At 39.2% G+C, this 72089-nt stretch overlaps 2 protein-coding genes across 2 annotated transcripts; one reads left to right on the top strand and one right to left on the bottom strand.

Moving 5' to 3' along the window:
- Positions 1–27139: 27139 nt before the first annotated feature.
- On the bottom strand, positions 27140–53628 carry FBXO15 (F-box protein 15). The gene is made up of 10 exons (XM_063165268.1): positions 53573–53628; positions 49989–50102; positions 47608–47712; positions 43830–44072; positions 43360–43569; positions 41404–41533; positions 39032–39114; positions 37795–37940; positions 32208–32332; positions 27140–29135 (listed from the first exon to the last, which is right to left on the bottom strand). The coding sequence occupies exons 1-10, from the start codon at positions 53590–53592 to the stop codon at positions 28866–28868; spliced, it is 1446 nt and encodes a 481-aa protein (XP_063021338.1). The 5' UTR covers positions 53593–53628; the 3' UTR covers positions 27140–28865.
- Positions 53629–55241: 1613 nt separating this feature from the next.
- TIMM21 (translocase of inner mitochondrial membrane 21) lies at positions 55242–60998 on the top strand. The gene is made up of 6 exons (XM_063165253.1): positions 55242–55539; positions 56739–56801; positions 56901–56998; positions 58275–58348; positions 60141–60246; positions 60339–60998. Exons 1-6 carry the CDS (start codon positions 55257–55259, stop codon positions 60429–60431), a joined length of 717 nt encoding a protein of 238 aa, XP_063021323.1. The 5' UTR covers positions 55242–55256; the 3' UTR covers positions 60432–60998.
- Positions 60999–72089: the final 11091 nt, after the last annotated feature.

Here is a 72089-nt window from a genome sequence, read left to right as displayed (position 1 = left end):
TTATATAAACACAGACCTTTATAGATCATCTGAGCAGAAAAAGACAGAATTCTAGAGTAAATCTATGCAAATTAAATAGGAAATAAGGAAATGCTTTGTTTTCCCTTATAAGAAACACATTTATTATTGTTGGGGCAATCTTTAATTGTAGCAAATAGTGCTTAAGTCTTATAAACGCCTTCAGCTTTAAATTACAGTGCTTAGTCCTCTATTAATATGTTCAAGTGGTTATCTTAGCCTTGAAGACTGTGGGCCTAAGAAACATTTTCCAGAAGGTATTTATTGGCCAAACCACATCCCTGGGAGGGACCCAAAGAGAAGAAAGTATTTTTGGAAGCCTACAACCAATAAAGAGTAATTTGAGGAACAGCATGTTTACCAAACAACCACTAAAAACTCACAAAAGACCCCTACTCTGATGTAAATAAGCTTTGAGAAGTGCTTGAAATGTGCCAAAAAATTGCAGGAATGTTTAGCATATATGCACGAGTTTGGGGAAATGTAAGGAATAGGTATAAGTTAAAAAGATTTATGTATAAGTTATATAAATTTCAACTATCTGTTAGGTAGCTGCTCCATGGGGATTAGAGGCAAATGTTCCCTCACACCCAATGTTGAAAATAAAAGAGATGCTGCTCTCTAATACGGAGATTAGTGTTTGAAAGTCTCATTCCCAACTTTCAGTGACAGTATGAAGAGCATGTTTTGTCCTTCCTTTTTCAGAAGACTTTAATTGCCAGTTATGTGTAGCATCGTTCCAAATAGCACAGAGTTGTGGGTTCACGATAAACCAAAAGCCCAACAAACACAAGTATAGAGAGATATATTCTGGTATTCCAGCATTTTGACCAAAAAACTCCTGCTGCTTGACATAACACAGGTATAACATATTTGAACAAAGCTGCCGTAGCATAAGAACACTGTGAAAAGCGAACAGCAATAACCCAACAGCTACTTACAAAACAAACAAAAAAGCTCTCTCTCAAGAAATCTGATACTGCTATAGGTAGCAAAGAATTCTCACTGAAAAGGATCAGCAAAAATATGCAATTTAGGAAATTAATCCTCCATAAGGTATCAGGTAGGGGTTTTGATTTCTCATACATCTTGTGAAGAAATAAGCTCCTGATTAGGTCAGTTTATAATCATTCACTAATTAAATTATAAGGTACAAATTAAGCTTTACTGCTTAATAGATTAAGTATTTCCAATACAGGGCCCAGGTCACTGTTGTCTTAAATCCAAGGCCAATGAAAAGAAAAAGGAAAAAAAAAATCAATTACAACAGCAATAACATTCACCTTCCCTCCCAGTTTCCCAGAGAACCAGAGTCTGCTGGCTAACTCACAGAATAAATACCCCCAGTGCCACACCCAGGTGCACCTGGCCTGCATCCCCAATTAAAGTTTGCCCCATCCTGTGGGAGGCAGCAGCTGACCCCTCTGCGCTCATTATCCACCTCATTATCCACCCTGCCAGTTTTGAGAGGAGTGCTACAGAGGAGACAAACACCATTGTGCTGATCCTTGCACTAAGTCCAAGGAGATTGGAAGGGAGACAGGGCCTAATGCAATTGCAAAAGGCATCAACAGCTTATCCACTGCATTAAGCTCATGTAAACAGCCAGTGTACTAAAAGCTGTTTTAACTTTCCTCAAATTGTTTGCACAATTGATCCACAATCATCTGAGTGCTCACTGAAGCTTAGCGTCCTACTTTTCTCCATTGATTGCAAATGGCCTGTTTGGTTCTGTAATATGTGTTACAGTGAACATCGTGCTCAGTAGAAATGGCTGTTTGTTGGCAGTGCCTAGCTACCCTAGAAACTGTAATTCAATCACACAGGGTGTGCTGGTTCTGTGTTTTCTTCCAAACCCTGGGGGAATATATAAATGAAAAGCTTAAACTGAGCCCTGCCAGGCATCTATGAGATAGCAGGAGAGCTTGAAAACCGATATGAAACAAGAATTATGAACTTCCTACAATTAAATATCAAACTTGGAAAAAATTGTCAAATCAGCTAGAAAACCTGATAAAGAAGCCATGGATGTAAAGGCCAAAGAGAGAACTTCTCCAAACAGTGGTAAGGCCAGAGGCAGAGAACAGTCATTGTGGAGAAATATATGTCTGCTATCACCATCAATGCCTTTGCTTCATTTACTAGTTTCAAATACTCTTCAAATACTTTAGCAAAATCCTTTTTCCTAAGAAGGCAAGAAAAATAGTAGCTGCAAGTTTGTAAGTCACCTCCTGATGAGGAGCATATCCAGGTAGATAAAAGCCAAAAAGTCCTTTGAATTGGTATTTAATTGCAATTAATTTGCAAGGAAAAAACAGGTCTGTATAATTCTGTTAGTGGTGATCAGGGGAAGAAACAAGGTAAATATCAGATCTGTCTGAACTAAAATATTTTTTGAAACATTTAAACCATGTCCAAAAGAGAAACATAAACTTTAAGAAAACCTGTGTAAATTGCAGCAACAGTTTCAACACATATTTTAATACCCCTTCCAATGACATTACTTCCCCCAAATCAGTAAGCAAGTAAGCAACTGTCTAGCCTTTGAGGTAAGGTTTTTATTTGTTTTTAACAAAAAAGATTCAATAACCATTAATTCCTCTCAGGTAAGAGGTTTCTTTATAGATAAGCCTAAGCAAGGAGTGGCCAGAATTTACTGCAATCAATGTTGTTCTTGGAAATATTTGAACTCAAACTGCTTGAGGTAAAACTTGCAGATTACTTCTAATAAACAGACATAGCACCCTAGAATGACACTAATAACAAGAAAATAGAAAAGCATGGTCTAAAAAGTTGATTCAGCAGGGTTTGGGATAGTTAGAAAGTACATTGTTACCTTGTATTTTCCCTAACAACTGCAGCGATCTGCAGAATAATGAATCCAAGTGAAAAAAGGTTTCATTTATTTCTTGACTAGCAAATGCAGAGTTTTCTTGAGCTCTTGCAAAAACGTTTTCAAAGAAAATCTCAATAAAGTGGAACATATGTTATTGTTCTTATTTCTAGCAGAACAACAACCTGAAATTCTGAGTTTAAGTAAGCTTAAAAACACAATGCTTTAAAACAATATACACGTACTTCTCATTCTTCCTTCTTCCATCTCTCACACCTTGTTTTGTAAGGCTAAGAAAACCCTACACTCAGAGAAGACAGAAAACTTGTAAATCATTGCTAACCTGTAAGTGAGGCTATCTACAACTGCTTTCAAAAGATGCTAAATAAAGTGTCTGCCTTTTGCAAGGAACATTTCCATTTCATTGTATATGCATGTAACTTCAGAAAATGAGTAGTGCATTTGCACTTTAACAAACAGCATGTGTGCTTAGGCATGGTGAGTACATGTTGCAAAATCAGATCACCAGTTTACTACTATCATTTAAAAGTAGTAAACTACTTCTATATATGTGCATATAAGCCTCCTCACTTAGGAGGAGGCAAAGACAAAAAAAAATCACGGCAGTAGTGATACATTTATGGTACTTACTATTTAGAGTAGGAAACTTTGGAAGACTTCAATTCCAAAGCAATTCAGGTTCCTATTCACTTCCCTAATTTAAAGTATTTTTGCAATTCTTTTTCCCTACAGAAACAGAATTAAATTCACTAACTCAACACACTCTTCTTGAAACTGCAGACATTGGGTACACTAGTATTTCAACCTTGTTCTACTTGCATACGGCACACAATTATCTACTACAATGAGAATGACAGAACACAAGCAGAATATTCTACTGTGTGCAAACACTGAATAATACATTGTTTCACTGTTCATCCACTGTAATGATGCTTTTGAGGATGTTTATTCTTGTCTCTTTTCATCCATTCAGTGGTGTATGAATTGGTATCAGAGGACTTACAGGGGAGGCTTTAAATATCAGAGGAAATCAGGTCAGTGTCTTTCTCCTCAGAACAGCCCTGAAATCAGAGGTGTTGAGAAGTGTTGCTTGAGAGACTCAAAAAGAAATCTGCAACAGAAGGCACAGTGACAGTAGATCCTCCACAGACAGCTCCCTGACAACAAAACGAGCTATTAAATGAATAGAAACCAAATTCAGCTTTAGAAGTCCTACAGTGAAAATGGTTAGCGGGAGGGAGAATATTCTGTCAAATAATCATTACAGGCTTGCTCTAGCCTTCTGCTCTCCCTAAAACTCATTCTTTTAGCCACTGTCAAGGGAGAAAAGTAGAAGAAAAAAAAAGACTTCTCAAAGGCAGCCTGCTGAAAAAGACTTGGACTATAGTCAAACAATTCATTCCATCACCATGACCCTAATGTCTAAATGCACATCATCTCATTTTCATTTTCTTATTACCAGAAATTATTACTTTTGGAATAAATGCTGTGCAGGAATACAAATTCTGCCTTTGGCTAATGCATTCTAAGGCATAGACTTTTGCCTTAAACATCATGACACAGATTTTTTAAAATGGAAACTTAGCTCAAAGAGTTCATTACAATTTAACAGGTATTACAGTAAAAGCTGAATAAACAAGAAACATTAGTACTGCATGATAAAATATTGTGATGTATGAACAAGATACTACTAATAAGATCAATCGGATAAAGGGGTTTTGCCTTAAGCTGTTTAATAAAATAAAAAACCCACACTATACTCTTTAGCTCAAGTCTACATAAACTGATGGAAAAAACTGAAACAAACCAAACAGGAAAGGAATAAAATCAAGCAGCATCAATGAAGTTTATGAAGATCTGAGGGAAATGAGGAGAAAGTAAGTATTTATAAGCTCCAAGTATTATACGCTCTAAAATAAAAATTTGTGGGCTCTATGATCAGACTCTGACTAAAATCCAGCCCAAACAAGGTCTTGCAGCAAGTCCGGCACTTCCACTTTTATTATTGAGAACAGCTGAGAGTCTCACCTAAAACTTAAAAAGTGGCAATTCTGCAGTCCCTTTCCACCTCAGAAGGCAGTTCTGCCACACTTTCAAAGAAACTTCAGAGCTACCTGTGTGTCTGCTCACATATCCCTTTCACTCCAATGGTTCTCCTGCATTTGAGCAGCATTGGAGGACTCTAAACTCAGCAGAAGTGCTGCCACCACAGTGACTACTTTACAAGGGCTGCAGGAGGTAACAATTTAGGATATGCAAGGCCATCAATTGATTGTCTTACATTTAGCTCCAGTAGGCCATTGTAGCTACATGCTGAGTCACAGCAGTTACTTTCCAAGCAAGTACTTTAACATTCCTACACTTTCAAAAATAATAATCTCTTTTTTAAATAACGTCATAAAAGAAAAAGTCGTTTCTTTTTCAAAAACTACTTCCAGCTGTGAGGATGTGTCATGAATTATAAATTCACTAGGTAGCTATACCACACAAACCAGCCCATATATATTCTTTCCCTTCTTGTTTGAAAATGCATCACCAGCTTATCTGTAGGTACCTTCCAACTTACTCCCTGCTCTCCTCTTTCCCATAACTAAACCAAATTCACAAGACAGATATTTTGTGCTATGGAAAAAACTTCACCTTGCATGTAAGTCAAAGTAGAGCTTTCTCTTTGCAGCTCTGTAAGGGCTCATTGCAGCGGGCCAGGATATTTCTAATTCCTTTTAACTTATCTAAAGTGTAATATTCCATTCCAATGATAAAAATCTTAGTAGATCAATATAGACCAAGTGTTCATCCAAAAAATCCCACATTCTGGAAGCTATTATTTTGATTTTAATTTTTTATTCCAATCTTGCTAATTTTAGAAATATCTCCCTAAAGCATTCCACAACTGACCTCTCATGAAAGCTTGTGAGAAATTTGCATGTTGTGACTTTGGAATTAACAATAGATATAAATAGTACATTTCCATCACCTCTACATCTGCAGCATCCTGGCATGCCCAACTTGTCACTCAGAATGCCTTCACTTCTAATTAATTTTACTCTGACACAAAGCAAGCCAAGCCAACAGAAACTCAACTGGTCACGTTCACAGAAGAAAAATACATGCATTTTGAAACAGCCACCATACTGCTTGGCATGTAGAAAATTTCTGAGTTTTAGAAATTTCAAATGAACTATTATAGTACTTGAATATCTGTAAGTAAAAGAAAAAGGGGGAAATATAGTACTTGAATATCTGTATATAGGTCTTGCCCTGATAAGCCCCAGTTGTTCTTGATGGGCTGCAGCTGCAATGTCTTTAATTGAGCTGCAGCTGTAGTTAGTGAAGATAACTGTGATAAAAGGGGGTGGGCTTGGCCAGTCAGGGAGAGCCTGGGAGGAGCCCTGACTAAGAAGCAGCAATAAGCAGAGGCAGAAGTCTGTGCTCTGAAGAACTGCCCCCAAGAAGTATAGCTGACAAGGTATGGGACTCTAGAAATATGAATACAATCAGTGGTGACCCCAATGTGATAGAAGATAGGACAGCTGAGAGCTGTGTCAGCCTGAGAGCTGTGAAGAAACATGGCCTTTGAGTTGAGGAGCTGTGACAGCCAGGAGCTGTGAGAAATATGGCCTTTGAGCAAGGAGCTGTGTGTGTTGTACATGGCCTTTGAGTCATGGGGAAATGTATGTATTGTACTTGAGTATCTGTAAGTAAAAGAAAAGGGAGAAATATAGTACTAGAATATCTGTATATAAGTCTTGCCCTGATAAGCCCCAGTTGTTCTTGATGGGCTGCAGCTGTAGCTACTGAAGATAACTGTGATAAAAGGGGGTGGGCTTGGCCAGTCAGAGAGAGCCTGGAAGGAGCCCTGACTAAGAAGCAGCAAGCAGAAGAAGTCTGTGCTGTGAAGAACTGCCCCCAAGAAATATCACCAAGAGAAGGTACGGGATGTTAGAAATATGATTGCGACAGTATGGGACTCTAGAAATATAACAACAACAAACTATAACATGGGTTTCCACCTAATAAAGAAAATAAGAGACTACAGACGTTTAACGGAATTAAACCAGGGAATTTTGTCAGAGGGAGATTTTGCAAGTTCTGTCATGACCTAATGATGAAAAATTGGGATCTTCTCCTCTCGTTACCCATTCAGGTGCCTGAGGGGGCTTCCTCTAGCCATTGGAGGTGTGATTAAAAGAAGGCTCTAGGGACCAGGCAAACAGGGGCTTGGCAGTTTGCACAGGCAGGACACACAGGCAGGGTTGCAGTCATCCTCCTGCTACTGAGATATTTATTTTGTGTTGACTCTTTGTTTGTTTCTTTTAAGGTTTCTTTTTCTTAACAGCAATGGTCCCCAAACAATCAAAAGCCATACCTAGTAAAAGTACCAACCCAAACAGAATCCCCCCAAGAAGGACACATCTGCCCAGACCCCTTCCTGTAAGGAGTGTTTGAGCCTGTCAGTAGTACCATGGGATGGTGCAAAGGACGCCTGCCTGTGGTGCATACAGGTGAATGACCTCCTCTGTCTGCTGGCTGAGCTTAAGGAGGAAGCATTAAAGAAAGAGGTAAGAGGTATTAGAAAGACTAGGAGGTATTAGGGAAAGTGAAAGGAAAATAGACTGGTGAAGTTTTGCCCTTTCAATACCTGCGAGAAGCCTACCAGGAGGCAGATGACTCTCATACCAGCTACCATCAGGCAAAAGGAGGAGACCTAGTAGATGAAGGGGAGTGAAAATGGGTCCCTACTGAGGGAGGTAATGAAAATTCCTTCTGATCCCCATCACCTATCTAGGTGCCACTTCAGAATAGGTATGAGGCCTGGATCCAGAGGGTCAGGCAGAAGACATAAAAGAAAATAGACTGCCCAGAGAGCCTCCCAGTTAGACTTGGTCTGCCAGATGGATCACTGTCTCTAGCATTAACAAGAAGGGTTGTCAGCAGGTGACTCCCTTCTGAGGGAAAAAGAGGGCCCCATATGTCAACCAGACCCATCCCACAGGCAGGTCTGCTGCCTCCCTCGGGCCCAGGTGGGATGTCACCAGGAGACTCCCGGAGCTGATTCAGCTCTCTGATTATTATCCACTGATATTCCAGGCTGGCAGTGATGAGATTTGAAAGAAGGACACTTAAAGGGACTTTGGAGCTCTGGGTCAAGTGGTTGATGGGGCAGGAGCACAGGTGATATTCTGCTCAGTCCCTTCAGTGGCAGGGACAAATGACAGGAACAAGAGACCCTGCATTATCAACAAGTGGCTCAAAGGTTGGTGGCATCAGCAGAATTGTGGGGTTTTTGATCATTTTATGGCACCTGGCCTGGTGAAGCCAGATGTACTCCATCTATCTATCAAGGGCAAAAGGATTCTAGCCCAAGAATTGGTGGGACTGATTGGGAGGGCTTTAAACTAGGTTCAAAGAGGGAAGGGGATGCAACTAGGCTCTCCATAAACAAGCCCAGGGGTCATAAGCCAGAGTCAGGAATGAAATCAGCAGCCCAGCTGAAGTGCATGTACACTAATGCACACAGCATGGGTAACAAAGAAGAGGAGGTGGAAGCCATGGTACAGAAAGAAACTATGACACAGTCACCATCATGAAAATTTTCCTTGTGGCATGACTCACATAACTGGAATGCTGCAATGGATGGCTACAAGCTCTTCAGAAGAGAAAGGCAAGAGAGAAAAGGTGGAGAGATGGCTCTTTATATTAGGGAGACTCTCAATGCCATAGAAATTGCGATTAAGGATTATCAAGTTGAGTGCCTATGGGTAAGAATCAGGTGGAAGGCCAACAAGACTGACATCCTGGTTGGAGTCTGTCATAGACCACCCAACCAGGAAGAAGAGGTGGATAACTTATTCTACAAGCAGCTGCAGGATGTTTCAGGATCACCAGCCCTTGTTCTTGTGGGTGACTTTAACTTGCCAAATATATGGTGGGAACTCAACACAGCAGAGAAGAGACACTCTAGGAGCTTGGTAGAGTAAATGGAGGAGAGTTTCTTGTCACAGCTGATGAGAGAGTCCATCATGGGAGGGACTACACCAGACCTGCTGTTTGCAAACAGAGTTGGGCTGGTGGGAAATGTGGTGGTTGGGGGCCATCTGGATTTCCAGAGGACAGAATTTGGCCTATTCAGGAGACTTATTTCGAGAGTACCTTGGGAAGCAGCCTGCAAAAACAAAGGAGTGCAGGAAGCATGGGCGTGCTTCAAAACAGAAGTCTTAAAGGCACAGCAAGAGACTGTCCCTATGTGCTGAAAGATGAGCTGATGGGGAAAATGACTGGCCTGTTTGGGCACAGAGCTTCTGAAGGAGCTACGGAAAAGAAAGAGGATGTATCACCTTTGGAGGGAGGGTCAGGTGTATTAGAAAATGCGTAAGGGATGCTTTTTTCCAACAATGCTAGGGCATGTTTGAAAAAAAATTAAAAGAGCCAAAAGCCTAGTTAGAACTCAATCTGGCCATTTGTGTGGAGGACAATAAAAAAATATTTTTATAAATACATTAATGGTAAAAGGGCAAGGACAACCTCCATCCTTTATCAGATGCAGGAGGGAATTCAGTAACTAAAGATGAGGAAAAGGCAGAGGTACTTAACGCTTTCTTTGCCTCAGTATTCATCAGAAAGACGGGTTGTCCTCAGAACAACTGTCCTCTGGGGCCAGGAGATAGTGTCAGGGAGCAGAATAGCCCCCCTGTTATCCAGGAGGAAACAGTCAGAGATCTGCTGAGCCGCTTAGATGCTCACAAATCTATGGGACCAGATGGCATCCATCCTAGTGTGATGAGGGAGCTGGCAGAGGAGCTTGTGAAGCCACTCTCATCATTTACCAGCAGTCCTGGCTCAGCAGGGAGGTCCCAGATGACTGTCAGGCTGGCCAGTGTTACACCCAGCCATAAGAAGGGCCAGAAGGTGTCACAGACATGTTTTATGAAAAATTCTTTCTTTAGGATTTTTTTCTCCTGGGAAGCTGAGAAGCCTCAGGAACAAAATGTAACAACGATCATCTGCTGCTGTGGAATGCAACAGGTGCACCTGTAATTGGTCCATGTTGGTTTTTTCTAATTAACGGCCAATCACAGTCCAGCAGTCTCGACTCTGGGTCAGACACAAGCCTTTGTTATCATTCCATTTTCTTCTTGCTTGCTTGCTAGCCCTCTGATGAAATTCTTTCAGTATAGTTTTAATAGGTCACTTTAATATAATATGTTGGGGAGGATGGACCAGGAAAGCCTTATAAATATGATTGCCTGGCAAAAGATTTTGAGAAACTATAAGCGAGATTGAAATGAAAGCAAGTTTTGAGATCCCTTAGTTACTGAACAACTGGAAAACAATGGTGTGGCCAGCCAAAGGTAATCCCCTCTTGATGAAACAATACCCTCTACAAGCAGGCAGGTCCAAGGGTCAGAGCAGACCCTGCAGCTTGGCAGATAGGGCCCAAAGAGTAAGATTTAGGGTTTAAAATGTAACACAGTATGGTAATGTAGTGATTCTTATAGGTTGTATGGAAATGTTATAGGATATGCATGCTGTAGTAGACTGGTTGATGAGAATCTGAATATTCAACACTGAAGATGATTTATTGTATTGTAACAGGAACTTCGCGCTCTTTCCTCGCTCTCTTTTTGTGCGCTCTTCCTCTTCTCTTCTCCCCTCTTTTTCATGCTCTCTTCTCTCTTTTCTCACTCACTTCTTTGTCTTCTCCTCTACACTTCTTCACCCCCTCCTTTCCACATGCTCTCTGCTCTTAAACCTTTGCTGTTAACTCTCTTACACTTTAAGCCTCTCTTCTCTGGGGCCTGCTCCGAGCTGTGGCTGGCAGCTCCCAGCAGGGCCCTGCACCCACACCCTTTGCAATAAACCAGTAGTTCCACGACTTGGCTGCAGAGATCTCTCATCTCTGTCCATCCTGACTGTGCGTGATCCCCGTCACTCCTACAGACGCTCTTACAATAATATATATCACAAAATAATAAATCAAGCCTTCTGAAACATGGAGTCAGATCCTCATCTCTTCCCTCTTCCTGGGACCCCTGTGAACACCACTGCAAGAAGGAGGATCCAGGAAACTACAGGCCTGTCAGCCTGACCTCAGTGCCCAGCAAGATTATGGAACACATCATCTTAAGTGCTATCACCCAGCCCCTAGAAGATGGCCAGGTTTCATCATCTAGTTATTAGAAATGCCTCTGCCTGAATTAAGGTGCAAGTAAAACCATACATCAATGGTAATAGTATGGGTTTTTATTTGATAGCAAATTCGAGAGAAAGAGAGAAGAGAGAAAAAGCAACAAGAAGAAATAGAAGAGGTCAGGAAGACAGAGTGACACAGAGCAAGGAAAATATCGCCACTCCATGGATCCCGGCTTGTGTAAGGGAGGATGGGTCACTGCCTCTAACCAGAGGTTACACCTGAAACCTCCTCCTCCATCACTGTTTCAGACCTGCATTCTGTGGGCTGTGGTCTCCCCCACCCCAAAGCCAGACAGGAGAGAGTTTCTGTAGTGTTTGACTCTCTTGTGGATGCATTCCTTTCCCTCAGCCTTCTTGGTTTCTCCCCAGGCCTGAGATTGTTGATGAATGGGTTTCTCTTTATCTAATCTCAGCAGTTTGACTTACAGCCCAAAGTTCTTCAAGGAGTTTTCTGTGGTTGTAGCTTCTTTATACAGTTTTTTCTATAATGAGCAAACTTTTGTATCAATGTTTAAGGCATTAACTATTTCAGTCTCTTACACCAGGGATCACACCCAGCCAGCATGGGTTTAGGAGGGGCAGGCTGTGCTTGAACGAACCTGATCTCCTTTTATGACCAGGTCATCCTTCTCGTCAATGCGGGAAATTCTGTGGATGTTGTCCACTTGGACTCCAGCAAAACCTTTGACACTGTCTCCCACAGCACACTTCTGGAAAAGCCTGGCAGCCCACAGCTTGGACAGGAGCACTCCTTGCTGGGTTCAGAACTGGCTGGGCCCAGAGAGGGGTGGTGAATGGTGCTGCATCCAGCTGGGGCTAGTCACCAGTGGTGTCCCTCAGGGGTCTGTGCTGGGATCAGTTCTGTTCAATATCTTCACTGATGATCTGGATGAGTGGACTGAGTTCACCATCAGTAAATTTGCAGATGACACCAAGCTGTGTATCTGATGGAAGGTAGGAGGGTGCTGCAAAGGGACCTGGAATGGTTGGATGGATGGGCAGACTCCAAAACCACAAAGTTTCACAAGTTCAAGTGCTGATTCTTCCACCTTGGCCACAACAACCCCCTGTGGTGGGACAGTGTGGCTGGAGAGTGGCCAAGCAGAAAGGGACCAGGGGGTGCTGGTGACAGCCTGCTGAACATGAGCCAGCAGTGTGTCCTGGTGGCCAAGAAGGCCAAGGGCATCCTGGGCTTTATCAGGAATAGTGTGGCCAGCAGGAGCAGGGAGGTCATTCTCTCCCTGTACTCGGCACTGGTGAGGTCACACCTTGAGTGCTGTGTCCAGTTCTGGGCCCCTCAGTTTGGGAAGGGTGTTGAGACACTTGAGTGTGTCCAGAGGAGGGCAACAAGGCTGGGGCGGGGCTTGGAACACACGTCCTATGAGGAATGGCTGAGGGAGCTGGAGGTGTTTAGCCTGGAGAAAAGGAGACTCAGGGGTGCCCTTATCACTCTCCACAACTGCCTGAAAGGTGGATGTAGTCACGGGGGGTTGGTCTCTTCTCCAAGGGAGCCACTGACACAACAAGACGACACGGTCTTAAGCTGTACCAGGGAAAGTTTGGATTAGACATCAGGAAAAAATTCCTCACTGAAAGAGTGATTGGGCACCAGAATCATCTACCCAGGGAGGTGGTGGAGTCACCATCCCTGGACATGTTTAGAACAAGACTGGACATAGCACTTAGTGCCATGGTTTAGTTCATGAGTAGGTGTTAGGTCACATACGTTGGCCTTGATGATCTCAAAGGTCTTTTGCAACCTAGTCCATTCTGTGATTGCCAAGGAAAAGACAAAGCTTGTCATGCTCTCATTATAAAGTATGAGATTACAATCAAAGGAATAAATAGTTAAATGGCAGCTACAGTATATTGTTTTGAGCAAAACTTTATATAAAACAGGAAGTCTGTAAGAAAGCCTAGCTCTGCTAATGTTCTCATTTAAAAATGAAAGTTCTTTCCACTTTCCTCAGAGTAAAGTTTAGTATTTTCCTGAGGATACTTGGTGTTTATTTCCCACCCCAACTTTGTTAATGAACCATATCTAACAAGGCCAAAGTAAGCAACTGTAGCTTCTCTATTATCAGCTGTGACTGATGGAACCTGTTATATAAACTGTTGTCTGTAGAACCTGATGCAGTAGGAATGTTGCAAATACCATGGCACTGCAGAGCCTGGTTGCAGTATAGCTTTTTTTGTTAAATCTCAGGTAAGTCTTATTTGTGAGATTTCACATCAGCTCTTCTGTAAACTGCAAAATCATCCTTCAAGTGAGATCAAATATGTTGTATTAGCAACCAAGTGAAAAAGTAAGAATGTGGAAGCAGCAGCTCTCCCCACAGGAGACACTTTGAAATGTGCTATAACCACAGATTAGAAGAAGAAATAAACACCAAATTAGAAAGGGCAGCAAACTTCTTTTCTAATGCAGTGTTTTAATTGGGAAGGAGAGGAGGGAAGAAAGGGATATTGAGAAACAGGACTGGTTTCAACACTCAAAGTTTTAATTGAATATATCTGTGCCACCTTAAAACATTTATGTACTAATTACTGTATGTTTAGTATAAACTAAGAATTTTTGAAGGAAGAGGTCATGATGCCTAAATGATGAACCTGCTCAGAAATCACAACTTCTAGAATTAGCACAGCATTTTTGAGACTGAAATCCTGGTTTGCACTGGAAGATTTTGAGTCCTAAACTACAACAATTTTATTTTGCTTGGCTTGTTCAAGACAAACTTTAAGCAGACCTTCACTTCTTGCTCATACTTAGCAAGAACTTTTGTTGGTTAAATATCAAATATTCTGTGAGTCTTGGTGGCGTGAGCAAGTGAATACTATCAGAAATTGAAAGAATTGCAAAAAAAAAAAAGTACTTCTTACTAAAAACAGTAAAGAAACTCAATTTGCATATAAATAAGATAATGCAGGAACACATATCAATATTGAGATCAAAATTCTAATTCTGCAGAAATATTCTGCTGAAACAATATCATCTGACAGGAAAGGTCAGAGAGCTAATGAAATAATAGGGCCTCAGAATGGAAATAATAAATAATATACAGTTTTATACATTATTATGCAGTGTTGTGCAATAAGGCACTTGGTAGAAGAACTGATCATGACACTACATGAGAAAGTCATAAGCCATCAATCCGGCATCAAAATGAGAGATTATGATTGATTTGGAGAATATTCAGATGTGAGCCACATAAGTGTTCTGGGAAATGTAGTATAAAATATCCCCCAGCTAAAATATTAATGCTGAGGTGAAAGTCATGGAAGTCATTCTGAAAATGTGAGTAATTGCCATAAAGAGGAAGATTGGCACAACCATTTTTAATCATTGCAACTACTTTTAATATATTTGCATTCTAAAAGGCTCTGCACAAAACACTGAACTAAAATATGTACCTCTTATCAGTGAGCATTTCCTCAAGTTCACTCTTTTTCCTCAACTATTGTAACACAGGAATGACAAACAGAAGAATACATCTGTCACCTGCCTGTCAACATACCACTCCTGCAATTAGGTTCTAAAACCACAAGGTATTAAGCATTATGAGAATCTACCTCAACACAAATGTTTTATTTCCTACCCATGCTAAAATACTGATTTTAATTGAAGAGAACTGTTGGCAATGCAAATAGAGGGTCACAAATACAAGCACTAAGAAAAGATCAGCTGCACTGATGTCATGTACACTGTACTAAACATCAATATTTTATTTTTTTCCTCCTCCAAGTCAGACTCCTTAGAATCTTTTAATAGCTGAGCAGGTTTAATTAAGTTGATCTACATCTATCGAAGTATTTTTTCATTCTGACCACCCATATTTTTTAAATGTCAAGAAGAACCTGCATGGCTTTTTAACTTTGGATGGGCAAAGGAACAATTATGTTAGTCACTTTATTGTAAAGCAGTACCTTGCAAAAACAAAAAGGCAAGGTTGAAAAAGGTTAAATGAAACTCAGTAATATAAAATTCTGTCTTGACATTTCAGAAAACGGCACATTTTAAGAAGTGACAACCATCACTCCCAACTACTCCTATTTGAAAGACTTAGTATAACTCAAGTATTTCCTGTGAGGACACCATAATATCTTGAAGGCAGCAGAAGCAGTCACACAGGAAAAGTCAGGTTACAATAGAGCCTGGCCACTTGATAGATTGACTGGATACAAGCACTGCAGTTATCACAGCCCTGAATCAGTCGCCATCTACAACCATGGGTAACAACTTTCTTAGGAGTTAACTTCATATTAGCTTTTATAAATTTCAACCAATTCAAACAATTCAAATTGTTTGAACAAATTCAAACAATTTCCAGTCACTGGCAGTTTCATCATTCCTCTTAAAGGGATTATTTCCTCCCATGGATCCCAGAACAGTGATATACCTGAGGAAGTGGCAAAATAATTATCTGTACTCAATGTATGACATAGCAGCATATTCACTATGCTTTTAGAAGTAAACATTACTAAACACAGCTACCTAGGCAAATAAAGCTTTCCAGAAAGTGGTAAAGGGATATTATTAATGTAAAATGAACAGGCAGTTCCTCCTCCCCTCTCTAGATTTTTCCAGGTAGGAAAAAGACTACAAAGTACACTGAGAAAGATGCACTATGCAGTCACATTCTAAAACATGATGACTGCATAAGAGACTTACATGATTAGATTATCTCCTTTAGAGCAGTAATTTTTGGCTGACAGATGACTGTATTTTCATTGAGTCATCCCCCTAACTCTGATGCAGTTTTTTGTTCTCTACAAATACACCTCTTCCCCGCTGGCCAAAGGCAGTCTGTTTTGTGCTGCAGTTTTATCTTCATTCCCTGCAGTGCCTGACAATGGGGTTTTGAGACAATATTGTTTAAAACATTTCATGTAGTGCTGATAATTATGCGTTTGCACGAGTCTGTGTTGCCCATATTGATCCATTTATTCCAACACATACCAAAACCAGTAGGGTGCACTAACAAGATCCAACTGAGTGTGTAAGAATGTTATTATACCTCCCCTAGAATAAACATCTACTGCTGTGAACAATTCAAAGTCTTTAAATGCCATCAGCATGCAAGAAAATAGAAAATTACAAATCAATGTATACCACAGATTTAAGTGTATTTTCCAGCTGCCAAAATAAATTACTCTCATATGCACAACAGAGAACATCTGAAACAAATCAAGCCAGGCAAATGTCTGATTGAGTGAAGTATACAGCATGCAACTACTCCCTAACACTAGAACACTGAGTGTGCCATTTTTCAGAAGCAGTGCAGCCAAACAGCTATTGTAATTTAGTAATACTACTACTACTAATATTTACAATAATATTTATAATCTATTCTTCAGAGCACTTTCTCTAGCACCATATTCATTTATCATTTTTCTATCTTATCAGAAATTTGCTGCTGAAATGTACATCTTGCTTTTTATTTCAGAAAATCATTTATTTCCTACTACCTGCTAGAATCATCTTTAAGCTATGCACTGGCATTGCATAGTACTTAAGGTTAATCTACTTACTGCAGGTTACATCCATTATGCCAGATTACTGGGCTACAACATAAACGGGACAATTCTTGTCTATCATGTATAAGAAATATTGTATAATTCTGTCATATTACAGCTGTGCCTCATTTAACCTCATCACATACATAACAGATTGTCCCTTGGCTACCTTCAGATGCAGCACATCAATTTCAGAATCAGTGTAGCCTGCAGATTTAATTCCTTTTTTTTTAATTCTGGAGGAGGACTTTCTAATATCTCAGAATGCTTGCAATTTTTCAGCCTTGGGGCTGTTTTTTAAATCAAATTATTTAACATTTCATTGTGTGCTGTGCAGAATAGTTAGAAGCAGACCCATGCTAACACTTTGCTTCCAGTTCCTAAATTGTATCAACAGAGTCCTATGCAAACACATTAGTTCTGTGTTGCTACAGCTATATTTTTCCTCAAACCTATACACAGTTCTACAAATCTACACTAAAGAACCACTTTGCCAAAGGCTGCACTGCCAAAAGCTTAATACAAATTATGAAGTTTTCTAAACCCTATAATAAAAATAATATTTGGGATTACTCTCCCAAAACTTTGCCCTTTTAAGGTTTTCAAGTGAAGCAGAACATTTTCTGAATCTATCCAGCTTCATGTGGTACAGAAAAGGGAGCAGTTCTAAGGGAAAACTAGACAAAAACATTGTTATGATACCAAAGACAAATATCTAAGTCATTTGCAGAGCAGGGACAATGAAGAGTTTTAAAATCTATACAAATTCTTAGTTGACTAATGAACATCTGCTGGCAAAAGAAACACTCCAAAGTGATCTCTTGCTTCAAATTAGCTTAGCAATTGTTACAACCACAGTAAGGAAACAACAGGAAGTGAAATACAAACCACTTTCTATGCAATCCTTAGAAGCAAAGTTCAACTCTGACCACACTTAAACATTTTACAGTGGAACCACCCCAGCTCTTCCACCCAAAGTTTCTTTATATATCCTGTAAAAATTAATGCAGCAGGATATAGAAACACTGGGATTGGCTCAGGTATAATGAAAATAAGGAGCCTGGAATAGAATTCACTGAGGAGATGGGAGCTGCTAGAGGGTAGATGGATTGCTGTTGAAAAAGCTGTTTAGAGCACGGTGCTAAGTAACACCAAGATCACAGGTTCAATCCCTGCACAGGCCATTCACTTAAAAGTTGAACTTGATGATCCATATGAGTCCCTTCTAACTCAGAATATTCTGTGAAATCTGTGAGGACATTATTCAAGACAAAAATGCAGAATCCTCAGGGTCCACAATGACTGAACTAGAACTGCACACTCAATAACTGGCTCTTCAATGAGTGACTCTAGGGCAGTGATAACCAAGCACATATGCCAAATAATCCTGACCTACAAACTAAAGACTGCTCATCAGTGCAACCCTATGGGGAGAGCACTTATGTAACCACATGGGGAGAGCAGAAAGGACATTTGCCTGACTAACCCTGGGTTTACTGCTGCAGTTTCAGGATACATTGACTAGAAAAAGGAAAATGGAAAAGGACATCACTGCTTCGCTTTGCTCAGTTAACCCAGCAAAATTGGAGCAGCAGTTCAGCTACTTTTAGAATTCCTCTCAGCATCCATTTCCAATCATTAAACTTCACTTCTCAGGAAAAAAAGTGGTTTTCAGAGAGACCTCATAAAATTACTCTCTCACAATAATCTGATTGTGAACTGTTACAAGGAGATGCATTTCACCGTTCATTATATTACATGACCGCACTGCTTCCTATGTAGTGCTACAAAGATAAAGAAATTTTCCAATGAACACAATGATACACCTTCTCAAAAAGTCAATGAGGGAAATGTGAACACAGAACATAAATTATGTATTGAGTGAACTTCAGACATTTCAAATGTATGCTCACATGTTTAACTACGCTTATCACTTAAGTCCTGCTGGGATCAAACTCCTTTCCACAGATATTCTGTCAATATTCTCACCGAAAAAAAACCCAGGACCTGGGGAAAAGCAGATGATGAATTCATTCATAAAAATCTACACGAGACATATGCATAGATACTCAAAGATATTTTGTGGAAAGAACCTTTCAAGTCACTGGTTCAGTCACAGAAATTCAACACAGATTTCTTTCATTATCAGATAAGATATGCTACCTTATAAACTTCAAGGCAGCAGAGTAAGACAGGCCACGTTACTGAAAAGCAGGCAACACAGGCATGAACTGCTTGCCTGTCAAAACCTATTTCTCCCCATAGTTACCTGGAGAAATGTGAAAGTAATGAAACTGCAGGTTTCTACTACTGTGGGGTGGAATTTCTGGATGACAATGATGATGCTAACTTGCTGCATCATCCTTACTATCCCTGGAAGAAGCAAAGCTGAAGGGACTTGACTGGGGAGCTACTTGTCTGTGTCTGAAAGTGACATTCCCAGGGTGAAGTTGCTGATGCACCCTGCACCATTCTTGACCCACTTAGAATATCTCTGCCTAAAGGAAGCACTTTCCACAGCCTTATACTCTCTTAATATGCAAACTAGGAAAAGCACCACCTATAACATCAACAGGAGTTTTCTAAATCTAATGCATAAAATTAACCAATTTCAGTGTCAATTACAAAATTCCTTTTAAGCTAACTCATTAAACTCATTTACATGCTTTCATTTAATTCCCCTTCATGCTAATGTTCTTTAGTGACAGAACACAGACACACACACAGACACACTGAGGCTCAGAGAAGTTTATTGACTGTTACCCTGCATGACCACAAGCTCCAATCTGACCAAGTTATACACACCCTGCCAGAAACCTTCCTACAATGGGGTTTTCCTGGGAGTAGTGGGTCTCTGAGGGGAAGCCCTACCCTTGGCACTGGGATGCCAGGCAAGGACACTTCCCGGGACTGAGTGCCTTCAACACTTCTCTTGTAGGAGTGATTTTTCTACTGGATACCCTTTAGTGACCATTTGGGCAAAGCAAACCCAGGCACCCCCAAGTGAGAGGGGCTTGGTGAAGGGGGGGTGTTGTTGCTTTTGTGTACCTCCATAGCAATCAGTGCCACAGAAGTTAAATTGAACTTCTTCACAAAAGCACCCCATCTTCTCTTTGCTCCCTATTTTATATCCTGTTCTTCTAGATGAGATAAATCTCACATGCCTGGGTGACTTCTCTTGCTGCCTCTCAAAGTTTAGGGAGTAAAATGTGAAAATGAGCATTAGTGAAAGTTTCAGTGGGGAAGTTCTGATTTATGATTTATGTCCTTTAGAGAATAGATGACTAGAAAGTTCACTATGTACCTGTTGCCAGATTGCAGCTACATATTAAATTAATGCTTCAGTTCACATATACCTTACAAATGGCTGAAATCTGTTCTATAACCTGTCCAATTCTGCCAGTAGTAAAAATATGGAACTTAAGTGACATACTCTGTATAAACTTTACTGTTTTATAAGTTTATACTACCCTGCAATCTTCTGTCTCAGTTGCTGAAATCCACTGGACAGCCACCATTGTTTTCATCAAGGACATCAGGAATTGCCCCCGTGACTGCTTAAGATAGTTCCATGCTTGTGGGAAGAGATCAAACAAGATTTATGGTAGTCACTATGTGGCAAGACAATTTGCCTGACACTGATGAGACTAAGAAAGATAAGGCAGCTCCCAGCAGCAAACCTGCCAAATAATTCAGCAGATAAATGAATCCTTCTATGATCCCTCTATGAATATCACTAGGATTATGATATGACCAAGGCAGAAGTTGACGCAAGTGTAGGAAGAAACAGGTAAAGAATCAAAAGCAGTAAAGCAAAATAAGAGAAAAGAGATAAAGATTCAAGTACAAAACTTTTTTCCACTTTGAGCTGCAGCCCTTATGCATGTTGTTACACATGGTGACCTGTATCTTGCAGATTCCCGCTGCAGTTCCCAAGCTGCACAGAGTAGCATATGTTGGCTACATTTGTTGTACCTATCCTATACCACATTCCCTGAATCCTTAACCGTAGCCCACAGCAAAGGAGACAGGTCAGTAGTAGCACAATCAAATCATAGAAAGGCTTGTCAAAAGCTCCAGCAAATTACTCAGTAAACTGCTCATGGGCAAACTTTGCATTCTGAGAGTTATGCTGAAAATAAAAGAAATTCACCTCTCCATAAGGATTACAACAGACCAATGGGTTCCATGGGCTATCCAAAATGACTTTCTGCTTCTACTGGAACTCCATCACTCTTTTGGGACTTGTCCCACGACAAGCTCTTTACTCTAATTTGGTCCAAGAAAGTTCATGTCTAAGGTTCCAAGGCCTTAGATTTATCTCACCTGTTTCCATGAACCTCAGTGAATTCCCTGTTACTGCAGTTGTTTACTACCTTCATGGGAAAGAAAGAGGTACCTGAAGGAAGCCAATGAGGGGGAAACATTCATTTTCCTCCAAGAGACCAGAACCTTGGAACTTGAGCTCTTCAGATGAAGTCTTAGCATGCCACGTGGGAAACACTGGTAACAACCTGCACCTAAAAGTTATTAGGCTTTGTCTACACTATAACCCCTCCGTAATAACAAAGGTCTTTGCTTTCTCATACCAACATCTTTACAGGAAATAGCATGAAATGAAAGTAGCAGGCAAGCATCTGCAAGACAAAGTTATTCACTGGAAAGAGTTACAAAGATGGCCAGACCATCTTATCTTAGATCATTTATTTGGGAGTCTTACAAAGCACCCTAACAGTAGAAAAAATGAATGCTTAAGCTGCAGGTGACCTTGCACAGAAACAGAGTGAATGCCATGGGCCATTCTCTATGAGCAAGGCTTGGTGTGCACATTAGTGTATGTTACACATCACATTGAAACAAGAAAAAGGGAATGAAGGGATTAGGCTGCTTTACATGAGACATGCTGGGAATGCCTAATGCTTGGTGCTTCTACATGACTAGAAGAAAAAATCATTAAGGCAATAAAACAAGAATTATTTGCTACAATGATGTGGCATAGACCTCTAGAGAGAGAACAAAACAAAACCAAACCCAAACAGGCAAACAAACAAAAAAAAAAAAAAACCAGAAAAAAAAAAAAAAAAAAAGAGAGAAAGAAAAAAAATGGGGGTGGTAGGTAGGAGACATAGACATCTTGTAGTTTAAAATCACATTGGAGTCTTGAAAAAAAACTACTTCCAAAATCTCAGTCCTTGGAAAAAGATTTGAATTGCAGATTTAAAGAAGGCAGCAAATTATTTAGAGATAGAAAATGCTATAATTACCTGTTCATCAGTTTTCAAAAACAGATACACATATATGCTCTACCTAGGTAAGAATGTCTACATTATGACAATATAAGTTTATCTAGAGCCTGATAAAAAATATTTTATAATTACTAATTAGGGGTAAATCAATTTCTGTTATTCTTTTCTTTAAAACAGAATAAATTACTCTTTTGAAGAAGAATCTCAGAGAAAGCCATAGTAGTTGCTACAACATTTGGATGGTATGCAATGCTTTCAGTTGACTAAGTCATAAATTTGAGGTAGTCTGGTAAGTTTCTATAGAGATTTTGGTCAAAAAAGCAAGAATCAAAACTGTTTTTATGTGACTATCCAAGTATTAGTTGGAAACAAGCCATTTGCTTAAACAGAATTTTCAACAGTCAAGACAAAACTACCAACACAAATCAAAAATTTAAAGCTTCTTCTTCTTCTTTTTACTGAATGTAATTCTGTCCAGTTTCACTGCAAGACAATTTATTTGAGCTCTTGCAGAGATAGGCCATTATAAAGGACATCTACACTGGAAATCCTTATTGCTGGATTAGTAGGAATAAACATAAAGAGTTGAGCTAAAGCTCCAACCAAAACTCCAGCTTTAATAAATCCTGGAATAAATGTCCCATGCAACACAAATAGGGATGTACAGTCTGATTTGCAGATGGGGCTCTCTTTGGATTTCAAAATTTGCAGACATTTTCCTCTTTGCACTGTAATATTATAGTACACAATTTCCACAAAATTACTGCACATGCAAAATGAGGGATCAAGGCATAGCAGAAGAAATAAAGGAAAGCTCTGTGACAGTAAATTTAAATTTCACATATAAGTGCACCAAGCAGCTGAAATGGAAGTCCCCATGTAAATTAGCAATTATGCTGTACTTGCCAACAGTGATTGTGGGGAGATGCCAGAAAAAAGCCTCTGTATCTCAAAAGTAATAAACTTTGTGGCAGTTTTTTTACAGTTCTGCTTGCTGGCTAAGGAGAATTAGGCAGTGTATTTATCACTGGATAAATGGATACATTTGGAATTTTTTAGAAAGAATTCAGTTTTTTAGAAAGAATTCACTGCAGGTTGGCTCTTAACAGAACAGAGCTGCATAAAAAAATGCAAACTTTTTCATATACTGTTCAACAATCAACAGTTTAACTACCTCAATCCAAAAGAATACCCTAAATCCACAGACAAAGGTCTCCAGCTGCATGAAAGTACAGTTTCAATCCTTATGACAGTTATGATCCTACAGAAATACTGAAGTATAAGGGCAAGAATCCTCATGTTCCACAAATACTTACATAATTACAAAAAATAGTGCAAATTGAAGGCCAAAATAGCTGCCTTTGGCTCATGCTTTGAATATATAAGTTGTAAACATGAAATGATGAGTTTCTAAAAAAGAGTATGCTATCAATTACTTCTACTACTTCCTAAAGACAGTGTTATTTCCAGTTCAGTCTTTACAATGTCTTCTACAACATTGAAAGCAGGTGCAAAACTTGAAATTAAAAAATTACTAAGTAATTCTAGTACACCATTACTTGTTCATTAAATGTCTCTACAGGATGGATGAACGCTAGTCTTACAAAGTTCTGTCTTTCCTCACACATAAATATTCCATTCATTACTCCACAGTAGCATTAAAACTGAAATTTTAAGATCCTTATATACATGTGTCATTAGAACAAAACATGGTGGACATGTGGTATAGTTATATGATGAGGGTTTTTCTCAAAAATATTGTTTTATTTACTATCTCATCCAGGTAGCAAACCCAGAACAAAATTATTTAGTTACAAAGTACTTTACTTCAATTTCAAGGTTTTTGTTAAACATTTTCACTAGGTACACAAGTGTGCCTCTCTTTGCACATTTCTGTCAGAAAAGGCAAAGTTGCAAATCAAGGTGTTAAAAACAAATGAGAAAAAAATTACAAAGAACCGCTGATAATCACAAGTAAGAATACCTTTATTCATTATTTCCAGATTTTTCCAAATATGGAGAGCTTTCAGTATACTTTCTAAGGTTTTAGGGTTTTGTTAGGGTTTTTTAAATCTATAATCTTTATTTTCAGATTCTTCTAAACAAGGGGTTTTCTGCCCTATTTCTAAGTATATTTTTTTCTTGATACAGGAAGGGATATTGATGATTCTGAGCTCTGATATGCTAAGCATTTGCATTAGCTTGAGGGGTTTGGTGGTGGTATTTTTTGTTCAATGGTTAAATAGTTTCTAACCCCTACAGATTAAACTGCTTTGTAGTATTTCAGCGAATAAACAGGGCATAACAGAGCTATTACACATTTTTCTCTACCTTGCATTTTTTGGATAACATTTCATCAAGACAGCTGAATTTAACTTTATGACTGATTCAGGACAGAAATAACAGTTAACATATATTCTAAGTGGCCTATAAGCAGAACAGAAGTACTTCTACCTACCAACAGGTGATCAGTGTCTGACTCAGAAGTGCATCTCCCTTCAAAAGGTTCATCATTCTTCAAAAGGAGATTAGCAACTTAAATCCAGAAAAAATAACTCCCATTTTAGTTTTTTCAATACATTTAAAAACCTTGGTTTTCAACTTCATTATAAACCTTCCACAACTGAAGTGCATTAACAAAGTATCATTACTCCTTTTTCACCAACATTTTTAGAGGCACAGCATGAGAAAAAATTTTAAACCATTTAAGAGTCAGAAAGAATAGAATAAGCACTGCTTTGACATTCAGAATGATAAATTCCTCACCAAACTCTAGTTATCCCTGTTGCCACCATTTCCCCCTCTGATTTATGATGCTTGCAAGAGACAGGCTTTAACTTTTCATACTAATGTCCTTCCAACTCACTACACACAGAGTATAAAACCCATCACTTGTTCTCATTTTAACTTCTTGAAGCACCTTTTTCTCTGTACAGTTTCTAATGCAATTATGTCTGAGTTCAACTTCAGTTAACTAACTTAGACACAGCAAATCAGCTGAGCCACAGTAGTACACAACAAAGGCAGAAAAGCAAATGCTTTTACCTAAATCTCCTCCTAATTGTTTGAATACATGGAACAGTCTGGTAAATACAGCATAGGCTACTACGTAACTGTTGCCAGGCAGTACATCATTCAGATATACCTAACATATAAAACTTGATCACTTGCCTAAATTCTTAATCTGAAAGAGAATTAATCCATTTCAGCTGATGGTATCCTATTCACATACTTCTGCTAAGCACTCAATCCCTAGTATCAGGTAGCCATGTACCTGGGGGGGTGGGAAATAAAGAAAAAAAAGGAAGATAGTCCTTGTTCCTAAAAGCAAGCACATGACAATGAGAACAGTTTCAATAAAACCAAAAACCATACCTAAACAACCTAGTGGATGAATACAAATCAAAACATATTTGATAAACAGGCCAGAACGAGAAGAGCAAAGTCAATGACTCATTCACATACATATGGAAAGTATACAATTGCTTTCCATATTAAATCAGAGATACCAAAAAGCACATTGCAACTGAAATGTATTATAAAAGCAATTGCAAAAAGAAGGGAAGAAAAACCAAAGCAACTGACAGGCCAGTTGGAAGAAAAATAATGTCATCACTTGCCTGAGCTACAAAGACTTCAGAATCCATAGCTGCTATTATCTTCCCACTATGGTAAGCCAACTGCAGTAGAGTTAGGATTCCATAGTGGCACTGGTAAAATTAAAGACAATTGTTCAGATGATGTAAACCAACAGTTCTAGCTTGTATCACTGGAAGATCACATTAAATACCCAAAAACATTAATGAATTGCTCATTGAAGATATTTTCCCTTTAGAAATACCTCCTAAAAATATTTTTTAAAAAATAAAGAAGAGAGAATACAGAAACATTTAGGTACACAGCAGACATCTAGCAAAACAAGGATAAATACCAGGATTAACATTTAGACGTAGTTCTATTAGATGACAACTCCTCTACTGCTACAACAATCTCATGAAAGCCCTTTCACTAAATCACTTTCACACTGATTCCTTTTCAATGCAATTTAAACTCATTATGTTAAATGAGCACTATTATATCTGCACTAAAATAAGCATAAGTACTGTTTTTATGCTTGCCTACCATGTAAATCACCCTCTAAAAATACCATAGTTCTGTCTGTTGCAGAGTACTTAAACATAAACATTTGGAAGTTGGTAAGGGTTGCTCTATTTTTAATTGGATGAGTTGGTACCTGAAGTGCACAAGTAAAATGTTTAACTTACAAATGTTTATACTTCTCACAGAAACTGTCTTACAACTTGTATAAAGCATAAAATTACAACAAAAACATTTTTCTATCTTCAGTATGTAACACAAAATTATTAAAAACAGCTGCAAGAAAAATCTTGAGGCATTAAAAGAAAAATGTGCTGGTAAGGCTTACTGTCACAACCAGTTGTGACATGACAAGATTTCAACTGGTACCTCCATCTGTCCTGTTTGTTCTAATAATTGTTTTTTATATAACAAGAATCTTTTACTGTAGAATGGTACATGCAACTCACTCTACCACCTTTTGCACCAGGTATATAAAAGGGGACTTAGAAGACTAGGAGATGATTTTATCAAAGCATCAGTTTTTGGAACAGATGGGATCTTTCATGAAATAGACCAGTGCAGTTTACCTAACGCAAACCCTTTCCTTCCTGGAAGTTCAGTCTGTGTCCTTACTTATATAAAGAAAAGAAGATGAGAGTTGAAGAAATGGAAGCTTGAGTTAAGGCATATGTAACTTACCAGGTTTGATCATACAGCTGGTGGCTACTGAATTTACTTCTGTTGAGCAAGTTAAAAGCAACTGTCAGCTGAAATCAAAGGAGTGGCATAAGCATGAGATAAAGTTTAGGTCCATCTGAGGCCTATTTCAGGACATATCCTTCACATCTTCAGAAAGGACAAAATTATAGCCGGTGAATATACAGGAGAACAGCTCTGCAACATTTGGGTCCATTTTTTAAGATCTTGGAACAGTTTGCTTGGGTTTGCTGAATACGTTTATGCACAGCAGAAATAAGCCAGCAATAACCTGACAAAACTGCCCTGCCTTGTATCATCTTTTAGGTTGACAGTGCTGCTGAAGACTTACTCTCATCCTAATCAATTCAGATAGTAAACTTTCAGGCTACTAGATTAGCATGTCAGGGGTAGGGACAGCATACTCTCCTGTTCCACTTCCAACAGCGATGCCAGCATTTTCTATAAAGCAATTCCATTGTATAAAATAATCAAATAAATGTATAAAATAATCAAATTAATTAGAAATTTAAATTGCTTATTAAAGGAAGTATTTTATTTTTATTAAAAAAACACTAAACCCAGAAATATTGGAATACAATAAAAATTCAGCTGGAATGAACAGTGACAGACCTTTCAACATTTGATGGCTGCTAGGTGCCCATTGTCCCTGGTACCTTCACAGCAGGGAAGAGAACATACTTGCACATTTCAAAGGAACAATGTATCCCGAATAATTCTACATTTTTGTTTACAAGCTTAGCAGTAAGGCCAACGACTAAGAAAACTTTGGGATTGAGCCACTATTTCCTTTCTAAAACTAGTAACTCAAAAACTAAATCCAGGCAAAACCAAAAATTTAGACTGGCCACTTGTCAGCACAGATCACTTTCAGTGTCTGTCATTCTGGCATTCATCACACCCAGTCCACATGTTAAAACCTTTATATCACTTCAAGGGATCCCTGTCCCCATCAGCAGTCAGTAAGAAAGAAGACAAAATGCAGCTCATCACTCTTGTTAGTCTGCCTAATGACAAAATGCAGAAACATTTCCACTGCTTCTTTGGGTAAGGTTAACAAGGTGAACTAGAACCGTGTCAGCCTCAGCTTGTTGTCTTTGAAACTTAAATTAAGAAACAACTTTATGGCTGTAATATCTATCTACCTCTGTAGCACAGAAGACAAGTGCTTACATATGAACATTGTCTGCCCAAATCAATTAATGTATATAAACAAATAAAGAGAGCATTTATTTTTAAGGAAATCACTACCATAATAAAGTCAGAGCAGGCAGCAATGTAATTGTCCTTGCTAGGTAATGACACTAGACTCACAATTTCTTGTAATTTAGAAACAACTATTTTAATACAGAAAGTAGAAAATTTGATTCTAAAGTTACTCCATAGAACTGGAAAGATTGGACACATATATTCAATTTTTATATGGGTTCATATTGTTAGATAAACAGTATCAGATATACATTGTTTCCAAAACAACTGAATGTTCCATACATTCCGTAAGAGCAGACATCAGCTCAGGTTGGCTGATAATTGGGACACTTATTCATAGGCCAATATGTAAGGCAAGTATCTAGTCTCAATCAGACAAGATTAGAACATGGGAAAACAGAACAAATAAGAATTTAGAGAAACATCATAAACAGATTTTACACAACTTTCTTAACAAATGCCTTGACTGACACATTTTCAGATCTGGCTTCCCATCTAGCCTTTCAATCTTTTATTAAAATACATTTCAGTGAAGTTTTTCTGGAAAAAGCGTTTAACAAAATGTGCTTAATAAAACTTCTCATTTACCAATTACACTCCAACAAACCTGGAGGGAACAGCACACACGCTGTTTTATTACTATGCATAAAAGTCAATGTTCTCAAAACCAGTGTCGCTTATGTAAGGTAAGGCATCTTCACAGCATGGCTCTCAAAAGAAGCAATTCCTTAACCATAGTAACAAGTGTCTATAAAGAAGTCTTCCTGAAAATAATTTCAATATAGCCAATGAGAAACAGACTAACCATGTAATGTTCAACAGAGAGGAACACCTCTCACTTATATCAATATGTCTCTTTGATTCCTCAATTGCCTATTAAAAAATTTAGGCAATTGCATTTGTTACTGCAAACCTTGCAGGACCAGTCTTGCTTGTTGGTGTCAATCTTAAGCATCACCAGTTTACTGTGTTTTTTGTTGTAGCAGGGTTGCTTGTTTGGTTCTCAAAACAAGGAAATTAGTGACCTAATTAGTTCAGTAGTTTGTTCCATACCAGCTATTTACCTTTTTGGTGCTTACATAAAGCACCAAACTGACTATAATATATTCCTTGGTTTCTTCCAACCATACAAACTCAACACAGACTTTACCCTCTGAATCTGCATAGTCTGCAGTATAGACATGACCCATGTAGTCATAAAGGCCGGATGACTTGGTAGACAATTCCATGCGGACTGGATCACTAAAACACCAGAAGGGCATTCCAGTTTCATCTAAGAGAGTCAGATCCATCACAAAGCAGTCCTACAAACACAAGCAGAAGAGATTATTTCCCTATGTCATGGCAAAGTAAGTAGAGGTTCAGAGAGTTTTGTACAAAGGCTAAAGCCTCAAAATACAATTGATAGTGCTTCACTGACCTACTGCAACAAATACTTACTTAAGAGGTTTCCTGCAGAAATCGAAACTGCAGCCTACACACATCAAATGCTGTGCTACAGAAGGTACCACTGCCAAACCAAATCAAACATTACTTCTTGAACATTTTTAAGCCTTTTACATCTATTTTTCTCAACTATTAGTTACTTTACCACTCAAAGAATGATGGTTCCTTCAATATGAGAAAGTAACCTAAGTTTAAAGTCAGCTGCTAAACTTGTGTGAATGCAGCAATGCTTGCAAAGATACTCAGGGACCACCCAAGGCAGTGCACACACAATTACCCTTCCAAGCCAGCTGTATACAGTACTCTCTTTTTGGGAACTGAAGGCTCACAGCTTCAGTTCTCAAAAAGGTAATATAAAGAATCTTGATGTAATTCCTCTGCTTACAAATTCTTGAAAATATTTCTTTACAAGATTACACAACTAGATAATTTAAAAATGTTAATGCCAATTCCTTGGTCTTGGCAAACTGATAGTTTCACATATCCCTTGGAAGCATAGGAGTGATGTGTCATTGTTAGTATCAGCTGTTCCTTATTCTCATGAGTTCTGAATCATTAAATGAATCAAATTATCTTAATTATGTTGTATCTGTGCTCCAAAAGCGTAAACAAACCAACACCACATATTCCATGCCAAAAAAATTCATTTGGAATGCTTTATTTCTCTGTACTACATAGTTGTGCTTCTGTTGCTCTAACATTGCTTTCATTATTACTTTACTTCAGTCAAACAACACAAGGGCAGATGGCACAAACATGAGGCAATATGATACACATAGTTTCCCTAAGCTTTTTACTGTAGACTATGCTGAAAATACAAAATTCAAACTGAACCTAATGATGGTGTAATAAACTTATATGAGCTACAGAATCACTGGAAACATGAAAGAATCACTATTTTCTGGTCTGACAGCTTGCATATAAAAAGCTAATTATGAATAGTAAAGTGGGATGGCATTGGGATGGTGGGGTCTTCCCATGCATTTCTGTCCTGGTTCTGGTCAGGATCTGGTTAATTTCTGCAGTAGCCAGGCGGGAGCATGGCTAAGATGCTGGTTTTTCTACACCGCCCCACCCCATTTCCAGGGCCAAGGAAAGGGCTTTCTTCTCCTTAGGGGTATTGCGCCATGGTCAGGTTGTGCTCCATGGCGAGCATTTGCACATGAATCACTCCCCTCTCTTGTGCATTCTTGTTGTTAATATTATTGCTGTTACTCTCAGTTTTCTTATCTCATTGCTGCTCTTATCTCAACCTTGATCTTTACCTTTTGAGCCTCCACCTCTCCATTCCAGCACAACACAGGGGAGAGGAAGGGGAAAGCAAGCCAGTGGAGTGTGATTTGGAGTGGTTACAGTAAGAATACTTAATTGGAAAATACCATTCCTATGACAATTTCCAACTATCTGTACTTCGGCAATTGATTTTTTTTAAAAAACCCAGAAGTGCCAAGGAAGTTTTTAGGGTTTTTTTGTTTCTTTAAAGTATTAACTAAAATTCAAAAAAATTCAAAGTAATGGAATGTCCTACTTTTGTGGCTGATGTTATCTGGCCTTCACATGCTTCAAGAATTTTAGAGACTTTTGGTAAAAACTACACTGAATTCGACCCACAGCTACATGCTGACATATTCCATCTCTCATCACAAAATGAGGTTTAAAAAAAATACTGTACTCTTTATTTTGTCCTAGAAACAAACATTAAATATAATTTATGCTGTAAGCACATAGAAAAATGATTAAAATTGAAAAATCTAAAGACTACAGCCATAGCTCTCTGTTTTCTCTGACAGATAATGTAAATTCTTATGTACTACTCAGGATTTTTTTCATTAAAAAAAAAGACTCTGCCAAGCAGCTGTTAATCCTATAAAATCATAGAATTATTTGGGTTAGAAAGGGCCTTTATAAGTCATCTAATTCCAACTCTCCTGCCTCACCATGCTCAGCATGGAGTGTCCAGTTTAAATCTACTCTCAGTTTAAAAACATTGTTCCTTGTTTTGTCACTACATGCCCTGGTAAAAAAAGTCTCATCAAACAGTATTCCATTCCAAATTTATACAGGATTGGCAGAAATAACATTTTTATTAATTCTGAAGGTTTTTTCCAAAAGAAGTGCCGAAATTGAAATCAAATGTTGAACTAGATGATTTTTCAGTAGTGCTTAAATCATATTTATCAGAATCTTCACAGCTTCTGAAATATTCATGCTGATAAAGTATATTTAAAAATAGGTGCCCTCACCACTATTGCAAAAGCTACAGAACCACTCTGAAACTTTGTTTGAAATAATTCTTTTAGGAATTTTATCCAATAGCATGTGTGAGCATTCCTCTAAAATAAAGAGTTAATCTAGCTGACTGATGTACCTGACTGGAGCTGGTGCTGACTGTGTCGATGTGGATGTAGTTTCCTGTGTCCACTGGCATTTTAATACTCCCCAGCAGTTCCTAACTTTCACTGCACATACAGCACAGAACTGCAGAGTATTTCCCCAGAGGTTCAAGGCTTATTGCACACAAAAAAAACCCCAATCAACCAACCAAAAAACCAAACTAAAAGAAATAAAAAACACAAAACAAAAAATAACACTCTCACACCAAATTAAAAAAAATCCTCATAAAAAGTACATCTGCAGTGCACTTTTTTGTCCAGCATTTCCATGGGCTGGTCAGTCACAGCATCTTTCCTGAGAGGAAAGCAATTACACACAGATAATGGGTCTATCATGCAATCCAGAGTCTATGAGAGAAAGGAGAAAACTCTTTTCCTGAAAATTCACTTTTTTTTTGAACATTGGAATAGAGGTTTTGTCCGGTTACAGACAGCTTCTACAAAACAAAAGGTTGTTTAAAAATTAGCTTATTTAGGATGCACAAACACAACTCTGTTTTGAGGTAAGCATTTCCAGAAACAAAGAATATTTCTGACCTTTACATTGCCTTTAAATACATCTGTTTCCCAGCATATGCCAAGTGTCCCAATAATAGGCAAGTGCTTCCTGTTATCCTTTAAGTTTACAACTACGAGCCTCACGTAGCCATTTTCAATGTCACCTGAAAATATAAAAAATATACAACATTACAGCAGCATAAATCAAATTGAGCTCAAGTACACTGTAAATGTTCTCTTATCTCCTTTCCATGTCTTTCTTCCCACTCACCAATAAGAAACCCTGGCATACACCAACAGCTAAACATCAAGCACTTTATAGAGGAATCAAATTGCAGTTTGGAGTTTTGATTCTGTGATTCACAGTAGAAACTGCAGGTAAAAAAATCTTTAGTATTTTTTACTACAAAAATACGAATGCTACCTAAAGAACTTACACAAGGATGCAAGGAGTAAATTTCACACCCAGCATTTCAATTTCATGCCACCAGTGCCTCTATAACTTCCCATTCCCCAGAAGTCAAGCTCAACACTACCACACAAAATAAAACAAAAACAATGAGATACCTCCCCAACCTTTTTTTTTTCAAGTTATTTAAATCTCTTATGTCTGACTGGAAACTCAAATAACCCAATACAAAAGGCACACAGATAACTATTCCTCCTTAGAAAGGATAATGCATCATTTGAATTGACATGAAGTATGATTTGATTTGAATCAAGTTTTTAAATTATGGATTTTTTCATTTTTTAAATAGCTTTCCAAGGCCCCTGGGGTTTTTTTGGCAGAATAACTATGATTTGTGATTTTTTTTATTACTACATATAACCATATTTCTTTGGAATCTCTTCCTCTCCTCTCAAAAGAGATTGGCATTTTTTTTTTTATTTTTTTTTCTTTTGCTGTCAGAGAAGGAAAGTTAATCAGGGAATCCAACAGTCTAATTATAACTTGAGGTACATCATAGTGAACATGATCTGACTACAAAGAAAAGAAAAAATAAAAGCATCACATCATGACACAAGCAGATTTCTTGGTAGGACATCCCTTAAACAAGTTTCCTTGAGCAAGACACAATCTCTCAAAAGAGCAAAACAAAAGCACTAGAGACCTCAGTAGAAAAAAGAAAGTATCTAGCACATGCAGGAGACAGATACAAAGGGAGAGAAGAATTCCCAGGAACATAATGCTTGTCAGGATCCAGTAGTAGGTCCTGGATGGTAAGGTAACAAGTGAAGGGACTTGCAGAGATTTAAGATGCAAGTGACAGAAGTAAAAAAGGCAGAAGTGTTTTGCCTGTGATTCTCCTTCAATCAAGCCCAAGCAGCAGCATGAGGCTACAGAAGCAGCAACATCAGGAAGGCTGGCTGTGAGTTCTGTGGCTGCATCCAGCATGCAGTGGCAGCAAAACCTCTGCTTGGTGGCTACTTGAAGCAGATAGTTGGAGGCAGTGATGGAGAAAGAAAGCTCACACTTTAACACAGAGGCCAAAAACTTCTCTGAATTGGTACTGCAGATCCAAGCAACTCCCAAGATACAGCTGGCTGCAAACCAATGCTGGAAAGGCATCACTCACCAGTGGGGAGTCCAAAGAACAGTTACTATGGAAAGCAAGCTGCCCAGCACATGACAGAGAACAGCTGAAGGTTTTTCAGTACAGACACTGTTTGGAATAGGAGTGGGAATACAGTGAAACCAACATGACTATGCCCAGGAAATGTTTTGTAGTAAATACTTCGTTATAGTTGAAGGAAAATGCAATCCTCCAAACTGTGATACCCACTTTCAGTGAAGTGCAAAAGAAGTCAGTGAGAAAAATGTAAGCAGAATTCATTGCCAAGATCCAGCTCAAAGTAGGAAAAGGCCATAAGTTACCACCTGTCCAAATGGTCCAGTTCTAAAACCTCAGTAAATCAAATTCAATGACAAAATTTCATTAAAGATAAAAATATCTTATTGAAATAGTTTACTGACTAACCACTGAAAGCCCACATTTAAAGTTGAGCTTTTATACAAGAAGCTTGAAAACATCAGTCAACAAGCATTTTTTCCAAAAGGACTACTTGGTTATCCACAATTCCAATCTGAATGGAAGTGTCTATTTCTCTTACTCATTCAGATCAAATGAAGTTTGAATGGAATAAAAAAAGGACTGAAAAAAGCATTCTTCTGCTAATAAGTTCCTATTGCACGGCATTAATACACATTGCTAGATAGATCATCTGGCTATGATGTGTTGCACTTACTTCTTAACTTTAGCCAAAATGGAAACAGGCAACGGATCAGGAATCTGACGGCTAATTCTTAATGGGTTGGTTAATCCAAACTTTATATATATTTTTTAATATAAAAGCTCTATTTCAGTCCTCACATTCAGGAGGAAGGAAAAGCCTGCCTAGAAACAAGCAAGAAACTGAAGGCTAAGTAATGAAACCTCACCCCAGTCAGATGAGAAAATGAAATTAAAGGGCAAGATAAGCTATGTTAAACATACAAAGAGAAACACAGAGGAAGCAAATTGGACAGGGCTTTCCTCAGGCTGAACCAGACTTTGTTTCATTGTCCCCTTATAACATCTCTAGTCCTTGATTCATGCAAGACACGCATAGCAACCACAAGCAAAGCAGCAGAGTAAATTACAGGGAACAAATATTTCCAAATAGAGGTAATACCAACAAAGAGAACATATAACATGTAGACAAACCTCAGGGGAATGAAACAAACAGACCAATAGTTCCAAAGAACATGTTTAGCTAAAAGCCAAGAAGTTTGTTTTGCTAACCAAGTCTTTCTTGCAAGTTGTCATTTGATTGGTATTTTCAGAGGAAAAGCTATGCTTAACACTTATTTGGGAGCCAACAACAGCCTTATCACACTAAAATCATTATTCAAACTTGCAAATCAATCTTCAAGGTCAAGCAAAACATTTCAAATGTCTGATATGAAATTTTACAAACAAAGCTTAACAGTTCTCTAAATACACCAAAATCAACCCTTACATTTTGCAAGCACAACACATCATTTTACATCAACAAGAAATGACATTGAAAAGCAAAAGCTTAAACTATCATGAGGCTACAAAGCTGTGCTTAAAAAGTTGAAAACCTAGGTAAATACATTTCAAAAATATTTATGAAGAAGTTGGATCATGGCTTCTGGGAGTCATATGAAAACCTGTCATAACTTCCTGAAAATAAGGAAAGTTTTCTAAATATTTTCAATTCAGTTACAATATATTTAACATATTCATCCTACAGTACCTGTCAATGAGACCATATTACAAATTCTGTTTACATGAAAAGGAGCATAAAATAAAATGCTAAACCCCAACCAAAACAATGAAAAAACAGGTAGTTACTGCAATGCAAATATAAGAACAGGAAAAAAATCTGTAGCCATACACATTCCATCTGCCTGGTCTAATGAAGTGTGATATAACCTTTTTTAATTTAATATTAAGAATTCAGCGAAATGAACTGAAAATGGAGTAGCAAAGTGCAGCACAATATTAATATATACTAACAAAAAGCAGACAAAAATTAATCTTGAACAAATCAGTTATTCTGCAAAATACAAATGGGCATTCTCTGGTAACCCAGGAATGCCTAAAGCTTCTTAGTGAAAACCAATAAATAAGTAAAACAACAGAACTAGCTCACAACTGGTATGTGCCTCAAGTTGTGGAAACTGCCATGGGTATGTTGCATCTATAATTTAAAATAAAACTGGACTGGGTAGAGAATTTTCAGAAATAGCAAGACTTTCCAGTATGTTGCAGGACTTCCATGCTTCAGAGTCCTCTCAGAGGATGGGACAGAGTGCATTATTAAAATGGATCCTAAAAATAAAACACAAACCATCCAACACAGCCAGTTTGGATAAACCTGGCCACATTCAGCAACACCATGTTCACCAGAATGAGAAAAATGAATAACAAATCACAATGAAAAATGTGACAGCACACAGCCATATGCTGCTTCACCACACCTTTTTGGAGGAAGTCAAGCATTTTCCAAAAGGAATTATTGTGCAAGCACATGGAAGGGATTAGATGACAAATGTGCTTATTGTCTGCAGAACCATGGCTTCAGCTGTCTGATGTCCTTTGAGACCAGAATCTGATGGCTGTCACATTGCTGAAGGTCACAAAACCAAAGCAATTCAGAAAACACTTGTGAACATAAAACATTCTGTAACTTGCAAAGTGAGATGGCACCACAACTGTAGCTCATGGACATTTGCTTCAATTTGCATAAACTTCAGCTTGATCTTTTGTGGAAGTAGCTTCTAAGCAGCAAGAAAGTGATACCAAGAAAGGAAGTATGCCAAATAATACTTTTTCTTGTGCAACTGTATTGCTAGAAGTATAACATTTTCATTTTAGAAAAATGTGATATTCAGCTAAACAAGAAAAACCCACTCCTCTGGCCAATTTCGAGAATATTTTTTTTCTGAGAGCATAAAGAGGACTCTTGTACTACATAACACTTCAGGTAAGATTTCTTGCTACATGCATACACTTTCGCTGTAATTTTATCCTTAGAAGTCTTCCTTTAATTCAAGCTTGGCGCTTTTCTAAAATCTGAAAACATGTATATTTCAGGTTCAAGGACAACAACACTCCACACTGCATAAGGCTGAAATCTAAAGCACAGTTCTTGGAATCACCAAATACAAATGAGAAAAACCAAACCAATCACGGGGAAATTCCGCAGCCCTGTAAAAGAACTCACGGCTGACAACAGCGCCCTCTACTGACAGAAAAACAATATGTTCTGAAACCCACACCGCTCAGGAGTGCAGGTATCAAACAAAAATACTGGGGAGCAATAATTAATTTACAGTACTTAATTCTAAATTAAATTAATGGCAGTGTACAATTTTAATATTTTAATCTATCTTTGATTACAGAAAGACAGCTGTGTAGCTTATGAAGTTATGCTGAAGTTAAGGCAAAAGAGAGATCACCCATGTATTTTTCAAAACCCCAGTACAATTATAAATTTGGGCTGTATGAGAAGAACAGGGATGGCCAATTATGTCTCAGGGAAAGAAACGCTGAGAACAGAATGAAGCAGCAGAAGAAGACTGAAACTGTTTTCCACACAATGAAAGGGTGCCAAACCAGCAACCTTAAGCTCACTAAAATAGAAACTCTAAATCTTAAAGTTCACAGTAACTTGTACAAATGTATCTATACATTTGATCTGCCTGCTCACCCAAAGTATACTTGAGGAGAATTCTACAGAAACAAGATTCTAATACATATCCCTCTCTTCTTTATACAATACATGTGAAAGAAACATCAACCTGCACCAAGAACTGTGCCAGTGTATTATTAATGTAGCACAGAACTAAAAGAAAAGACCCAGAAAATCTGCAGAATTTGTGTGCCAGGCTGACAGTGTCAATTAACAGCAGGCAGACTTCTTACAGAGCAGGCTTAGGATGCCACACAAAGCACCATGCAGATATAAAGAAAGCACATCACAAACAGAAAGATAGCTTACTCTTAAAATTCCATTTCAGTTTCACCCCTTAAAACAGAGAAACTGGATATAAGAAGGAAAGATGCAACAGCAGGGATCATTTTTAAAACAGACATTATTGCTCCATCAACTTTACGTTTTCTGCAGAAGAGGCACTTGAAGGATCCACAGAGGTACATGCAGTTTCTGCCATGCAGATCAAGATGCAGCCTGTAGTCATGCAGTCCATATTCTGAGTCAATATCATCCAGTAAAGGTCTATTAGGTGGAGGAGAATATTGACTTGAAAAAAAAAAGATAGAATTTAGCAAGGGAGGATGACTTAGTAAAGATATAACACATAGGCCAACATTGAGACCGTCATATTAAGACAGTTTCAAAATCAAACATCTCTAGTTATCATGCTTCTTTTAAGATACTACAGTGTCTAATATTGCTGATCAGCTGTTCAGCCTACCCAAAGGCAGAAAATACAGCAGCCAACTTTAAAAGGTACATCTGGTAAACTTCAAAACATGGACTTGTCTACAAAAAAGAAAAAAGCATCAGCTCAACTACACATATAAAAGTCCACTAGCTCTAGAGACTTCTCTGAAATAGCAAATATTGAAATAATTTTGTCTGAGGCTAGCTAAATAAGTACTGCACACAAGTGACCTAAAGAGACCACATGCCAGAGGCAACTGAGCAACTTCTACACAGGATTCAATTTGGTACTAAGGGAGATGGTGTTAAATCTTACATTCTGCGTGAGAAGAGCCACACTAAGTTATAGTGGGCATTTAAGACTACTGGTAGATACAACAGTATCTGACCAGAAAGCTGAGTGGGAAATAAATTCCCCAAATACTATTCTAAAGCTAAAAAATCATACAAACACTTCATAGGAAACCCAGCTACTTTCTCAAAAGGATTAAAATATTAATGCAGGCACCTCACCAGTTTACCAGAGTTTCCCCCCTCTTACACAGCCAAAGAATACTTCCCTACTTCCTGAAATGTCTCTCTCTTTTCTTTCTGTTTCAGATAGAAAGAGGATATAAGAAGACTGCTTGTGGAAAGGGAGAAAGTGTGTGCAGTTTATTTCTATCTTTCTCAATATGGCAAGTACCAGTACACCTGTATAACTAAATTATCTTCTTAATAGCATAACAATGGCCATATTTTAGTATGAAAATGCTTCTACAGTTTTTTATTTAGTTACTGTAACTGTTGTTTATATTAAACAAGAATAGTTAATTACTGCCTAAATATAAACCTCTTACTAGCAGCCAATTTTAACTGTAAAATTCAAAGCTTTATTCCAAAGGTTATCTTTATTACCCACAAAGGAAAACTTACACAGTAGCAGAACCCAAAATGCTTCTACTTACACAGTAGCAGAACCCAAAATGCTTCTCTCAAGAAGGTGATTATAATGAAGATTCGCCATAACAAAAGCAATTTCATTTTTCCCCTGAAAAGTTAATTAAAGTAGATGTATTTTCATCTGGAAATGCTTTTTTTCACAAGGTCTTTCAGAGCATTAAAATTCATAGATAAATGCTGCTGCTTATTACTCTGTCAATTACTATAATAATGTTAGTAATGGCTTGCTTTAACACTTGGACTCGTAAAACCTTTACTGTCTTTTCACAAGAATGCAGAATAGTTATAAAAGACTGCAACACTTTTGTATTACAGGGAAAGAGAGAGAAGCCAGCTATGGCAAGGCAAAAATTTTGAGAGCAATCCAAGAATTCTACTTCCCTAGCTTCTACTGACCACTTTAAAAAAGATACCTAAAAAGAATCAAACAGCACTTATTCCCGACTACTGAAGCATCAAGTTTATTTTCATGTCTAAGGAACTATTTCCAAAGAGGGTTAACATCAGTGAGGAACACAGAATTATTTAATAGAAATTGTGAATTTCAAAGTAAAAATTGTGTCTTCACCAGATTATTTACTCCTGGGAAAACATTAAAAACATAACCTTCTATAGTCAAAAAAAACATCTACGTGACAACTAAATAGAGACAGAGGCACGTATTTACTTCAACAACACAGAACGCTAGGATCTCAGGTTTTTTTCTTTAAATGCATTCTTTAAATCCTACATTTACAAACACCCAAGTCAATAGGAAAATTATTCACTGCCATACTTTCCTGAAATATGGGCAACTACTGTTTTCATCTCTCTGAGTTACCAGAAAATTACATCCTCTATTCAAACTTTTGGCTTTTTAACTACTCCTGTATTTTCATTGTACAAAATTACTGCTATAAAGGATTTAACTAGGGAGGTCTATCAATCACATAATTTCTCAGTCTTTCTCTATCCAAATACCAGGAGGCCCACATAACCTGCCCTTGGTTTCTGTTATGCAGCTATGTACTAAAAAACAAGATGTGTGGCATTTACAATTATTACACCCACTGACACATAACTACCTCGTATTACTGGGCCTACACAGAGAGTGAGAACTGCTGTTCAGAAAAACAAGCAGGGACAATATACTAGATTGAAGCATTCCATTTTCAACAACTATGTGGAACTTGGTTATGATTGAACCATTTCCAGGTGCTGAAAGAGCTCTCTTTCCAAGCATGGATGGGGCCGATGCATAAGCAAGACCACAGAGCCAACAATACAGGGACACCAGTCTACAAAACTTCTGAAGATAGGAAAGAAACGGCTGCTCATTTAGCGGAGCTTTTCACAGACTGAAACAACCTGTAACAGGTTTATGCTGGTCAGGCAGTCTCAAGTTTTCTAGGAAATGGACTTTCACTCTTAAGAGTGAATGGATAGTCCTTCTGCAATTTCAAACGTTGCCTCTGGTGATTGTGCACATTTGAGGCACCATGCTTGCAGATGGAAATTAGACAACTTCCATGAATTGTTCACAGCCTCCCCATGGAAAGTTCCTTGCCAGTGCCAAATAACCTAAGTCGATGTCAACAGCATGACTGAGGGGAGGAAAAAAGAGCTGCCACCTCTGAATTGAGATCAAGAGCAGAACACCTGAGATAGGCTTCCATAGCACGCAGCCCTGCAGAGCAACAGGCAGACACAGAGGTCCCCGTGCACCCCATGCAAAGATGCAGACTCCTTTTGTGTAGAAATCTACTTTAGATGTTCTGCACTGCCCTCTAAAGAGACTCATATCTACACTCACCCTACAGAGGCTAACTGCTTAACCTAGACTCTTAATACAAGAATTTAATACCCCCAAAAGGGCATGATTAACAGCATTCCTACTGGTGGAGCAAGATACAGCTACCTGGTGATGTAAATCAAAGTTAAGTCGCTATGTGGGAACTCATCACTTTGAGTGATATGGACAGGCAATGGCATGAATCACATGGATTCTTCTTGAATCTTCATGGATTCAATGGAAGAAGCACTTCTCAAACCATTCTATTGAAAATTACTCTAGGATATCGAACTTGGGCATGTGAAGACTGCAAAATAAGTAAAATTGAACACAGTATCTAGTATAGAATGATACATAACTGATCTTTTAATTAGAAGTAGATTTCTTTATGCATTTATACTCCAGTGACAGCTCTTTAGGATACAATAAACCATCCACTTACAGTCCCTACACGGGTTGCGTGGTTACTAGTTTAGACAACATCCTTCAAAATCCAAACGGAAAAAAAAAGAAAGATTTTTTAAAAAAACCCTCCCCAAACCAAAAAAAAAAAACCCAACTCTTTTCCTTCAAATAGTAAAATACTGAAACAAAATGTTATCTTACCTTCCACATTCCTACTAGCAGTCCTGGACTCAGACTGAAGAGCTGGACAAGCTCATCAGCACCAACCACTACACTATTTTCAGTCAGGTTAGCAAGATGGTATTCAGCAATCAAGGAAAATCGACGAGGTCTTTGAAAAGAACATACAGAATGTAGCAAAAGTTTATGTCTCCTTAATCATGTAAAAGTTCAGCCTAATTACATTTTTAACTCTGAAGTCTGACCAGCAAACATGATGAAAATGGTTTTGAAAGCATTTGGCATGCAGAGTCATAAACTATACATTTGAACAACTACAGTGTACTAGCAGGATCTGAACCCTTAACAAGATAAGAAACAAAAAACACTATATGACCTTCTAAAATACTCTTTTAATAAACTTATGTGCTTGCCCAACTTTTCAAAATACAGAATTACTTTACAATTTGTTTTTGATAATTTATTGATACTATACGGAATCACTGAACATTTATCACTGTGAAGCAAAATTCAAAGGAAAGGATCAAATTGTATATATAATGAATTAAAAGTTTGTGTTATTCGAAGCTTTCCTTTTTTAGATTTTTTTTTTATTTTTTACCTATAGTTAAAGCCATTTAGCTCCAAAACACTCATAAATATAAGTTCATGGACACTCTTATTAACTAATGACACATTTAAAAAAGAGCAGAAAGTGGAGTTTGCATTACCTATTCAGAATGAAGAAAGTCTTTCTAAAATCCTTCTCAGACTTAGGCTCTTACTGTATTCAAAACAGTTCCTAGATTTCCACTGCTATCACTGTAGTATCACCTACAACTACACACTGAACACTGCCTGGGATGGGGCACCCACAACCTTCCTGGACAACCTGCTCCAGTGTCCCACCACCCTCACAGTAAAAAATTTCATCCTAATCAACATCAACCCTTTCCCTGCACTTACAGTCTTAACAGTCATCAGGCCTGTCCCTGCACTTACAGTTTTAGCAATGACCAATACTGAAACTGGTGAATCCACTGCCTTCATCTATAATCACAATTTGTAAAAACCTGTAACTCTGTGAAATAAGTATATCAATCGCCTGCAAGCTTTCTGTTTTATTTTCTACATATGAATCATCATCTTGGCAAAACAACTACATTTCCTATATAATTTGACTGCAAGACTTGGTCAGCTAACTTTATATACAAAAAGTTTCTCTTGATTTATTTCTTTTTTAAGTAAATACTTTTCTTCTGGTTGAGGAACCCAGTGTTTTGTAGGTGAATAATTCTCTCTCTTTTCAGAGCTCTATGGCTAGGGGCTTTGTGTAAGAAGCATGTACTTGACACTGCACCTACTGTACACATAGGCCCAGATGTGTGCTAAGCTCCTTGACAGCAAACAAATACCTCAAATAGACACTTTTCATTTAAATATATTCTTAGACTGTAACAAGAAAAACCACTGTAAATTTAAAACAAGGGACAGGCTGTGGACTGTATGACTTTATATGCATATATATGCTGAAGATTGCATGCATAGTTAAACACCAAGTTCTCTAAATTCACACACACACCTACAAGACAGAAAATAAACTTTAGCAACATAGATTACCTGACCGTAGCCACATAAATACTGATGAACGTTTCCAAGCTAAATTTCTCACAATAAATTCTCCTAGATTTACATTTTTCTTTCATGCTCATTTGTGCTATACCTTAGATTAAGCTTTCCAAGTCAGGACCTATTAGTCTGCATATCACATGCCAATAGCTACATTAACCTATGAATTAATTTCATAGCTTGCTGGATTATACTATTTCTTGCTGAAAAGCTCTACCAAAGAAGAGAAGAACATAGAAAACTGCAGGGAGGCTTTCAAATGAAGAGTTAACTTCTTGAGTCAAACAGATGTCAGATAGCTCATACAGACACATTATCAACCAGTTGCACCCAAAAAAAAATCCTCAAAAATCCTATGTCAAAACTCACCCATTGTTGTTGGGAGGTATGCTTTGGTCAGGAAGCAATGGTGTAACTCCAAATAGCTTCAGGGTTGACAGGATGTCTAAGCATGGCCAGTCTGTACCATGCCAAAGTACAGTAAGAGATGTGTCCTTAAATGATAGGTTTGGCTTCTCTACTACATGTTCTTTTCCATTTTTGTCCTTTAAGACAATTATCCAACTCAACCCAGAGACTCTGTTATTTAGGAATTGAGAGGGGAGAGGGGTGTTTAAAAACAAATTCCCAAAGTGATAAAACTTAAACTATGCTTTCAATAGAATTTTTTAATTTCTACTAGCTGCTTCTTATGTTCCTCAGTTTCAGTCATTTATAATTATCATTGTATCTTTCCATTATGATATACATTTTTTAGCTCTAATTCTATACCCCCCCCCAAGTCATTAATATTTTATACATTGTTCTCAAGTAAATCTTTGTGACAAGGCATTGCTTACTTCATAGCTTCTTTGTTTTTACATGGAAGACCTGTATAAGGATCTAGAAATTTAACGAGCCGCATTACTCTAGTTTTGAAGGCAGATGTTTTTTTGAAGATGTATTCTTTCTTCCAGTACCCAGGCCCTTTATCGTGTAAAGCAGCACAGCCCAAAGAAACAGCTTCTGTTTGTTTAGACTTCATTTTCCAAATTGTCCGTTTTGGGTGCAAAGAGCTGGAATAGAGTTTCAGCCAAATTCCACTGAAAATAAAAACAGAATAAAGAGGAATAAATTTCAAGAATAGTTACTTCATTTTTTATATGCACATCTCAGCTACCACCGAGCATAGTGTTAGCACAAAACAAGTCTTGTCTGTCTTCCCAAAGATATGGGAGCCAGCATGAAGCTCTATGATAGCACAGTCATAGTCAGCAAAGTAAGTGAAAACTGATAAAGGTTAAGCAGAAAATTTTGAAAATTCTACCCCAAAACAATGATTCATCCTCCTCATAGAAAATCAGCTAGTGGGAAAAGTGGTTTAATACCTCCTATTCAACAAATAATCTGTTCACTTCAAGTTTCACAGATCCAGCTGAAAGTGGTGTGGAGGAGGACAATTCAGAATCACCTTTGTTTGGTGGTATCCATGTCATGTTGATCCCTTCTGCACTCTCTTTGGGAAAGCCCACAGAAGACATGACTTACTGAAGTCAAAGAAATGTGACTGTAATGATAGGCTCATCTCTTTCACACCAGGGAAACTATGAGGTCACATTTCAGCCTCTCATGCCCCAGTATCTCTAGGACAGTTCACAGAATGTCGAGTACAGGAACCTACAAGATCTCAAACAATAATCTTGAGAATACAGGTTGCCAGTAAGTTTTCTCATTCTGAAGTGAGCTAGACACAGAGTGTACTGCACTAAAAAAAATAAATAGCAAGGGCAACAAATTCTTAAGAGACATTTTCTACCACTTATCAGCAAGATTACCTTTACCAGTTCTCACTTATCCTCAGGCAAACTTACACTAGTGAGTATTGTATGGCATCTTCCCTCTCCTCAAAGCATTCAAGGACTAGATCCATCCCACACAGCCTCCTACCCATCAAAACTATTCTCAATTCATCAGCCACTGAGAATAAGCCCCCACATGCTGAGAGCCAGGCTCTGCTTATTGATGCAAACCTATTCAGGGATTTTGCAAAAACCTTCCAACCTGCTGCTCTGCAGATATATACAGAATTCCCCACTGCCATTTTTTGAGATGAAAGTGTCTAAAACACACAAACCAATAAGCTACTGTGACTTGTAAAAGTGGGGTCACAGTCAACATGAGTTTTCAACCTTCCTTTCACCAAAAGCAGGGTGGAAAGGGTAACATAAAGGATAATCCCATAACTGAAACAAAGTTTTAAGATACTTCTATTTTAAGACCATAGAAGGCAGCCAAGTTACCAGACAGTATATGACGGAGAAGAAAAATTCTTCTTTAACTACAAAGCTGCTTAGAATTGTCCAGTGATGAAAAAAAGAGGGATGTCCTTAATACAACACCACCAGGGGAATTTGAGCTGTGTATCATCCAACTGGTCTTCATCAGCCTAAAAAGTCCAGTAAAATAACCTCCTATAAAACTCTCCTGTTAACTAGAAACCCCTTCCCAAGAGAGACATCCTTTGATGGAGGGAGATACTCTGCTGAATTATGCTGAAAAGACAGGGCTTAGTAGTAGGCATCTCCTGCATTTTGGAGTCGCAGACTCAAGCAATTTGGTTGACTGAAAACAGACTATAACAAATACCTAACATCCTCATACTCACTCTCAGCAATATATTGCTTCTTCCTTTCCCAAACCAGTGTTGTGCAAGCAAAGAAATTAGTTCAAGAAACTCAAAAATTCAGCTAGGGCAGAGAGACAGAGAACAAGATGAAGGAGGACTAGAATCACAAGTGTTTAGGAAGGTATCACTGCCCCTTTATCCTCAACTTCTGAAGAATTCAGGACAGATAAATCAAAAAGGCATCCAACAGGGAAGCACAAGTTTGCCTCTTTCACAACAGAATATAAGCCCTTTTTGCCTCAAATTGTTAATATTCATCTCAAGACCTCTTACTGGACATTAATTACTACAACAAGCCTTTAACTCAAATGCCAGAATCAGGCACATCATCATCAGCCATCACTTGACCACAATGCCCAAAAGACCCTGTGCTCTCGCTTCCTCTCACACAGGCACGTTCTTCTGGTGATCAGAATCCTCAAGTTTTTGCAGGCAGACCATACCTGTGAACTTCCCACACTGCATGATAGGAAGGCTGGAATACCCCATGCTGGGGCACAGAGGGTGCAGAAAGTGTGTGTGGGGGGGGGGGGGGGGTCATAAACATCTTCTTGTCTTCAACAGCTATACTGGAGACATCAGTGCTAAGAACTGCTCAAGCACACTCATTATATGAACAGCCAAAAGACAAATCACTGCATTAGGCAGCACAGACATACCACAATGAAAGACTGATGGTCCTGTTGCATCAAGGACAGCAGAAATATCCTAAAAAAGACACTCAGTCTAAAAAACAAGGTCAGATTTGTCACAGAAATATGCAGGGACTCCAATTAAAACTTCTGTTCATACACTGCAAGACTCAGGGTCTTAAGAAGATCCATTAAAATCCATCAGGAAGAAATGACCTGGGTCCCACTGAACCAGTCAGGCTCCTAGATAAGGGAAAGTAACTCTTCCCCAAGTCCTGTTTGTGCCCGCACAGTAATCTCTGTTGAGATTAGAAAATGGAAACAGAGATTGTCGAGATGGAGACAGATGAATCATCTTCCCCTGGACAGCCACAGTGATTTTATCCTGCCTTACCAACCTGAAGTGGAAAACACATGCCAAGACTGGTAATTTGTGTCAACTATGCAATTTTTATCTACTCTTACCTGCTGACAGCCTCAAAACCTTAATCTGGACTACAGATCTTCCCTTTGAATTCATCAGTTCTAAAGGTATAAATGCCAAGGTAAAGAAATTGATTCACCATACAAGTTTCAGTAAATAAGGGAGAAATAGATTAATACCAGGTACAGCAAGCTCCTATAGAGGAAGACATTTTCTCATTCAGACAACACTAATGCAGTAGAATCCTAGAAAGAAAAGGATGCCCAGATCCTAGTTACCACATACCAACCTGGGTGTCTCCTCTTTACCCTTTGACAAAATTATCATCATATTGGAGCCATTTATGAACTCTGAATAAGCAATCCTTATAAAAAAATGTGTCGGTATTTATCTTTGTCTCTTTTGTCTGCATTAGAAATCACCAAATTTTCACAAACAGAGCAACAGACAAAAAACACTAGTGGGTCACTTGATTGAATCATTCCTTCTGTAAAAACCTGATGAAAGAATTAAGTAAGTAGGACTCCAAAATTGTGAAAGCTATGACAATTTCATAAAACCGCTGGAGACACACCATTAAGGATCACCTGAACTGAGAAGTTTGTGCAGGTCCATGTGAATTCAGACAGAAATTTTAAAACAAAAAAAAAAGTGCTAACAGCAACATTTCAAAGTACTAGATTTAGTTTTTACCTCATAACTCCCATTAAACAACAGGCCCTACACAGCTAAAATTCCATGCAACTCATGCTGTGGGCTGTGCAGGGCAATTTCAGCAGAGTAAGTGCCCATAGGTGCATGCATCAGCGCTCTAGCATCAGAGAAACTAAATTAGAAGGACTCATAATTCAGGCAAACACATCTACTGCACAACTGAGACCTTCCCTCTTCCTTACTTATCATTGGCCAGCTCATGGAAGCGCTTATTCACACAGCCAACAGCCAACAGGGACACAGCATCCAAATAGGAAAATATCTTCAGCAGCATTTCTGATGGCATGCTGGAAAAGAAAAGAAAAATGAATACTGTTAGACATGTCAGCAAACTCCAGAAATGACAATGGCAGAGAATTTAAATTTCAAACCAGACAAAAACAAAAGAGGTGAAAACCAGCAGGTTGTAAACAGATGAATCAAAAACCACCTGAAGAGTTAAACTGTGGAGTTTGAGTTCTAATTTCATTCTCTGGTATGTGGCATTTACCTAAAATAATTCATGACAACTTATTCAAGTGGCACAGCACAATTACCTGAAAAGTTTTGTGCTTGCACTTTCATTAAATTTTGTTAACTTTAACTATGTTTGACATGAAACTACCTTGTTTTGCTTCAGTTTCTTGCTGTTTGTACTATTATTTTAACATTTATTCCATAACCAGCATTTGCAAAACTGCACATATATTCACCCTCCCTTTTGACTGCTGTGTCAGGTGTCAGGAAGCACCAGGACAGAAATGCCCTGGTCTAACAGCAAGATCATGCTCTACCTCATCATAATCTTCAAACTGTACATGCTCAAGTGTCTTGTGCAGTTTTTATTTATGTCAACAGAAAGATGTGAACTTCAAAGTAAGAGTCAAGAGATATCCTGAAAATGTCAATGTCTCTGTGCATCTGGAATGCTGCTCGAAATGCAGGTGCCAGTCTAAGCATGGCAAGCAGAATATACCCTGGAGATGAGCCAATGTGATTTCTGCATTAACAGACATTTGAGCAGTACCTCATAACTGCACAGAGTTTAAAATACATGCATTTTATACTCTAACTTCCTTGAGCACTGAGTATGGTCACATCAAAATCACCACTGAAAATAAAAGGTGCTTTGAAAGTCAGTGCTCCAGGTGTGCCTCTTGTCCTTTTACTACTGGGCTATTTGCAACACTTGTTGATTTATAACACTATTTCAGAAGCAGAGAGCTTTAAAGGGTAGCATGATAATGCCAATATCTCAGTGTTTGTATTAAACTCAGAATCTTAGTTGCATTGACATAGAAGCAACATGCCAAAACCGGCACTCTTTTTATGTGAAATAAGTTATACACTGTAAGCCCAAAGCAGTTAGTGCACTCATTCCAGAGATAATTTAGAAGTGATACCTTAAAAGGCTGCAGATTAGCTAAAATAACACACTTGATCCAGAATTTTCAACCATATTCTTTTTCTTCTGAAGGAAGCTGAAAGGATTTTTTTTTCTTTTTTCTCTCACCATTGCACCCATCTGACAGCACTGAAATATTAAACTGGCCATCCAATGCAAAACAGAGAAAGCAATACACAGAAAGCTATCATGTAGCCATTATATTTTCTGAAAAATCCTTTCCTTAGGATTTTTCCTCCTGAGAAGCTGAGAAGCCTCAGGAACAAAATGTAAACAATGGTTATCTGCTGCTGTGGAATGCAACAGGTGCACCTGTAATTGGTCTCATGTGGTTGTTTCTAATTAATGGCCAATCACAGTCAGCTGGCTCGGACTCTCTGTCCAAGACACAAGCCTTTGTTACCATTCTTTTTCTATTCTTAGCTAGCCTTCTGATGAAATCCTTTCTTCTATTCTTTTAGTATAGTTTTAATATAATATATATCATAAAATAATAAATCAAGCCTTCTGAAACATGGAGTCAGATCCTCGTCTCTTCCCTCATCCTTGGACCCCTGTGAACACCATCACAATATCAAATGTCTAAAACAAGGAAAACTAATTAGTTTTTCAGGTAATATATTCTTAGAAATTCTTTGTGTAAAAATGTAACTAATTTTCAAAAAGAAAACTCACAATTGTACTGAAAGTGCCTTTTCACCGTCAACCAGGAAGAGGAACATTTACCTTGCAGCAAATATGCAGCAGCCACTTATTCCTCTCCCCTCATCCAAATCCACCATTCTCAGCCTCTCTATACACTAAGATCCACTTGATGACTACCAATAACCAAGAGAAACAGAAGTAGTTTAATTCTGAACTGGCTTTCATTGAAGGAATAAAATACCAATTTTTATTCTCAAGGAACAACATTGCCCATGACTTGCAAAGGAGTTGCTGAAGGCTTCACATGGCTCGGAAAACGTACATATTCCTTATGAACTTAGAAAACACAAAGGAAAACCACACCAGAAAACGTTAGAATGTGGACAGAGAATCCTAAAGTAGGCCAGGAAAGCAAATCTTTTCAACTCAGAGTATCTGACCTAGAAATCACTAAGATATGAAAATAATTACTGCAAGCAGTCAAAAGATAGCTTACAGGGGGACTTCCACTCTTACTCCTAAAGACATACTCACCTCTCAATGCGCACACTTGGTTTCAGTTTTACAGGAGGCGTCAAGTACAGACTTTTAATTCCAGCATTTACAGTTTCAAAACATTCCCTAGGCCTGGCAGCAAAGGTCCTTAACCTACTTGTAAGAAGGAAAAGCTGTTAAGAGTCACATATTCACAAAATGAAGAAATACACATACTGTGCACACTTAGACACAATATTTAAACCAATGCAGGATGCAGGGAATACATCACATGAGAACCATTATTATTTGAACAATTACACCCAAGTTAAAATACCTGGCATGAGGAAGATTCAGATTTAAACTCACAGCTGTCAATCCTGTGATAGATCTCTCACAGCAGGCAAAGGGAATAATAGTGTTCCCTCAAATCAGTTTGAATCTTGTGGAGATCTACTATCCTTAGACAGCAGCACCACTGCTTGGCCACCACAAACAAGCTCCCACTGAGGCCCCTGCAGTCAGTCAAACTCACTGATTAATCTTCTGTTTCACAACATTAATCCAGAGACATTTTTGAGCAACCCAACTCTGCTAAATTATTAAAAGATACCAGATAAAAACAATACGTTGAAACTTCCTCAGAAACTGTTGCGGTTCAAAAAGAATTTGTATACTTTCATACTACACCATCTTCTTTACTTGCTTGAACAGCAAGAAAGGAGATTTAATCCATGAAACAGAGGGCAGCTAGCAAGCTCCAAGGGATGTCCAGATGTTAGACAGATAAATTACTTGTGGGTAGAATTACTTTGTTAAGGTTCAGGGCTTGACATGCTTCACTGATTTCAGACCTAGGGGGAGGTTAATAAAGCTTGGGAAGAAGGATGGCCACTGCTAGTGGCACAAAGAATGCAGAATTTACAGGCCACAAGGATACCTGGAACAAGTCCCAAGATAAGGAGGAAACTATTACAGCCAACTCGGCAATTGTGCTGAAATCAGCCCCAGCTTCCAGAAACGTGAGATTGCAGTCACTGACCCAAGAAACTCACTGGCTCAAAAAAGATAAAGACTGAACATGCAAAGTAATTAGCATGAGTAGGAAGAGAATCATTATCCAATAGAAGATAGAAAACTAATTAATAAGATAATTATGTAACTGGTAGCCAATGAAAACTAATTCCTTCCTCAGCTAAAATGTATAAAATAGTAAAATGTTTCAACAGCTGATGTGCCGGTTTTGTGGATTCGCCACCCAGCATCCCCTTCTATGCAGAACTGTAAATATATCAACCACCTCAACCCTGTGTCTGGATTGGCCTCTTGCACATCACACTGAAAGAACCTATTTTGGAAACACTTCCACATCACAATCTGGATAGAAAAGAAAGGAACTTTGCATATTTCTAACACAAATTCTCACAATCCAACTGCTCATACATTTTTCCAAGTTTTCTGATAGGAAGGACTTCATAAGCTGTAATTGCAAACACATACTATCATTAATCCATAGAGAAAAATGGAGACAGAGTTTCAATCTTAAACCAAATACACCAAGCAGGCACAGCTCCCCATTCACTGCATTACTGATGTTTTAAACTGCCAGCAGATTTCCAACACCTGGCCAAACCAGCTCTGGGTTTATAAGAAAAAAATCCATATGGGGGAGGGTGGAATAGCTATTTTTAAACTATATGGCTACCATATAAATTTAATACCTACTGATGTTGATTTAAGATTGATTTAAGCTCAAAGAAAAATAAAAAGAAATTAACAACTCTGGTGTACATTGTCAACTGCACTGTGCAAAAAAAAAAAAAAAAAAAACAAAAACAATCCAAGACATTTTACTGAGAATTGTTATAAGCTTAACAAAAAGACATACACATTTCAGCCTGGGTGCCAATCACTGACAGACCAACTAAATTAACAACTACAAAAAAGTAGTCTTATAATAAAGATAATAGAACCTGGAGATCAAACATGGGTTTTACTCATGCATCGTTATCAAGAACTCCTAGATGATGAGGCACTAACAAACAGCCATTAAAGGGATTTAGAGACACAAGTTGTGATCAACAGCAGCAGAGCTATCACGTCTGTATGTTTCAGGGCAGCACATCCCAGGCTATTCTGCCCTGAATCCACGCTGAAAGCAGAGTTTGGGCACACTCTATAGGGACACAACTTCACAGACTCCAGCCATGGGACTAATTCTGATAAGAAGCTGGATTCTGGATTTTAAAACACACTAACTTGGACAAGCATAACCTGGATAGCCTGTATTCAGTCCTTCTTGCTCATTTAAACCACCCCCCCTACCTTTACCCCAGGGAGAAATATCTGAGGAAAGAAAACATTTTGCCCACACATGCTTCAAAAAGTTTAATGTAACAGCTATTGTTTTTGTAAGCTTCAATTAAAAAAAAAAAAACTGCAGAACTTTTGCATCTTCCAAAACAAAAATATTCTCAAGGTGTGAAGAAACAAACAGCAAACCCAATCCATAAATTACTTTTCAAGTACTGTGTGTGCTAAGATTTTAAATTAGCATTAACAGAATGCTTTTACATTGCATTGACACAGCTTGGGCAGATAAGCCTAAGATTAAATCAATGACAGCTGTTACACCCCCTCTTTAGAAACTTCTAGAACCACTGAGATCATCTTATGTAAGAAGCACAACAATTTCAATTGCTTTTTCATTAGCTTTCAACCTGTGTGGCTCAGTTTCATACCAGTATTTCACTTTCACATAATACTTGCAATGTGCCCTCGTTTTTTGATGGTCAGCAAACCATTGTCTTTCGAGTAACATTTCAAATAACATAAAGTTTTAAGTAGTGATAACACCTGTCTCCTCCACGTGTTAGAGTGTATCTGGGGATAAACAAAAATAACAATAATGTTTTGACATGGGTTGGTTGGGTTTTGTTCCCTCAGCTAACCATTTCAGTCTTTTTAAAAGGTGGGTATTACCTCAATCCATTCGCAGGTTAAAAAAAAAAAAAACACACACACAAACAAACGAACAAACAAAAAACAGCAGGGGGAATGAAACTGCTCTGAAACTCAAGGTTGAAGAAATGGGCTAGCAGAAAAATCTGCTTTCTCAACTTGGCCTCTCAGACTGATGCTTTAAAATTTTGAAAGCTAAACCTGCACTGTAAGAATTAAGGTAATCACACCTTCCACAGTGAAATCCTCCTATTTATTACAGAGACCTAACCACATAAAGTAGACATTAAACTAATTTTGTGTATTCTCATTATAACATCTCCTCCAAGCTGAAGCACATATAGAAGTTTAAGCTCCCTTTTCCAGGCAGAAAAAAAAAAAAAAAAAACAAAAAAAAAAGTGTTAAATCTAAACCCAGGCCTCCGTGCACCTGCAACACCAGCGTTTTCCCGCTGCAAGGCGTCCATAGGGCCAGGGAAGGGAGGGGAGAGCACTACGCCCACAGCCCTGGCCGTGAAGAGTAAAGAGCTAGAAACCAGAGCCTTGGTGCAGGTGAACTAACTTTCCCAGAGGAGCAATAGGAGCTGAGGGAAAACAGCAAGCCACCCTCCCCGGAAAAGGTGAAGAAGACCGAGCAGGCAGCCCCGGGCCGGCGGAGCCCCGCTCGGCGCGCCCTCGGTTACCTGCCACGGCCCGTCGCCATGGCCGCTGCGCCGCGGGACAGCGCCGGCCTCGCACCCCCGGCGGCCTCGCACCCCCGGCGGCCTCGCACCCCCGGCGGCCTCGCACCCCCGGCGGCCTCGCACCCCCGGCGGCCTCGCACCCCCGGCGGCCTCGCACCCCCGGCGGCCTCGCACCCCCGGCGGGGAGGGCAGGGGAGGAGCAAGTGCTGCCGCCTCCCGTGGTACGCCCTGGGGCAGGGTGGGACGGCGGCAGCCCGAGGGAGGCGGTGCCCAGAGAGCGGGCTGGGGAAGGCGGGGCTGGAGCGCGGCCGTGCGGGGAGCCGGGAAGCGTTAACGTCCCGGGAACGGCGGTGTTGCCGCCATGAGCATACTAGCACCTACCCCGGCCCACAGGGAGCTCGGGGCTCTCGGGCACTGTGTTCTCGGGTCTCAGAATCACCGAACTGGTTAGCTTGGAAAATACCTCTGAGATTACTTAGTTCAACCTATGACTGAGCACCACCATGTCAACTACACCACAGCACTGTGTCAATTCCACTATGTGTCAATACCAGTTTTTCCTTAAATATCTCCAGGGTTGGTGGTTCCACCACCTCCCTGAGCAGCCCATCCCAATGCCTAATCGACTTTTCTGTGAAGAAATTCTTAATGTCCAACCTAAACCTCCCCTGAAACAACTTGAGGCCATTTCCTCTTCTCGGAGAGCAGGCCGTCTCCCACCCGGCCACAGCCTCCTTCCAGGGATTTGTACAGAGCGACGAAGTCCCCCTGAGCCTCCTTTTCTCCAAGCTAAACATCCCCAGCTCCCTCAGCCACTCCTCATAAAACTTGTGCTACAGCTTCACCAGCTCCATTGCCCTTCTCTGGACCTGCTCCAGCAGCTCAATGTCCTTCTTAAATCGAGGGCTTCAAAACTCAACACAGTACTCAACAGTGCCAACTACAGTGGGACAATCTCCTTCCTAGTCCTGCTCACAACACAGCTTTTGATACAGGCCAGGAAGCCATTGGCTTTGGCCACCTGGGCACACACTGGCTCACGTCCTTTTCCACCAGGACCGTTCCAGCCACTCTGTCCCCAGCGCTGCCTGGGGTTCTTGTGAGCAGGACCCGACACTTGGCCTTGTTGAACTTCATGCCGGTCCATCTCAGCCCATCGATTTAGCCTGCCCAGATCCCTCGAGCCGTCTCCATCCGCGGAAACCTCAATGCATCGCTTTAACACATATATGTGTGCAAGACCAAGAAAAACATGTATGAAAACACAGCTTTACAAGGGTGACCGGCACCGCATGCGCGGCGAGCTGCCCGCCGCCTCCCCACCCCAGAATGGAGCCGGGGGTCCCCGCCCGCGGAGGGCGGGCTGTGCCGGCGGCGGCGGAGGCGCTGGGCATGGCGGGCGCTGTAGTGACCTCGCTGCGAGCCGCTCCCGGCGGCGGGCGGGAGAGGGAGCCCGCTCAAACTACGGCTCCCAGCGCCCGCCGCCGCCGCTCTCTGCTCCGCCGTCCCAAACATTTCCGCCGGGGCCGCGGCCAGCGGCGGCTGCCGGCGATAAAGGTTCAGGTGGGCTCCTGAGCTGGAGCAGCGGCCGCTCGGGGCGGGAGGCTGCCCGGACACTTCCCCGGCGAGAGGCACGAACTCTCCGTTCGTGCCCCGGCCGTGCCGTGTGCGGGCGGCGGGAGCCATGCCCGGCGTGCTGCCCCGGACGCTGCCCGCGGCCCTCGGGCGGGGCTGCCTGGGCCGCTGGCTGCTCGCCACTCGCGGGTGGGCGCTCCTGGGGCCCGGCACCCGCTCCTGCTCCTGCCCGGGCTGGCGGCACCAGCCCCCGCTGCTGCTCGGCGCCGCCCGGCAGAGCTTCGGGACGCGGGCGGGAGGGCTGAAAGCTGCAAAACCGGGAGGTAATAGCAAGGATGTGTCCGTGCAAAGGGCGCTGAACGAGGAAACGCTGGTGTCGGCGGCTCAGAAAGGTAAGGCGGAGGATGCTGTGTGCTGCTCCGAAGGGCTGGAGACGGTTCCTTCTGCAGCTAAAGTTTTGTAGTTCCAAACATCAACTATCTAGAAAAAAAAGATCTCAGCACACCAAGCTGCTTTCCTTTCCCATCGTATTGTTTGGAGCAGATGTAACACTTCTCTGTATGCATTGCACAATCAGAATAAATTATATGACTTCTTCTAAATAGCCTGTTGATCTAAATAATTATCAGGGACAAGATATAATAGCCTCTCATTTTCCATTTCAGAAGGAAAACCTATCACATGCGGCCTGTCTGTACAGCTGTTGAAATAAGTTCACCTCCAACAAAATTGTCAAAGCTCTACATGTGATGGTAGTTTCTTTATGGATTGCCTTCACTTTAGTTGGTCTCATTCACTTCAGTGAAAAGTGGTTACTACATAATTAGCCTCAGAAAATTTAAGTACTTTGAAATTACTTACGAAAAACACCTTCAACTGATTAGAAGACTGCAGGAGAAATAGTTATTAATGTTTCCTCCATAACTTGTACTCCACTTTATCGCTAAAAGATAGTAGTCTCTTTCCAAGTACTCAAATAGTTTGAAATAGAGAATCTCCTATGACTTATTTTGTGGTATATACTGACACTTGTACTTTCGATCAAAATTGAAAGATAAAAACTACTCAGACAAACAGCAGTTAATGTTAAAAATTATTTTGGTGTAATATTCCCCTTTTTATTTTACTGTTGATTGCAAATTCATAAAATCAGTTCTTTTCAGTGTGCGCAACTTATAAGCTTTTACTTTTATATTTTTACTTCTTTTCTTTGCATAAGGATTTTTCAGTGGTTGTGGGTTTAGGTGGTAGCGTGAATACTGCAGTGCTAAATCCCTCATTAGTTTCTGAAAAATCTGGCTCTCATGCACCCAAAAAGTAGCAGTAATTGCTACTTTAGATCTTGAAAACATCTGGCAAACAAAGTAATGAGGCTTAATACAGAGATGTAAACATGCCCTGTACAATATAAGAGATGTTCCATGGTCTCTTTTACATCAATGAGGCATTAAGGAAACTGTTACTGGAATTTTTTCTTCTGCTAAAATGTTATTTGAGCTACAGACTAACAAAAGAATATTTATGTAAGAAAGTCATACAAGTGTTATTATCCAAGGTTGTAACTTATGTGTTGTTTTCTGTTTAATTTCAGTGAAAGAAGCTGGAAGAGACTTTACTTATTTTATTGTGGTCCTTGTTGGAATTGGTGTTACAGGTTATTCTTTTAAATTACATTCTTTATTAGAAGACGCTTTTCATTAATTCCACCTGGTTTGAAAAGTTTACATTCCATCTGATGTTGTTTCTGTTACAGGTGGTTTGTTCTATGTGATTTTTAAAGAGCTGTTCTCTTCTTCTAGTCCAAATAAGATCTATGGAGATGCCTTAGAGAAATGCAGATCTCACCCTGAGGTTGGTTTTTGAACTTTAGTCCTAAGTTTTTGTTTCTCAGTAGTTACTGTCTCTCTTCAAGTCAAAACTTTGTGCAAGGAATCTCACAAGCTACGTGAAGCCCCACGTGGTGCTTGAGCAGTTCTGCCAGTGCTTTTAGCTGGCATGGGGTGGCTCAGCTCCAGAGCCAAGCCTCCCTTAGGACAAGTCAGTGCAAGCATTGAGCTTGTCTGAACTAGCCTGCTAGAAGCCAACTAACTGTGCCACAGAACAAAAACTGATATAAATACAGTGTGCCCTTCAGAGCATGTGCTTGTGTCACCATACTGAAAGTCTTGGGGACTTTTCTGATTGCCTGCTAAATGTAGCACTTGAGTTCTGCGGGTCAGAGAGGCCACTGGTCCCACTAAGCTCTGTAGATCTTACCTGCTGCCTTTTCTCAGCACACTTACTCTATTGTGACACCTCACTATGATTCTGTCATTCTGTGAGGCACTGTGCTGATACCCAGGAATTTAAATTTTTCATTTGGAGCACAATTAGCATCCTTTTGGCTAACTGTAGAACAGTCATGGGAACACACAGTTGTCATAGCTATGTGTAAACAAAAAACAGTATGAAACCAGATTTTTTAAAAAAACCTACTTCAGACAAAACATCCTTCAAACAAGGTTGCCACAGATGCCTTTGAGGATAACCTAGAAATTAAGAGACAAGTTGTTGCTCAAATAAAAAAGAAGACTGCTTTAGAACGAGTTTGTAGAATTAAAACTTCTTTCCAGTGCTTTCAGAATAAAGCTTAACCTCCCCTTCTAACCAAATTTAAAGTACGTTTATGACTAAGTTGATCTACTCTGACTCTATAGATCAGAAAAAAGATTACTAAATTTCTTATTCAGTAGTGGTTTTTAGATAATATGAAGGGGAGTGCATTTGCATTTTCAACTTTGAAATATAGTCTCTTGGAGGAAACATGAGCAAATATTTTGTGCTTTTTTTTTTCTTTTTACACAAAACGTCAGTTTACATGTCTTCCTCTTAGAGAACAAATGGAGGATATCAATAGGATTTATTTTAGACATTTAATACAGCACTGTAAAGAATAAAAAGGACTGGAATACAGAGGTGTTTTCCTTAAACTGTTTTCTTTCATAAATGCTTCTATTCTTGACATGTTAAATTCTCCAGGGGCATTTTGTTAAAAGAAGATGCATTCACAGCAGAGGCAGGAGCTGATACTGGAATACCTGTTTATATGTGATCCTTTCTGACAGCTCAAACCTCTTTTGTCTTGTAGATAATTGCTGTTTTTGGTGACTCTATCAAAGGTTATGGAGAGGCAACAAGAAGAGGAAGACGACAGCATGTCAGGTACCCCTTGGTGTTTGCCCCATAAAGACATCAGTTTTTGCACAGCAAAGATATTTTTGGATCACAAGTTAGTTCTGGAGTGATGAACTGTATGTGACACATCCTGTCACTTTTGATTGAACAGAGAAGTTTTTTCCAGTACCTCTTGTGTGCTGCACACCACTAAGTACAGTGTATGTAGAATATAAAATGCCAATTCTGAGTGCCTCAAAAAAAGCTATATCATTGTGGTAGACACAGAGCTCTCCAAAAAACAGGATGAGTCTGAAAAGAGTAGTACAGAGGCCTAGGCTTGCATGGGGGAGCAGTAATCTGACAGAAGTTTTCAGTCTGAAACTATACTGAACTGATACACAAAATGCTTTTTGGTACTTGAGGCAACATCTTTACTGTGTATTTAACAGAACATCTATCACCTAAACCTTTCATGAGTGTCTCTATTACTTTCCTTTTGAAAGAAACAACAGAATTATTTCTTACAAAACGTAAGTTCTCCCTACTTTATTGGGTTATTTGGCAGGAATATATTCAATGAGGTTTTATATAGAATGAGACACGAAAACCCAGACACAGGTTGAACCATGAAATTGAGATTTTTTATTTTGTCTGATGAAAGTGTGTTTTACTCGTTGAAGCTTTATCTCTTCACCAGACTCTGTGAAATAATGTTTAAAGTGAAGCTGCTAAATGAAATTGATGTGCACAAACATTCTGAGCACGTGTCTGTAAATAAGTAAATTTACTATGAATCAAGCTTTCCTAGTATTTAATTTCCATAATTTTGAATGCCTTGTATTTTAAACAAATTTTTGAGCTGAGAACTGGGATATGATTGTAGAGTTTGCATCTGCATTATAAGAATGATTTCAAATATTTGTCTCAAAAATCTACAGGGTTTTTTGTGTATGAACACCTTGAATGTAAATTTACTGCAGTAAGGCTCTTTGTTCATATTTGTTCTCTCTACCCCATCATGTCACTTTAAACTGTATTGGAAGTTCATTTCACAGTGTGTACCAGGGCATGCCTTATAGAAATAAAGATTGGTGCTAAAGAGCAGTTAATAATTTCAGTAGGAAACATAAACTGGCACCAGAACCCTCATGGGATCATTAGTTTCCCAAAGTGGTCACTTTGAAAGTGATGTGCTATTTATTTAATAAGTGAGCATGACCCAACTCCAGTCTAAATAACAGCATTTAGGCTGGAGATCTCAAACAGTGCCAAAGTTACACAATTTCAGCAGAACAAAATTATGGCCAAAGTAAGTAAAGCACATAGTAAACTGTTCGTTTTGATGTGGTTTAACCAACCTGATAATTAATTTGGAAAAACATGCTCTGTATGTTTTGGCTTGATGACTTAGTTTTAAGTGCCTAAAAGAACTCTGGAAGTCTTGGTGATGTGGGGTCCCTTTCTAGATGTTGGGCTCCAAGTCTCCAAGTCGGGGTTTTTTTAGAATAAATACAAGGAATTTCTATGGTCTTCAGCAGTGGATTGCTTTTCAGTTTTGAGGGGAGGCCTGGGGTGAGGACATTTAAGCATTTAATCTCATAATGCTCAGCAGCTAATTAGCTCTTCTAACTCCACTAGTCCTTAGGCACTCACAGTAAAGCTTGAGAGGAGCAGTAGAGAAGGAAGCCAAGGTAGCATAAGGACACCACCGGGATACACTTTCTTACAAAATAAGTAAGCAACTCCTCTAAGTAAGTTTAAATTTGAAGTCTTAACTAGCATATAATCTGTATTCTTGCTGGGTGGTTGGGTTTTTGTTTTGTGTTGCTGTTTTTAGTCACATTGAATACGTAAAGGATGGACTGAAACACATGCGTTTGAAGTTCTATATTGAGGGCACTGAATCAGGGAAACAGGGAACAGTCCATGTGGAAGTCAAAGAGGTATGTACAATTGCTTGATACTCCTGACAAGCTTAGTCTTGAATTTAAACAACCAAAGAGAAAAAAACACTCTGAAATTCTTTTCTTTCCAGAATCTTGAAACAGGAAGATTTGAGGTTCGCTACATATTTGTGGATGTTGAGACCTATCCAAGAAGAACCATTGTCATCGAGGACAACAGATAGCCAACGATCAAAGCTGCTGCCTTACCTCACATTGGAAAATGTGGTTGTAGCCAGCCTACATATGGATTGTGTGGTGTTGCCAATTGTGTCTCGCAGCTTCAGGGCTGTGTCAAGGGAAGTAGCCTTTCAGGGCCTCCACTAAGGACTTTTGATAATAACAGATATGGGATTTAAAGTGAAACCAATGAAATATAGCCAAAGGATCATGGTAGATATTCTTGACATAGGAAAATAATGTCTCCTAATAAACACTTTATTGCTGGAAAATACCTCTGCACACCCAAGACCTGAGTTTTGCAAGGTTTTGGGTTTGGATGGGGAGTTTTTTGTCTTCCTTGGCTTGGATTTCCCACTACCGCTGCAATAAAGAAAGGGTTAGTTTAACTGTAGACAGAAGTCTACTGTTTTCATTTTGGATACCTTTGTAGGTAAGAAGGTAAAATGGTAGGGATGCAAAAGAGATCTGGGCATGTAAGGATAGGAATGGTGGAGGCACACACCCGTAACAAGCAACTGAAGACTTCAATATTGGTGTCTTCTAAATAAATTACCAGCAAGCAGAACATCGCTACTGTCTGCTCTTTCTGATCTTTACCATTCTGCTCCACATGGTTGTAGCAAGATGAAGGTTGGCCATTTCTCCCAGGCAGCTAGTGACAAGAGGACATGGCCTCAAGCTGTGTCAGGAGGGATTTGGATTGGACATTACCTTCAAAATATTTTGAAAACCACAATATTCCATTTAAATTTCTGTCTTTCCCACCTTGCCTGCATCTACATGTGATAAACACACATGTGGTGTTTATCAGGGCATGTCTTTCGTCCGTAAAGTGTTACACATTATTTTCTTTTACTGCCTGCATAACCTTTCTAGCTAAGATTTACTAGGATGTTTGTGTATATTTCATGAAAGGGGGACATAGCTGCAAAGGACATCACTTCTGTGTTGTGAAAAAGCTGAGAATATGCTTGATAAAATGAAGACGAAAGGTAGCAGAAGAAATCCACCTTTACCTGACCTTAGATGTGTTAGTGTTCTTAATTTGAACAAATGATAAATACAAGGCTCAAATGCTTTCCAATGTCAGTGGGAGAAAGCTTTTTGGAATTCTTTTTCTAGAACATCTCATCAGTGAAGGAAAAAAAAACTTCATAGCTTGATTTATCAACTTTGTACTGGCAAGATACCTATCACCAGCAAGATTATTTAAGCCCCTCGAAATTTCAGGAGTATTCAAGCTTTGGGAACTCATAACTTCTTTCCATTGTCCTCCTGAGGTTGAAGTTCTCCTGGTCTCCAATGGAGTGGGCTGGCACCCATGCTTACAAAATTTTCTTAAATTCTGTTATATGCAAACATATATGGAGATACCTTAATCAAAATTAGGTGAAGATTAGTTGAACAAGACATCTGGAAAAGAGAACATTGATCTCTTGTGCAGTATCATCTTTCCCGGTGGTAGTTTGCACTGGAGGGGAACAGCTGCATTCACTGAGTTTAAACATGTTTTGTAATTTTACTTTTTGTAATTCTGATGTGTGTTAGCCTCAGTTTTCCTTATGAAGCTGCCCTGTTTCACTCAATCAGTGCACCAGCAGCAAGTCATGCAGAGATCCTTTTCCATGGCAGGGAGCTCAGTGTTCCTTCCTCTCACTGGAGGATGTGAGGCTGGGGGATAGCAAAATATCTGAAAGGTTCACCTTCAGTTGTCGGTAAACACGAGCAGTAACCATTTCACTGTTTCCTTTTTAAAGCTCTTGCTTCATTTTCTCCTGGGAGAACACAAAATTTAGAGCACGTGCCAGCTACTCTCTCAAGTAAAAGTGTCATGTTAATAAAATGTTGGGAAAAAATCACTGCTAGCAAGTCAGAGCCAGAGGAATGACATTTTCATAGAAATTAAACACATTTTCCAGAGTTCAGTTTTGATTGTTGCAGAATTAATAAAAATGTATGTTCTCAAAACCCCTCTCTCCTTTAGGGAATTGATACATGTCACTCACCAGTGAAAGGTTGTTTTTCCAGAAACACTGTGTGGCAGTGTTCAAAACATGTTTTGGTTTCAAAACATGTTCAAAACATGTTTTGGGTAGGTGTACAACTTGGTCTTAACTTTCCCATCTCTACATTATTTTTTGTGGATAGCAAAACGTGTGTATGCAGCATAGGCAGCCAATGGCCTTAGAGGTGTTTTGTGGAAATAATATTACTGTGTCATCTGTGTTTTATTCTAGGTCCTGTGTATAGTTGCTGTACAGTGACAAAAAGAAATATCCCTCCAGGAAATTTACTCAGTGGAAGCTTAAAAATATTAAAAAAAAGAAATCATTACTCTTTCTGTAAGTTTCAATAAACAGAATCTCTTGCAAAGAAAAAGTAGTTGTAGACAAGGAAGCAAAGGTGTTGTGCATGACTGAGTTTAAAAATAACCTTGATACCTAAATATTTTCTGCACAGAATTCAAGTTTCAACAACTGATTTAGGCAGTAGAGTCATGATCTTAGAAATGGTTGCAAACAAATGCACGTCTGGTACAAGAAACTTCAACAAACTTACTTAACAAGCAGAGAAGACAGGAATGTGAGTAAGACAATTACTGTATCACATGCCAGCTGCAGGGATAAAAAGCCAAAGAAACCGTGCTGGGAGTTTCCACAATTGCAATTCACTTTGCTCTCAGTCTCATTCACACAACGGATGCTATCCACCCTAATACTTGTGGGATTATTCCAATATGTATATTGTCAGCAACCTAGAGTGTTGCAGGTTTTGCCCAAAAAACATTGAGGACACATTTTGAGTTCAAGCCTGCTTTTAGGATTCACTGCAGCTTGTAAACTGACAGAAGTACGTAAGGTAAGCACAGAGACTGGGGAGAAAATTTCAGAGGAAAAAAGTTTGAAGGAGCAGGCTTAAAGGTGGCAGTAAGGGCTGATAACTGCTCTCTGTATATGGGGTTGTGAAGTCTGCTTGAAGATCTGGAAGTTGGCACTGGAAAAACAAAAACTTGAAAGCAAAAAGGTCTTCCCCCCACTTTTTTGAGAGGGGAAATTTGCTGAGTCCCTAGAGAGATGTTCACTTGCTCTGAATAGGGAATAATAGAACTCCAGTAGAAATTTTCCTTGGGCATCTGGGAATGTATATTGTTATTATATACAGTAATTCCAAACAGTGCTGTAAATAATTGAGCAGCAGAAGTATTTGATAGTTTTTCTTAGTAAATTCTCAGGGGTTTTTATTCTGTATGTGTTATGTAAAATAATCTATAAGTAGGAATTATAGAAAAATGTGAATTAATACCATCCTGTATTCAAATTTAGTATATTTATATTTTAATGATATATCATTAAAAGTTGAAAATATAGCAAAAATGTTTCACAATTTAAAGGAAACATAAACAAAATAGCTTTTTGGACTTCTGGTTGTCCTGGGAGGAATATGCTGTATTTGATTCCCTTCATCTCATATAGGTTATTGTGGAACATTGGTAACTCAACAAATAAAAATATTAAGCACAGATACTCATTTCAGCAAGATCAGTGTGGAAAGCCCCTGTTTGTCTCTCAGGGTTCAGTATCAAAATGCTGCACTTCATTTTAATATCTGTGTAAAAAAACTTAACAGTTCTGGAAAAAGCATCGTATGGGAGCGATGCCCTCACCTGCTCCACCCACAGCCATCCTGCAGCAGATCAGCCCTGGCCAGCACCCAGAGCTGCTCCCCTACAGCAGGATGGGGGTGGAAATGGGCACCAGCAGAAATGAGAAGAGCAAGACAGGAAGATCACTTGCCAGTTGGTGTTGCAGGTGAAGTAAGCTTCAAAATGAGCTCAATTTATTGCCTTTTGCTGGCCAGAGCAGCAGCGTGGGCAGCGTGCCGCAGTGGTGAGCACCCAGCAAGGCTGGCAGCAGCGGTGTCTCTACTGCCAGATCACGTACAGGCGTCTGCCTCCACATCTTACACCCTCCCAGTACTGTGCTGGGAAACCTTTTCAGGATAATCGTGTTTATCCAGCCTCTATTTAATTACAATTCCCCTTTATCACAATCACAATTATCTCCTCTAGCATGAGTTGCTGTCTTGTATTACTCCCCACAATTAACTCTATTAACCTTTTATCCAAGCACATTTTTACTTTTTATGGGAACTAGGTTGTTTTTCAATTTCAATTCTAATTCTTCTTTTTTCCATTAAAAACATAACAATCTCAGCCATAACAACATTTTATTACAGTTATACACGTACTAAATCATGGCTATATTCTCTGAGATGTGATTTGCTTCATTAGTGCTACAACCTCCGTAGAGGAGCTGGAAGTGAATTGCTACTTTGTGCGCTGTCTGGGGCCATGCATTATCCAGTGTTTTAATAAAATGGAGACAAATGCCACTGTTGGAGGGCAGGTTTGCAAAATGCCACCAGTTGCTTTTTGGTGTGATAGCTGGTGAGGTACAGATGCCCTCCCCTCCTCTGTGTGGCTGCAATACCACCACATTCAGGGGTCTGACACTGGTGTGGGGATAATAGTGGTGGAAAGAAATAACTGAGACATCTCAAGATTTAAAACAGCGGCTTTCTATCAACTGCCTTGAGCATAAAAGCCTCCTAAAAAGCCACAACTCTTTTTACCTGAAAACATCCATAAAAAATGTCCTGCTGTGCTATTTTTTTTTGTATTTTTCACTTTATTTTTCTTGAATTTCTCTTTTTTTGTGGGGAGTCCTGCCAGCCTTTGCATATATTTCTTTTTTCCTTCAAAATACTGTGCTTAACTCCTGTGTCTGCATGTCTTTTCTTTACCTATACCTTATTTAGCAGAATAAAAGCTATTCTCCCTCAACTTCTCATCATAAGACATTTTCTAGACCCTTCACCAGCTTCATTGCCCTTGTACATATATAGCCCTAAAAACCACTATAAATATATAATGTGGAGCATACATGTTATAGAATAAATATTATGTAGATAAAATAATGCCTATCTACACATATGTATATATTTGTGTTCTTGACTTCATCGTGAAAACTTTTCAGGTAACACCAAAACAAACCAGCTTCTAGGGCCACTCCAGAGCAGACACCTCCCATTACTGTCCAAGTCATGTTGCAGATCTGGTCTCCAGGGATGTTCCTGAGAGCACTGTGATCCTCATAAGCCACATGGAACAAACAAGTCTTGAGTTCTGGGTGGTGTCTCTGATTGACACCTTCATTTTTAACTGATACCCACCACTCCATCCAAACCTTCGATGACTGACAGGTACAAACATTCCAGACATCTCTCAGTGGCAAATACTTCAAGGTGAATTATGAAGAAATCAGATAAGCGAAAGGATGTGACTTGTGCCAAGATTAGAGCCAGTCAATTCTAATCTCTTCTGTACTGAGTGAATCATGATGGCAGTTCCTTCCTGATAAGCCATCCCACATTATGATGTAAAATAGTAAAATAGTCCTGCCATGCTGGTGGTTGTCGGCCTTTGGGATGGAATTAGAAGTGGAAGTATGCTAACATGGCTTTTGTGCTTTTGTAAAAACATGCATTTTTTATGTGGGAAGTATTAATCCTAAAGCAACCATCAGTCACAGTCAGCCCCATCTACCCACTAGACCATCATGCTGTACTGCTCACACAAGGGATGTGACATAGGGACTTCCTTTTCACAGAGGACAAGCTCTGTGCTTCCTAAACAAAGTGTTCCTGCATAATGTCTGCAAAATAACCATCCACCACAGAATAAATATCAATGCATACACAAAATCAAGGGAAAACTAATACTCTAAAAAAATGAAACATCAAGAGAACAATATGTATTCCGTGGACTGAAATCAATGTTTTTAGATTTAGCACACTTCTATGAACATTACCAGGTAAAGCTGTAACCCGTGAGCAGTCTTGCTGTGTGAGAGCATTAAATACACTGCTGTGTGCCCATTTGGATGTGGTCACATTGCTGTCCCTTGCCACAGAGTTCAGGGGCAGCCAACACATACATATCCCTGTTGAGGTCATGGTGATGACTTTTATAAAGGGTTCTGCTGCTGTGCCAGCTGGTGCCCTGCTCGTGGGAGTCTCCTGCTTTCAAATGGCAGACATCTGATGGCTTTCTAAAAATACATTCTTCTCAGCCTTGGAGCCCCAGGGAGGGTTCTTGTTCTAATTCATCTCTTCTCAGAGAATAGGAGGCCATTTGCTGGGGGCCAACTAACTGCAGGTTTGTCTTTTAGACCTCTGCAGGCCACACATGTCCCTCAGGCCATGCTTTCTGCAGCAGCTCCGTGCAGATCTCACTAGGATTTTAAAGATGAGAATTTATTTTGGAACTGCCTGTACATTACATTACCACTGCTTCATTAGGGTTATGGGCAAATCACACTTTCACACTGAAAAAATTTACTTAGTAGAAAGAAGGAGATGTTAGTAATGATATAGATTTTTTCATCACAAAAATAGGTAATGATCACAGAGCTGGCACTCAGAAAATACTGATTCTATGATAGATTCTTTCACCCTCCTCTCCTGTGGACCAAGGGTGAGTATTTTTTTCTCTCTGCTATAATAATCACCTATTACAAATGAGAGAATCAGGTAAGGAACTGAAACTGCAGACAACCTGGGCAGGTGAACAGGAGCCCTCAGAACAAAACAATGAGTTTGAGGAAACCAGAGGAATCTATTTTCACAAATCCTTGATTTTTAAACACATTTCAAGTCAGTACTTGAAGCCATTTTTCCAGGAAGAAGATTTCATCACTTCTGTCTATTAAAGTGATAAGTGAAGAAATTGTTTGGTAATATGTCACAACATTAAGGAAACAAACACTATTAACCATTCTCAGGCCATTCCTCAAAAAAAAAAAAAAAAATAAAAACAAACAAACCATTATTTTATAGGAAATTTCATAGGAAACTGGTAATTATTAGCACTGATAATAAAAAGTCAAAGTAGTCCAGTAGCCCAAGCCTGGTATTCCTGGACATCCCACATGCCTGCACTGCAATTAATCTCTGATTTTAGTGAAAAAGTCTTCAGACTCAAAAAAGAATGTGACCAGAAGCAGAAGCTCACTTTTAAACTCAGGTTAAAAAACAGCAAACCAAAGAATTTTATGCATAGCAGAATAGAGCTGATCACATGAGGACAGCATAAAATTCTTTATGCATATGAAGAATAAAATATATTTCTATGAGCTGGATGCAGCTTTCTCATGAGGCAAACACTGTCTGTTGTGAGTGGGAGCACATACATCACTCTACAATATAAATGGCCTAAAAACCACAAAGCTGAGAGCAGATCTTGATTCTCACATGACAAAAGTAAGAGATGCTACAAGAAGAATTGAGATTTCCTAACAGTGAGCTGGGAACTTCATCAGGAGATGATAAATAATAGTATCCTAAGCCTATTCACCTTTATTTTTTACTTCCTTCAGCATTCCTTCTACAGTCTTTTGGGATTTTAAGAAACAACAACAGCCATCAGTAAATCCTTTAGCTACGGGGTGTGCAGCTCCTGCAGCTTTTTCCATAATTTGTAGTTTAGCACCACCTTCCTAGACACTGGAGAATGGCAGCTTTGCACTGCCAGAACATTTGGCTTGAAAGCCTTAGAACAAAAAGGAAAGTGCAAAGAAAGGTGGTTATTTCCCTATCTGTTTTAATTACTAGACCTTTTTTTAACAAGGTAGCAGCGATTGTTGCAGCTCATCAGTTTTCAGAAACCATCCCAGAGACCAATGCCCCCTGTAGCACTTCATTAATGGCCCTATAGCTGTGGCTCTGTGCTGTCACAATTTCAGGGCCCATTGCGTTTGTTTCCAAGTCATGAAAACTCAAGTTTCTAATGTTAACTTCATTTTCTGATAATATAGTGTATTTTAACGTTTAAAAATGAGCTTGTGAATGCTTAATATGAACATGCTACTTTCAACATTCAAAGGCAACAAATTTCAACCTCTTTTCTGCACTTCATGATAAATAGCTGTTAAGGAGACTGTTTCAATGTCTCATTGAAAAAAAAACAGAACTGACACTGGTAATCTGTAGCCTCATAGTCCAAAATATAAATATTTTCTTCCATAATCCAAGGAGTTGGTAAGAAAAATGGTAAAGGTGACAGACACATGGATAACTGACCTGCATTGGTGTCAAAGACAAACCCATACCTCAAAGAAAATTCATGCAAAGCATGAAGACTTTTTTTTTAATTCATCCTTCAATTTTCCCTTCTTGTGTGCTCCCCAGCATGCCCTCACTTGCATGGGATATTTTGAGGATGAGCTACCCAAGAATAAGCTTAATCACAAAATTACCTTACAGTCACCCCCTGCAAAACCCCTTTCTAGGCTGATCTCCTTATCTTGTGACCCAGAAGCTGCAAATACCCACCATGACATGACCTGTTTTGGAAAATTCTCATATATGATCTGTGAAAACAGTCCAGAGGTCTCTGTGTTTGGTGCTTGGCTTGGTGCTTCCCATCAGCACCGTATGAGGAAGTCCCAGGAGGTCCTCCATAAGACATGGTCACAAAATTCTGGGTGACACATTACCATTTCCCCATGTTTCTCAGGACAGTCTGGTGGCTGACCTGCTCACTGCCCTGTTGGATACCTAAACTCCATCCCCTCTTAAGCCTTTGCTTCCCTCTCTACTTTATTAACCAATTAGAAAACACTTTTATTGCTGGGGAGACCTCTTTACATTTTGTTCCTTCATTTCTTCGCCTATGCAATCACTCAAGTGTAATTTGGCTGTGAATGTAAAACAACCCTTCATTTTTGTGTCTTTGAGGGAAGAAAAAACCCCATGATACTGCATATTAAGCAACATTTTCCCTGCTAGGTATCCACCCTTCTATCATACACTTATTTTCCCAAAATCAGTACCTCCATGGCAAATGATGGCAGTTATAATTAAGGTAGCAAGTTGAGAAATGCACACTCATTTAATATCTCCTGACTGTGGGCAACCACACAGACAGAAAAGTAAATGATAAGAAAGGAGCTGCAGGTGTCAGCCTTTAAAAATCTTCCCTGAATTCCACATGTAAATCAGATAAGGTTTCTGGAGGCTAACTCAAGAAAATGCATGTGAATGAGTATTTTAAGGTGTATTAGTTTAATTTCTTTACACTTTTATCTGGATATTCTCATTCCGAATAAAAAAAAAATCCTAAAGTGGCCTTAATTTAATTTATTAAATTTCCAATGAGAACTAAAGCAGATTGAATTAAGGAAACTGAAATTCTGGCTAGGAGCGCCCATGTAATACTTTTTAATGCAGTTTAATTCTTGACTTTTCAAATTCACATCTTAATTTGTTGCGGGTGCTTTTCCAGTGCAGCCCTGAGGGGCCAAACACCAAATGCATTACTAAGAAGAACATAATGATAGTCTGCAATGCTAAACAAATATATATTAGTTTTTGTCCCAGTTAATGGAGTCTACAAATATTTCTACAGACATTGCTACTCAGTAGAGGCAACTGCATCAACACATGCAACTGTGTGCTCATATGGCCCATATTTTTGATGCTTCTGTTAAAATTTGAATTTTACTGTAATTGCACTTGGAGATTGCATAGAAAATGCATTATACAGGAGTATTCTTTTAACTGTATATGATATTTACCTTCGCAGGAACTACTCATTTCTATGCAAACTTGCCTAGTGTAAACAGATTAGCTCCTATTCAGCAGAGAAATTGGTTTTAGTTGTCTGTAATTCCCTGTCTGTCCAGACCTTCCCAGATAGCAATCATTTTCTCTAAAATGCTTCTGAGATTCTCCAGTATCAGATCCAGACCAGCCATAGTGTAGGACAGGGAGCTTAGTCAAAAAAGCCATGGGGAGGACTCGAGCATCATGGCATTTTCCAGTCATAACATTTATATCCCCAGTTCTTGAAGCTGATTTTGGTAGGCTCTGGCTTCTCTTTGTAAAACATTAGTTCTGTAAGTGAGCCAGCAGGTATCTCAGAGATGTTGGCACTGGATGAAAAAGCCCTTTACAGCTGTGGTCCATCAAGTCACAGTCCTGGCAAGCACAGCCAGTGCAGCAGGCAGCCACCCTGGGCTGCCAGTAAGTACTCATCTTCCTCCCCATCTTCCTTCACACATAGCATTGCTGGCAGTGCCAGAGGTCACACAACAGCAGCACCTGGGGACTCTGTGGCATTGTGAAAGAGGAGCCTGGAGAAGGATCTGTGGGCTGCCCATGAGCAGGAGTTACAGACTTCAGTCACTTGGATTTAATGCTTTTCTTCAGTGTAGTCCATCTCTTCTCATGAATGACAAATGAGGAGTCAAACTATTGTGAGCAGTGAGATATGTCTGCCTCAAATGTGCTGGCCTGGTGAAGATGTTTGTTTACCAAGCAGTTTTCCATCTTTCAGGTAAGTGAACTTCCCAATTAGCTCCTGAGCGTGGTATTTGCAAGAAAATCGTTCCATTAACAATGCTCTCTTTGTCTCCAGCTGCTGCACTTCAAATTTGATGGCATTGTGTGCTGTTAGAAATTTGAACAGAACAAAAAGGATACAGAGAGAACAGAAGGCACACAGAATTAGCAATTATTGTTTGATGAATACAAAGTGATAGCGCCAGCTATAAAAGCTGAAAAAGTTGTGCTTACAGTTCTTTAACAACTTGGAATTAAATTTTACACAATGAGCATCTGTTATCAGTTCATTTTCCTCCACACTGCAAAAGCTTCAATCAAGATAGTTTGCCCATTCCTGGGGCCAAGGCTAAGGAAAAAACGTGTCACTGTTTTTCTTCTGCCTGATGTAAAGTACCAAGACCTTCTATCAGCTCCAGCAACCTCAGATTTGAAGTAGGGATTTGGATTTTCCTGCATACACTTTGTGTTGTCATTATATTGCAAGGTTTCCATATTGCTAGAGTTTCGCTAGTTTCATACCTCCTTGAGGTTTCTTGTAGGCATCTCCTCTAGGCACTAACTTTTCCTTCTCCTCACAGCAGCCAACTGACTCCACTTCTCCTCAACCAACCAATCCATTTTTTTTTTATAACACTCTTCTGATTGCCTACAGGTGTGGCCTGTTAAAAATCAGGCCTGGTCCTAATCCTTAATAATTGGCTCAGCTGCAACTCTTTAGGGGGTAAGATTGCATTCTATACCACCTTCATTTACCCATACTCTATCCCTCTAAAAGTTTTGTAGCAGAAACCTGCATTTTTATTCCCATGAAAATCCAGGCAAAGGTTTCCAACAAGTAAAATGTGATGATTGCACTTGTCTGCTTTGCACGGACCGAGGCCAAAATCTCCTGCCTGTGGTTATTTCCCAGCACCTGGGACAGGGCAGCTACCAAATGCCTCGGGGGACCCAAGCCCAAGCATCTCAGGGTGACCGTGCCCCATGCTGCTGGGTCATATCCGTGTGGATGTCCTGCTGGGCAGCAGGAGATCCCCTGGAGCTTTGTAAATAGCCTTTCTTCATTATCTCACCCTTTCCCACAGCATTTTTAGCCAGCAGCAGTGAATAACTTTTCTGTGAATTGGAGGGCAATGAAGTGGTGAACAGCTGTAAAACAAGTGTCAGAAAATGACATCAGAGAGGAGCCAGTTGCAGTAAGATGCTGGAGACATGCTCTTTGTCTCTCCTGGTCTGTCACAACAAAATTTAAGTGTGGC

This window comes from Melospiza melodia, chromosome 1 (assembly GCF_035770615.1).
Source record: "Melospiza melodia melodia isolate bMelMel2 chromosome 1, bMelMel2.pri, whole genome shotgun sequence".
Lineage (NCBI taxonomy): Eukaryota > Metazoa > Chordata > Aves > Passeriformes > Passerellidae > Melospiza > Melospiza melodia.
Note: the sequence above shows the minus strand (reverse complement) of the source record. Positions and strands in the feature narration are given on the sequence as shown.

What these genes read in the sequence shown, in the direction of transcription:
- FBXO15 (XM_063165268.1), bottom strand. Translation starts at nt 53,592, where the DNA reads ATGGCGACGGGCCGTGGCAG. An exon ending in ATGGCGACGGGCCGTGGCAG is followed by an intron (nt 50,103 to 53,572) that starts GTAACCGAGGGC and finishes TCTTACAAGTAG; the next exon opens with GTTAAGGACCTTTGCTGCCA. An exon ending in TATTTAAAGGCAATGTAAAG is followed by an intron (nt 29,136 to 32,207) that starts GTCAGAAATATT and finishes TTGTGTTTGTAG; the next exon opens with GACTGCTTTGTGATGGATCT.
- TIMM21 (XM_063165253.1), top strand. Translation starts at nt 55,257, where the DNA reads ATGCCCGGCGTGCTGCCCCGGACGCTGCCCGCGGCCCTCGGGCGGGGC. An exon ending in TGTTGGAATTGGTGTTACAG is followed by an intron (nt 56,802 to 56,900) that starts GTTATTCTTTTA and finishes TTTCTGTTACAG; the next exon opens with GTGGTTTGTTCTATGTGATT. An exon ending in AATGCAGATCTCACCCTGAG is followed by an intron (nt 56,999 to 58,274) that starts GTTGGTTTTTGA and finishes TTTGTCTTGTAG; the next exon opens with ATAATTGCTGTTTTTGGTGA.